The 72,089-nt window shown below is 37.4% G+C and overlaps 6 protein-coding genes across 6 annotated transcripts in view; 1 reads left to right on the forward strand and 5 right to left on the reverse strand.

Annotated features, from left to right (window-relative positions):
• The first annotated feature begins 6,752 nt into the window (after positions 1 to 6,752).
• LOC133837763 (mucin-2) lies at positions 6,753 to 35,977 on the forward strand. Its single transcript, XM_062268621.1, has 6 exons — positions 6,753 to 8,771; positions 29,638 to 30,653; positions 32,797 to 33,034; positions 33,101 to 33,315; positions 34,947 to 35,052; positions 35,261 to 35,977. Exons 1-6 carry the CDS (start codon positions 8,465 to 8,467, stop codon positions 35,428 to 35,430), a joined length of 2,052 nt encoding a protein of 683 aa, XP_062124605.1. The 5' UTR covers positions 6,753 to 8,464; the 3' UTR covers positions 35,431 to 35,977.
• A 10,186-nt stretch (positions 35,978 to 46,163) lies between these two features.
• Positions 46,164 to 53,891, reverse strand: LOC133838065 (uncharacterized). The gene is given in 7 exon segments (XM_062269018.1): positions 46,164 to 46,463; positions 46,466 to 46,538; positions 46,600 to 46,850; positions 47,394 to 47,477; positions 47,706 to 47,791; positions 47,850 to 48,268; positions 53,661 to 53,891. Coding segments are annotated over 6 exon segments (957 nt in total). The 5' UTR covers positions 48,259 to 48,268; positions 53,661 to 53,891; the 3' UTR covers positions 46,164 to 46,409.
• A 7,089-nt stretch (positions 53,892 to 60,980) lies between these two features.
• Positions 60,981 to 62,815, reverse strand: LOC133837106 (esterase-5B-like). The gene is made up of 2 exons (XM_062267765.1): positions 61,394 to 62,815; positions 60,981 to 61,335 (listed from the first exon to the last, which is right to left on the reverse strand). Exons 1-2 carry the CDS (start codon positions 62,772 to 62,774, stop codon positions 61,094 to 61,096), a joined length of 1,623 nt encoding a protein of 540 aa, XP_062123749.1. The 5' UTR covers positions 62,775 to 62,815; the 3' UTR covers positions 60,981 to 61,093.
• A 188-nt stretch (positions 62,816 to 63,003) lies between these two features.
• On the reverse strand, positions 63,004 to 64,820 carry LOC133837107 (esterase-5B-like). The gene is made up of 2 exons (XM_062267766.1): positions 63,372 to 64,820; positions 63,004 to 63,316 (listed from the first exon to the last, which is right to left on the reverse strand). Exons 1-2 carry the CDS (start codon positions 64,753 to 64,755, stop codon positions 63,081 to 63,083), a joined length of 1,620 nt encoding a protein of 539 aa, XP_062123750.1. The 5' UTR covers positions 64,756 to 64,820; the 3' UTR covers positions 63,004 to 63,080.
• Positions 64,821 to 65,069: 249 nt separating this feature from the next.
• On the reverse strand, positions 65,070 to 67,007 carry LOC133837108 (esterase-5B-like). The gene is made up of 2 exons (XM_062267767.1): positions 65,557 to 67,007; positions 65,070 to 65,467 (listed from the first exon to the last, which is right to left on the reverse strand). Exons 1-2 carry the CDS (start codon positions 66,932 to 66,934, stop codon positions 65,229 to 65,231), a joined length of 1,617 nt encoding a protein of 538 aa, XP_062123751.1. The 5' UTR covers positions 66,935 to 67,007; the 3' UTR covers positions 65,070 to 65,228.
• Positions 67,008 to 70,720: 3,713 nt separating this feature from the next.
• Positions 70,721 to 72,089, reverse strand: part of LOC133836658 (uncharacterized) — a 4,930-nt gene continuing 3,561 nt past the window's right edge. The window contains exons 3-4 of the mRNA XM_062267250.1: positions 71,180 to 72,089; positions 70,721 to 71,118 (exon numbers count right to left, since the gene is read on the reverse strand). The exon at positions 71,180 to 72,089 is cut by the window's right edge and continues 473 nt beyond it. Of these exons, the coding sequence (XP_062123234.1) occupies positions 70,832 to 71,118; positions 71,180 to 72,089 (1,197 nt within the window). The 3' untranslated portion in view covers positions 70,721 to 70,831. The remainder of the gene's footprint in view (positions 71,119 to 71,179) is intronic.

The raw sequence follows: 72,089 nt of genomic DNA on the forward strand, positions 1-72,089 counted from the left end.
AATAATGTTACATTACGAAAACAGTTGCAGCTGCCAATCTGTGGTATATTTTGTACTATATACTAATAAATAGAATTTTTTTAAATGCTGAATCAATATACTAAATATATATTTCGGTATATAACAAAAAATTTAGCACCTTCAATTTCTCTAATAGAGACGGCCACTCAAGGTTGGGGACAAAAGGAAACCTTGGATGCCAAAACTTTTGTATTATTTTCTTATTTAAAGAACAATTTTACCTTTTTTTCTCCTTTTTTTTCTTATTTTCTGTCTGCTTTAATGCGTTTCGTTCTCAGTGAAAAAAGTTAAAAAAGTGAAGTTGGCTGTCCTTACTGGGTGCTTAAAGCATCTCTGTGTGGATCGGTGAAATTCTTCTCGTTCGATAGACTCAACAGACTTAACTAAGTCTTTGGCTCATCAGAGCTGATGTTTTGATTTTGTGGTAATCAAGTCTGTTTTTTTTTAACTTTAATTGTCATCAGACTACTACCTCACACAGTATTATTCGGTAAATTAGTTAGATTTATTTTAACGATGATACCGTCCTTTTTGCTTTTATTGACTCCACAGTCGACTACAGCTTTGTTACTTGCTTTAGAATAATATTTAAATGAAGAAGTTACCCACAACTCTATACTACATAAAAATATTCTTAACAAGCGATGTACTTAATAGCGTAACTTCTCCTTTTAGACAATTAGTATTAGTCAGAATTTTAGATTCAAAGGGAAACTCCTCATTTTGCCATCTCCTCTTTTTGCCACACTCATTTCTCAGTTTAAACCTCGACGGTTTGGCTCGCAAATTAAAATAAATTATATCACATTTTTGTTGTGATGTCTTCGCTCTTCTGTTGTTTTCGTTGCCTGAAAGAATGGGACAACGTCGACATTGAGACGACATTAAGTAGATTGTTTACTTACAATGACACGACACTGCAGTCTTTAACTTCGTACCGAGCTCTGGAATTGTCTTCACAGTGATTTTAATTAGCAACAAAGGTCATTACGACTGGCGAAGTGTAAACGATGCAATGAAGTTGTTGTCATATAAAAATGTATCAACCCAAAAATGAGTCGTAGGCTGTAAGAGTGGAAACCGAAGGGTACTCTTGTGTTTGCCTAAACTCACAATAAATTGAGTGCAATTTGTTACATAAATCTGAAGCGCCAAACCGAAATTACTGCGAAACCCAATTAATTCCGGCAACTGGCAAGTTAATCTAGGGGCGGGTTGAAGATGCGTGTTCCATCTATTATAAACAACGAAATTATTATTAATTTTACAGTTATGGTTATGAGCTGCAATTTGCACTAATTAGACACACGACGACGAACGTTAAACAAATTGAGGTAGGACCCGGACCTGGACCTAAACGGATCTGTGGATAAACTAGAGCGATGGCATAATCTGCTACGGTTAACGGAGCAGCCTCCTCTTCCCTCTTGTATTACACATACACCTGCACACGCACGCTCTCTTTCTCTTTCGAGCGTTGTCGTCTTCTCGCTTTCCGGGCAGAAAGCGTGGTAATTATATTTACTGTTAATTCCCAGATTTTAAACCCTATTTGCAACGAAGGCTGCGCACAAAGCAACGCAACAAATAGAAAGGGCAAACAGTAGGAGCACACAACAAAGGATGCAAACGGATGCCAAAAGAATACGACCGACATCCTCCCTCTCGCTCCCTCCCGTTCCCTCTGCTCTATGGTTCTGGTTAAGCGCTAGAGCATTTTCATCGCAATTGTCATTTGAATGGCATTCGATTACGCGTTCTGTTTGCTTTTAATTGCAACACTCATCCATTTCACTTAGAAGTCAGCTAGCGAGTTCTCTCGATTTTCCATTGGATTTTCCCCGTTGATGAAGCGTTCTGCTTGTGCTTCTCCTCTCGGCTTACACTAAACCGTGTTGCCGTGCGACACCGATACAAGAACAAGTTCAAGAGCTCAGTCAGTTCCTGTGCACTCAGCCATCGAATCACTTACATTCACACAGATTGGCTGCATTCAAGCACATCTCCAATTCCTACTGGCTCGAAACTAAGTGAAAAAGTGCGACAGATACTATATACAGTAGATAGTCTATGTAGTATAAATACAGTTAAAGTAAATATCAACATATTTTAGCTGCACTTGCATTCGCTATCTAAAGCCCCTAAGTAATTGTGGCTCTTCGTACATACAGACCTTAATGATATCCAAATGCTGTGTTTAACATTGGAACGCAATGCGTATAGTAACTCAGTTCCTGGGATCATATAAAGGAGTATAAACAATATAATATAATATTAATATTCATATTATTTATAAGCACACGCAATTTAATGAACGTTATTCGATGCCTGTTGATAACATGTTCACGTAAACAAGCTTTTAATTACAATATACATATGTAATATTAAACAAGTAAGAAAGTTACAGTCGAGTGTGCTCGACTGTGTTTACCCATTTTAGTAAGGGCAAAATATTGCGGTATTATTTTCAAAATATACCAAAATACTAAAAATATACCAAATGGTATGTTTGCTATATCAATATAGTACCGCATTCAAAATATACCCTCGACGGCACAATATACCAGATTGTCAGCCAAAGCAACTAAGACCCTTAGTAAATAGGCGTTTTTGCTCATACAAAAGTATTTCTTTAATAACTTCCACAATTTTTATCTGATCGCAACCAAATTTTCAGGAATCATAACTACTATAATTATTATTGTATGTACCAAAATTCGTAACTTTAGCTTTAAAATTACGCTTGTTATTCGATTTTTTTGATTTGCGGGGGCGGAAGTAGGCGTGGCAAAAATTTGAAACAAACTTGATCTGCGTGCAAACATAACAAATGCTGTCGAAAAAAAACTATAACTCTATCTCTTACAGTCTCTGAGATCTAGGTGTTCATACGGACAGACGGACAGACACACAGACGGACAGACACACAGACGGACAGACGGACAGACGGACAGACGGACATGGCTAGATCGTCTCGGCTGTTGACGCTGATCAAGAATATATATACTTTATAGGGTCGGAGATGCCTCCTTCTACCTGTTACATACATTTCCTGTCGGCACAAAGTTATAATACCCTTCTACCCTATGGGTAGCGGGTATAAAATCTATGTGTTTACTTTTGATTTACTATATAATCCTCAGTTTCTATTGTGCTCCGCTTTCAACTAACAACGAAAGTGTAAATTAAATCAATTCAATATATAATATATTGTTAGTAAAATGTATTGGTTTAGCTAAATTTTTGGCAAGAAGAAAAAAATATAAAAAGCAATGGAAAGAAATCAGCAAAAAATTTAATAAATTATGTGCCACTGAGTGCGTTCAAAATCTATAAGAATATATAAATTTGATTTATTATTCATCAATCGACATTATTTATTTTCGTTTTACATCATAGTAAGCAACTCACTCTGCAAAGATCATATTTCTAATAGAAATAGAAATTTTCTATACAAAGTGGTCAAATTGATCGACTTGACGATTTTCTTTAAACATTTTCTTATGACTAAGGAAATAGTCAAAGGCATAAGAAAATGTTTAAAGATGTTTCGACATTAGATTTTTTAAAGAATAGCGAATCAATTTGAATAAATTTAAGGCGCCCAAAGCTGCCTGTGGAATAATCAGCTGATTTCCATCGAAATATTTCGATAAATATACCAAAATACGCCTAAATTTTTAAAATCATGTCGCACGGTCAATGCGGGTACGTTAGCCGTCCCTCTCTGACACACAGACAGCCGTTTTTGGAATGATGCGGAGGAAGGAACTTATGATGCTTTCCAGTCTAAGCAACCTTTCAAATAATTTTGAATTGATGTCCGAATACGAGTATGTTTACTTTTGTACCTCTCAACAGCTGTTCGCGTAATTCAGTTTTAGTGCAAACACTTGCATGATCGAACTGTATCATTGGATCAGATGCACTTGGTCTAAACATATTTGCGTTTTACAGCACTAAATTAATCGATAATAATTTCGATGATTTTAAACTGATAACTTATATTGCAATATTCAGTGTAGTAAGTAAAATTAATTTAAAGTCGCTGCAGATGGAGTTGATCTCACATAATTTGTGATTAGACTAAATACTAATCATGTTCCAAAATCCGTAAAAGCAGATATGCCTTAAAGTATGGTACTTATTATACCTTCTACCCATAAGATTGAGAAGTATTACAACTTCTTCATAGTTTATATTGCGGACAGAATGCATTTTTACAAAAATTAATTTTTATAATTTTAATAACAATATAAATGATTTGTCTGTATGTCTGAGATAAAAGCTATAGAACTACATTTTAAATTTCTTGAAAAAAAAGAATGGAATAATTTTCTCACATTTTAAATAACACAATTAGATTCCTATGACCTAGAATTGAAATTGGTTATATATTATATTTGTAGTTTATAAATTTTTCAGAATAAATATTTACAACTTCCGATAGGCAAAGGGTATCCAATAGACGAGCATTCTCAGCATGAGCGTTTTCACTTGTTTTAGAAATATTTAGTTGTTGTTCCGTTCATTTAGGCCATAAACATGAACAATTTACGAGCCAGTCACATAATGTGAAACACTCAAATTAACAGCATCTGAGTTGACTGGGCGTTTGTTGATATGGATGGGGAAGAGAAGAAGGAGCGGCAGCAGGAACTGGGAACAGTACGACGGGAATCTGACAACATGTGTTGTCTTTTGGCACAATTCATGAGCTTTGGCTGTTGTCGACGAGATGTTTTGGAGTGGCTACAAATGCCGCATAAAGTATATTTTGATTATTTTGTGAGCCGAAAGTTTAACATTTTTAAGGCCTCACTTGCTCTATACTTATACGTACAAGGAGCGGGCACCGGCATCATTTGCATTTCAAATTTCACTTTAACGGCGCAAAGGCCGCAAGAAGATCTCATTGGCGTGGTATGGGAGAGTGCCACATCGAATTGACTGGAAGTGCCACAAATGGTGTGTTAACACAACAAAGAGGTAATAACAATGGCACTGCTCCCTGCTGTGTCTGTTTGTGTGTGTGTGTATGTGTGTGTGCATGTGTTTGTTTGCATCTGTGCTTGTGTGTTTGGCATTCCTGCAGCCTTTCGCGAGGATCCGCCACCAGATCCACAATCAGCTGCCACACTTTCCCTTGCCACTTGCTACCTCGCATTCCCACATTTTGTAAACATTTTTATTTGTTTTTTTTTTTCGTATTCGGAAGCTGTGTCAATACACGATAAATTGAACTGTGCAAGAATTTATGTTGGCACTTTGTGAGAACGAAATATTCCAGCGATACCAGCTTCACCCACAGTTCCTCTCTCTCTCTCTGTTACATCCACACCCCTCACTCAATTGCCTGCTGTGCGTTTGCCTCTTGCTGTTGCCCTCTAGGGACTTAAAAGTTCAATAATATTTATTTATTTGTTACTTGCTCTTTGACAAAAGCACACAAGATTAGACCAGGCCGTATATCACGTCTCGCATATTGGGTCAGATTTAATGGCGTTGCGTAGTTTTATTGTCACACAAAGTGGCGGACACAATATTCTTGTGGCAGCCGCATCTCCGGCGGCAACAAAATATGTACTAAATTAGACGCCAGCCAAAGGATGTGGAAAAAAATTACAAAAGCTCAAAGCCAAAGTTAATTTTAGGTGCCAACGTAAAATGGTCTACACTTTGATTTAGGGTCGGCAATTTGTAGCAATACCATCCAGATCTTTGCGCTACGAAGGAGCTAAAATTGATCATCTATTTCCTACACAATTTCTGCTGCAGCTTATTTTAAGCCGAAGATACAGTTTAAAGTAACAAATTTCTATTAGAATGGTAAAAACCATTTTGTAGATATGAATATTAAGAATTTAAATTTTGACGAAATATAAATAAAAATTATAGCAACACTGTACTAAACACTTTAAAAGGGGGTTAATATATTATGTATATATATATATATGTTATTCCAATATAATTCTTTAAAATTATTCTTAAACATAGATTACTTTCGTAATATATTTTCATTGCATCCAAATGAGGTTGTATTCAGGTTCGTAACAAAAATTGAATATGTTAGTATTGTCTTTTTTATATATGTATAAATATAATTCATCTTAATTGAAGTTAAAAATTAAATCATTCTAAGGTTTTAGAGATTACTTTTGTATACAACGGTTCAAGTTTGTTATAAATTGAATTTAATAAATATTAATAAGTTTAAGTTCGCATTGAAGTGTAAATAAAAATTGCAACGATCCCTTTTAATTAAAGGTTTTTTCTTAATATGTGTCTAATGTCATTTTTAGAAATCATTCTAAAACATTGTAGATTATTTTCGTAATATATTCAACAGTTTCTATTCAATTTCATTACAAAAACTGAATTTTAAACTGTGAACATTCCTTTTATTTCTGACCCCACAGTTACTTTAATGTTTCCGTCTTCATATCCTTTAAGCATTCATCAAATGCCATATACGAGCACAAGTCTATTTGAAATAGATTTATCGTCTGATAGCTAACAGAGTGCAACTAAGCTGTGAACAAATACATTATTTGGCATTTATGTGTTTCATTCGACGAAATCCTAAGTCTTGGCAGACATGCGCAGACTGTGCAACCGGCAATTTGAAGGGGAGAGACTTTTGGTCCACGTTCGTTCCCAACAGAACTGAAACGAAACACTCTGAAACGAGACGAGTGCAGGAGAAATGGACCAAGGATATGGCATGGCTGCTGTTATCCGGCAATGTGAAACGGGCGGTCTAAGGGTTCACAGCAGCAAGGCCGAGCAGAGCAGAGTCGGGTCGGGTCGGATTGGGTCTTCAGACAAGCACGGAGGAGCACGAGTTTCCTGCTGTTAGTTGCACGCGATTTAGTTGAAAATTTGCATCCTTTGTGAACGGACGTGACTTGCTGGGGTAAAAAGAGCAAACGGAAGCCAACTTGTCGCGTACAGCGGTTCGAATTGAAATCGTGCGTGATATTAGCATAAAGGACAAGCCGCATTACGTGTTCCAAGGATGAGACAGCGCAGCTGAAGTCCTCTTATTTATGTTCAAACAGACACACAACTGTGTACCACAAATAGGTGTTAAGTGAATCGCAAAAAAAAAGCAGCAAAGCAAAGATATTTTCAGGACGAACGGAGTACAACGCAACCAAAAGCAGCGTCTTGATGCCTCACTGGGACCGAATCGGCGTATCGTTGGTGAAATCACTTTCGAAATTTGTTTGTTTTTTGTTATATTCAAATGGATATTAGAATGGCGTCGCAAATGGGCAAAAGACGCTGAAGTGCTCAGCATATTAAAACAAAACAAACTGTATAAAAATGCTATAGTCTGCATATATATATTGCTATAACAGAAAAGCGAAACAATGCCGTAAAATGGGATTATTGTGTATCGTCAGCGCTAAATAATATTTTATATTACGGATTATGCGATCAAGTTGGACTCAAGCGTAAACACCTACGCGAGTGTGAAATTTGTTGGAATTATAATGTAAAAAATATACTGCAAATAATTTATTATAATCATCTTAAAATACTCGTATGAGCATCTGCTAAAAACCCATAGAAAAACAAGTGCGAACCCGCTAAACGCTGCAAGTGCTGCAAGTCATGCAGTCTTTGTGAAAAACTTTTGCCATTATTCATGCCAAATAGTGTTTGTGCTAGTTTGGCATATGGAACGTGAAATTTACAAAGCCCAGCGGAATATCGAAAGAATATTTAAAGTTTTCCCTTTTGGATTATTATATGCGAATTCTTATGATAAATAGATCCCAAGTTCGACACCGGGAAAAAGATAATATTCTCTGTTGAATATTTGATAAACCAACAACTTATAAATCCAAGACAATTCAGGTATACTCGGAATAAGAAATATGTATCTCAAATATGAACCCTAATTTATGATACAAGTGTTGCAATAAATTCGTAAAAATATATTTTTTAAAGTTGCTAGCGTAAAGAGCACTAAAACTACAAAATCCATCCAAAAACCGCAGCGACCGCAAAATTGTGAAAACTGTAAGTGGAACAAGGTGAAGCAATAAGAAAAAGAAAAGCTATGAAAACGCGTGGCCGTAAAATCAAAGAAAGACACAAAAAATTGCAGAGCACATAAAAGTTGCAATTTGGTGAAAAAGAAGAGAGAGAGAGAGAGAGAGAGAGAGAAAAGCGAGCGAAAGACAGCAGCGGCAACAACAGTAGGAAGGACGCCAGACCCCCGGTGAATTAATTCAATAAACCTATTTATCTGGGACTGGGATTGCGATTGGGACAGAGACTGGGAGTGGGTCTGAGACTGGGACTGGGACTGGGAATAGACACATTTCGCATAGAATGCGAAAAACTTTGCCGGCAGAGAGCGGGCAGTGCAATCAGAAAGAGCGAAGCATTCTGAGCTGGCAGAGGGCAGCAACGTGCCGAGCACTTGGAGATGATGCTACCGATGGTTCCGCAAACGAGTCCCCAATGGCGGCAGACGACAGGCAATGAGCGCACAAAAGATGCTGTAAGTGTCATTGCAGCAAGGAACTGTGCCACTGGGACTGCTACGGCAAACAGGACAAGCAGGACAACTGCCAACCGAACTGGCATGCCAAAGACGATGACAGCTACAACTACAACTACAACTTCAAAGAAGCGTTTCCAATTTTTACGCACTAGCAGCAAGGCGATGGCATGCCAACGAATCTCGCCTTTTGCTCCGATTCTTGTGCTCCTGTTTGTCAACTTTGGGACATGTAAGTGCAGCTCGGGGCTGAAACATTCGCACATACATCCTATATGTTTGTGCGTCTGTCATTCATGCATGTTTTATTTAATTTAAAATATTTCTGAAATCAACTTTAGCCGCACTTCGAGTTATTTGTTTATTTATGTTTCAATGCTAACTGCAAATTTCAGCTGTTAAATCGATTATTGTAATTACATTTTATTTATGTTTTTCATTAAAACAATATCTTTAAAGTTGTTGGTAACTTTGCTCGATTGAAAATTGTAAGGCTCTTTTAATTTTGTCGCTTTTTGTTTGCAATTACTTATTCCAGATGACTGCAACGCCTCTAGGTCAATTATAACTTCCGCTCAATAAATTTACTTAGTATGTTTGTTTTCCCTGTTGACCGCCCGATTGCGCACAGTGGTATAATTTCGTTAGCAAAATAATAATGTACACATGACTTACTCGCAAGCATCTTGTGACTAATAGAATTTCTAAGGACTACGGTATTCGAGTTACATACACACACAAAATAAGTGAAACAAAGCACTTTCAAACTTTTCGACCACTGTTAACAAGAAACCCAAACAATTCACTAAGCTAGTCGGTAAGATATTTTTGTTTGCAACTATTGTTTTTTAAATGACTTTTTGTGTTGATAGTAATATGAAGTATACATATATTTTGCCTCACTACGAATTTTTTGATGATTAAACTAAGTAAGTTATTAAACCCTACAAGATTTATATCAATCGAACGATGGGACTCTTGAAGCAGTCAAGCAAAATTTTAGCCCATTAACGTTGGCAGATATTTCATTTTTGATTTAACAAGTTCAGATGAGCCTGAAACGAGGCATAAAATAACTTCATTGTGTTAACTTATTACGAGCTAAAGCGCTTAATCGGATCAGCAATACGATTTACATAAAAAACAATTTCTATACAATATGATAGCATTCAGCAAGTCAGTATTTAGTATTATTGTTTTGAAACATATACTTAATTTATAAGTCAAGTAAGGTCATATGATTTTTGTTCTTCTTGATCACGGAAAGTGAATTTCTAATCTCCTTGAAGTCATAAACAGTGCACAAAAACATATATTGAAATCAAGAAAACAATTTTGAATCATGTTGAAAAAAGTAAAACCAAAATCTAAATTCTTAAATCCATCGAAAAAATCTACCATAATACTTGATTAGCTATTCTTGAAATTAAGGAATATATTCTTAATTTAAAAATGCAAAATTATCACACAGATTTCACTTTTGAAATCAGTATCAAAAGTTCTTGAATTTAATTTGTTAAAAATAATTAATTTTGAATTTGAGAAAATTGTTATTCCGATATAGACTTCTTATTTCACTTTTATGATGACCGCTTTAAGTCCGCTACCCATAGGGTAGAAGAATTTTATAATTTTTGTTCCGTTAGGAATTACATTTACAGGAAAAACATGTATCCATATGAAACACTCGATATCTTAGACTATAAGAGATAAAGCTATTATTAATCCACCCTTTTTTATGCGCACTACCCATAAGGTAGAAGGGTATTATAACATTGTTCCGGTAGGAAATGTATGTAACAGGCAGAAGAAAGCACCTCCAACCCCACAAAGTATATATATTCTTGGTCAGGGACAAGCGACGTCGTATGTCCGTTAGTCCTTATGAACAACTAGATCTCAGAGACTATAAGAGATAGAGACAGAATACCGCATTGTTATTCTTTTATGGAAAATAGGTAGCTGGTATCGCAACTTTCCTACTTGTTTTTCTCAGTGTAGTGTGTATTGTAGGAATGACGTGCAGAGTTTTGTCTAAAATCGTGAAGCTTATTGGTATGATATTAGACTTCTCAACAAAAATGATTTGAACTTTCGCACCACCTAAACACAGTTGAGAAATTAAAAATGCGATACACTGGAAAGAGCAAAGTTAAGTATTATTGCAGCTTACAGTTAGTATCCAATCATTTAACTAAATTCAATTGCATTCACTTTTAAAACATATGTTAGATTTGGTAATTTCGATAATTACGTCATTTGAAATTAGTCATTTAATTGAATTAACATTTAATTATGGTAATTAACTGAATTAGCAATCGCAAATTCTTTAAACTGGATGTAAAAACAATTAAAGAAGTTCATTACTAGTACAATCATGGTAATGATAAGTGAAACACGATCAGTGAAACCTTATGATACTTTGCTCGCAGAAAAGCTATGCAATATTTATAAATACATTCATATGTATGATATTTGTCACATACAAACAGATATTGAATATAGCTTTAAGTGCTCGGAGTGTCCGTCATTCTCTTGGGATCCACTTGACGATAAATAACGAGCAGCAGTTGTGAGTTCCTTAACCCGACTGCTCCATGAAATGCATTGTAAATGGAAAAGCACTTGCAACTTTCGGTGGACCGGCCGCATATGCATGGTAAGAAAAATAAAACAATAAATTTATTGTTGCTGCAGGCCAACTGCTTCAGAGCGAGGAGGGCTTTGGAAAATGTGCTGAAAACATTAACGAAATTGAAAAGTTGCCAAAAATGTTTAATAAACACATTTTCAGTGGCACGTAGCACTTTGTGGATTCGTTAAGGGTGGCAAATGCACAACCAATTCAGATGCAAGCAGCATCACCCACCAAGAGCGGCAACAACAGCAACACCAACAGCAACATCCCGATGCGATGTGCTTTCATAAAAGTTTGAGTGCAGCTCGTTATGCCAAATAACTGAAGTTTTCTATGCTGCTGTTGCTTTTATATAAATTTTGTAATATTACAGGATTTAGCGTAAAGAGTGTTGCACTGTGTGCACTCTGCTAATTTGGGGAATGTGCCAAACTTTGTGGCAAACACCCATTAGTCCCGTTACAGGTTGACGCTCGTCTGTGGTCCACCAACAACCAACCACCGACCAAGGCAATTCCAAAATCCTTAGCAACGCCGTGATGTCATGACATCCCATCCTCTGGTCTTTCAATACACAGTATCCTTTAAAGCCAAACAAAGTGGAGGAGAGGAGGAGGATCGTGTTGCTGCTCTCTGTTCACCCCACCAAAGGCCAAGAGTGTTTGTTTACCTTCATAAATTATGAATCCACAAGAACCCCACATGTTCTGGGGCATGGACATGGGCACATGTCGGTTGACCTCTGTCGCTGATGCTGTCACCAGCCTGCACTTGACGTGTTCTCCCAACAACGAACCAAAAAAAAAGTCAACTCAACTGAGCTGAACCCAAACGAACCGAACCGAAACGGAACGGAACGCCAGCTGTGAGCCGTGAGCTTAGTTGAGCTGCGAGCTACATTCTCGCAAAAATTTTGGTTTATGATTCACACTGATTCACAGTGGTAAAGAAACTCATTTATTTTACTTACCGAATGGCAGATTATAAAAAATCGCGGATCCAATGAATGTATTGTATATGAGCATTAGCTCAGAGAGGCAAATATCCAGTATTATATTAGCATATTTGATTTTTGTGTACCATTCGGATTTTTCACGTTGATAAATTGTTGAAATTATTTTTACAAATTGAACTTATACACGTGCGTCTATATTTTCGCATTGAAGAAGTTAAATAAGACCAAAATGAGAGTACAAAATTTTAAGTTATTTCCTTCACACTTTTTTTTATGATACAAAAATTTAACTATTTATTGATATGCTTCTTCACACTACAAGCTAAAATTATTAAATTACAACTATTTATTTCGAATGCAATTACTTAAATGAAATTTATTTTAGTTTACTATTTCCACATCATGAATAATTGTTGAAGGATTTCTTAATTTAGTAGGTGTTGAAGAGTAAGGACAATATTTATTATTTGTGCAAAGTCGAAGTCGACTTCTGTATAACTATTTGCTAAACATTCACTAAGTTGAGCATAATAAGAATGATAGAAGACGTTGAGTTTTCCACTTTTGGTACATTTCTTGTTTCTGACTTTGGTATCCACTGTGCGTCCTTAAAAACTAACCATTTTCTTTATGGCATGAGCATCACATTTTAGTTCGTGCCATTCGCTGCTCTTTTAGCTAAAAAAAGTGAGGGGGACTTAAATTATTCAGAGGGTCAGCACTGTCAGCGCACACATCGCGTTGTGTCGTTGTGGCACAAAGGAAGATACAAGACACAAGGCAACAGAAGAATAACACAGTAGAAAACAATGGCGAAATGACAACAACAAGTGTAGAATTAGTGGTTGGGGGCGTGTAATTGCTGAAAAATAGGAGAAGTGGCCAACGCGGATGATAAAGTGCAGTCGACAAAAAGTCAACGAGTCTTACGAGTACCCCCGTTGTTTCAAGTGTGAAAATGGCCCAAAAATAACTAACCGAAATGCCAGTATTACGAGTATGGTGTTTGCCCACATGCTCGAATTGAGTCACAGGTTCAGTTCAGTTCAGTGGGCCAACGTTGAAATTTATGAAATATTCCCAGAGCACACGCCGACGCGTCTGCCGTCTGAGGACGAGAGACGGACTATGGTCGACGGTCGACCGTCGACGGTTGAAGTTGTGCCTAAGCCTGATGAAAAATGTTTTGTTTTGGCGACGCTGGAACTTATTTATGAGCTGGGCCGGCGGCGGCGATTGAGGCACAACAACGGGGAGGAAAGTTGGCGAGGTGCGGGTTTCACTCGGGTCGGTGTCAGAGTTGGAGCACAACATTTCCTGGGGCCGAGACGGGAAATGCGGATGGTATGCGGGTGGGTCAATATTTGGTTACCAGCAATAAAAGCAGCGAGATAAAAAGCATTGCGGAAAACTCCAAAAGAGATAATGTAATGTCCTGCAGATTCGCATAATTATTTTGCTTGATTTATACTCGACCACTTGGGAATTGTCCACACAGAGCATTCTGATGTTATTGAGGGCAAATGCTTGCATATTAAAAGTGTCTACTTCATTTAAATATGCGAATTTGTCGTTTACTTCATTTCGAATAATCAGTGCGAGAATGCAAAATCGTATTCATAAATTCTGCGAGTATTCTCTTTGAATCTTGTTTTCACTTTTAATAAGGCTTTTAGCACGTGATCGGCCTACGTAAATATTAAGGGCTCTGTTTGAACGAATATTTTTAAATGAAAGTCTGAATGTTGCTTCTTCAGGCCGAAAGAAATTATAATAGTGAATGTACCAGATGTTTTCAACTTCTTCTTATATATGGAAAGGAAAACAATTTTGCTTTGAAAAAATAGTTTTAAAAGTTATATGTTCAAATTGATTACTTTTTAGTATTAATACTTTTCGGAGCCAGAAAATGTAATAAATTAATATTATTGATGCTGTTCTGATAAACAAAATTTATTATCGCTTTTTTGGTTCTTTTTTGATGATTCTCCGTCAAGAACAATAAATGTTGTACATAAGTATAAGTTTGATTAGAGTGTATGACTCGGGAGTTTCTCTTGAAGGGAAACGACATTAAGTAGAGCACACAGTGCGTATGTGTAATGTGACGCTGGGCTATGCTCCAGTTTCAATTTACACAGCTGAAAGTGAAGCCGAAGGCGAGAAAACTTCTTTTGCCACACGTACCGACCGAACACGCTGCCATAAAAATAAATTGAAGCTGCTCCGCCAAAAAGCGAAAGTATAGAGCAAAAACAAAGGACTCGAAGTGGGCGTAAAAGACCCTGAGACAGTCGGATGGTTACCAAAAAAGGATGGGCTCTGCGACGCGTCGACTCAATGCGACTCGACTCGAATATTCGTTTCGAGTTGTTTTCCTGCTATTGAATTTCGCCTAACGTAGCGACTCCTCCCCGCGGTTCGCATATATTTTAACTGTGACACCCAACATATGTTTCACTTTGAATGACTACAAGAAGATTGTTGAAGCAATTTTCACTAAACACAACATTCCAGCAGCAAACACACAGACTGTCTAAACTGCCACCCACTTATGTACGTACATACAAACATTTCGCTGCCATCTTAGCCACATATCCATTCACCCACTCACTCACATGCAAATGTATCTTTAATGCGTAGACAGCATTTTGTATTTACATAGCATACAGATACGATTCCTATATAATTTTATGGCTGCAAATATGTTTATTTATTTACACACATGTTCATGTATGTGTGTTGCCGAAAAAAGACTCTCGTAATTGCTTATTGATCGATTTTGTAAATGTTTTCTAAACACAAACTCGAAATATTTATGAGAAATTCAGAGTAACAGCACAAATGTCAAATGTCATTACAATAAGTGCAATGCAAATCTCACAGGTTAAATATTTGGTAACAGCTTGGCTAAAGTGCAAATTGATTTGCCATTCACCAGAGTTCATAAGAAACACAGCTGAACCAGTTGAACTGTTAGGATACACTTTGTACTTTGTAGCATAGACCGATCAAATAACTTTGTGGTTTTACTGATGCAATTCAAAATTACTTTCTTCTCGAAATCTTGTCGAATGCAAACCAGTGTTTAAATCGTTTATTAATGACACCCCAAGGATTGTCATTTAGAAACAGGAGAGCAACAATCGCAATCTGCAACAAAACTAACAACTTCAAATTGTCAACAAGAAAATAGACGCAATTTCAACTTCTATGCTAACCGAGTACTGAGTTATTGGGGATAACGAACGGGATGGCAGATTCCCATTCTCAGACTTTGAGACTTAGTCAAAACGCCTTGAGCAATCTACTGGAGCGTATTTTATGCTCACTCTAGGCGCCCATAACCCAAAGTAGTCCCGGATGGAAAGTTTTGCTTTTATGGCAGTGTGCGACGGTGTTTAATTCGTGGTCTGCATAGACCAACATCAGTGGTTTAGAAGTTTGACATAGTGTTATATTCGACAATAGTTGGTGGAAGAATTCTTTAGCTTTTTTAAGTTTAATTGAATTAACACATGCACGTCAGTGCAGTTTTGGTTTGGTTTTCATAATGTTCATTTATTCTAAGTAAAATATTCTCTTACCCTAAGTACATAAGTTCAGCGCGCACTGCGCTGCCGGTTCAGCCGGCAGCGGCGCGGCTGCATTATATATTACTTATATGTATATACTTATATGTCAATGGACAAGCATGCTTTTGTCTTACATAAATTCTTTAGAGTGAGAGAGTGTATTATGCACTTATGCATAGGGCACTGGCGGTCAGCGTGCATATGCTGACTTAGCCGAATTCGCACAAGCGGCGGATCATGTTACGCGCTCACTTGATTTTGTTATTGTTTATTATGATTTGTATGTGGCTGCACAAAGTGTTGCCGCCACATAAGTGCCAAACACAGTGTACACTCGATACAAATGGTAATCACAGTGTACACCCGATATGTATGACATATGTGCATATTACATCTCCCTCCTTTTGAAAATAACGTAATATAATGAAGTTATTTTAATTTATTGTTTTAAAATGTTTACAAATTTAAAATTGAATTTTTAAAAGGATTTTACTTTATCGTTTTTTTTTAATTGAAATTGAAATATAAAATTTGATTTTTTAGTTTAAAACGCGATTATATATATTTTTAATGTAAATAATAAAGTAATTATATATATATTTTTTGTGTTTTGGTTGATCAGGCCAAGTTCCTTTTTTTAAATTTTTTTTTTTAATTGAAAATTTTTAACCTATCCTTATGGACCTTTTGGGTTTTATTTTTCTCGCCTTTAATTACTACGTTATCTCTGTCTTCTATTTTAACTACTGTATAGGGTCCTAAATATACTGGGTCCAATTTATGGCCAGTTTCGTTTTTTAATATAACTTTATCTCCTATTTGTAGTTCGAAATCTACAGCCTTTTTGTCATAAATTTCTTTATTCTTAGTTTTGTATTTGTCGAGCATTATTCTCGCTCTTTTATAGGCTGATTCTAACCTAAACTTAACTTCTTTAGCGTAATCATCTATGTTATATAAAGGATCTATTCTATTTATAGTACTAAAATCATTTGGTAAATTGTGCAATTTTCCAAAAACTAACTCATATGGACAATAGTTATGTGCCATAGAGGGGGTCGTGTTGAAACAGTATACGAAATATTGAATCCATACGTCCCAATCAGTTTTATCAGCTGATATATAAGATCGTATATATTCATTGAAAGTTCTGTGACTTCTTTCGACTGTTCCAACGGTCTGGTGGTGGTGTGCAGTAGATGTTATGTTATTAATCTTTAAGTATTTGCACAAGTCATTTATAATTGAATTCTTATATTCCGTTCCCATGTCCGAAATGAACGTCTTCATTGGACCGTACTTGAGAATAAAAGATTCAAATATTGCTTTTGCTATTGTTGTTGCACTTTTGTTTGCAACTGGTATAGCTACTAAGTATTTAGTCAAGTCACATATAAGCGTGACTGCATATTCATTTCCATGCTCTGACTTTGGTAATGGACCAATTGTATCCACTATAACTCTGTCAAAAGCTTGTACTGGTGTTTCAGTAATTGTTAGCGGGGTCTTATTATGTTTAACTGTTTTTGATTTTTGGCATTTTTGACATTTCTGGATGTGCTGTGTTATATCACGAGTCATACCTTTCCAGTAATAATGTCTTTTGACCTTGGCCAAGGTTTTTGTAATGCCTGTGTGACCTCCTTGTATTGGATCGTCATGTAGTGTAGACAGTATAGCTTCTTTCTCTTTATTTGTATTTATTGTAGTCACCGGGTTGAGTAGCGCTACTCTTAATGTATTCAATTTTTCATTGCCCATTATTTTGAAATTATCTATTGAAATTTTCTCAAAGATATTTTCCCACGGTGCTATTTTTAATTGGCTTATTTGTAATATACCGGCTTCTTTTCGAGCCTTGGAAATAGTTGACCTAAATCAATATTTCCATTTGTATATATGTCACCAATATCTATTCTTGCAATAATTTTCTTACCATGTTTAAAGAAACATAGCGAATCTTTTATATGCAAGGTCACTACTTTTCGTATTTCGTCATTGTTTATGACGTTGTATACGTTGGGCTGAGAAGCTTTTTCTGTAGATTGCCTTGGCAATTCTACTTTTTCATTTTCTGCGCAGAAATTTTGTCTACTTTGATATCTAGTAGTGACTTTTAATATATTTCGAGTTATATTTTGTAGATCTTTGATGGTTATCCTTGATAACGCATCGGCTACAAAGTTGTCCTTTCCCTTCAGATATTCCACAGTGAAATTATATTCTTCCAGCTCAAGTCGCATGCGCGTTAGCTTGGAGCTTGGATTAGTCATTGAAAACAGGTAAGTTAGAGGTCTATGATCAGTCTTGACAGTGAAGTGTCTACCATAAATATATGGTCTGAAATAAGTTATTGCCCAATGAATTGCTGTCAATTCTTGTTCTGTTGTACTTTTATTACTTTCACCCTTAGTAAACGATTTTGATGCATAAGCTACTGGAAGTTGGAGGCCATTTTTGTTTTGAGTTAAAACTGCTCCACACGCTTGCTTACTTGCATCCGTTATTATGCAAAAATTCTTTGCTGAAGTCTGGGTATTGTAATAAATTCGGATTTACTAGTGCCGATTTGAGATGTTCGAAGGCATTCTGGCAATCAGTTGACCATTCGAATTTAACATCTTTTTTACATAATCTTGTTATGTGACGAGCATAGTCGGCAAAATTTTTGATAAAGCGTCTATAGTAATTGCAAAATGCAACAAATCTTCTAGCGCTGTCCGCATCATGAGGGACTGGGTAATTTTTAATGACGTCGTATTTTTTGTCGTCTGGCAAGATTCCTTTATCTGTGCATTTATGTCCCAGAAAGGTGACTTCATGCATGAAAAATGAGCATTTTTCAGGATGTAACTTAAGGTTGTATTCTCTGCATTTCTCAAAAACATCAGTTAAGTTTTTAAGCATATGGTTTTCGGAACAACCTATAACTATTAAGTCATCCATATAAAGGAATGCTTGTGAAGGTTCTAATCCAGAGAATGCAATAGTCATCATTCTCTGAAATGAATTAGGCGCTATTTTTAAACCGAAAGGTAATCGTGTGAAACGATACGAGCCATTGCTCGTTGAAAATGACGTTATATCTCTTGAACCTTTTTCAAGTTCAATTTGATGAAAGCCAGACATTAAGTCCAGACATGAGAAATATTTCGCTCTTCCTAGTTGATCCAAAATATCATCAATTCTAGGTAGCGGGAATTTATCCGACAACAGTTTTTTATTAATTTGACGATAGTCAATTACTAATCGCCATTTTTCGTATCAGATCCGGGAAGTGATTTCTTCGGAACTAATAAAAGTGGGCTGTTATATGCTGATACAGACGGTTCTACTATTTTATTATTTATTAATTTTTGTACCTGTATATTGATTTCGTCTTTCTGACTATGTGGACTTCTATAATTCTTTATGTATACTGGTTCATCATCTTTCAATCTTAACTTTTGCTTGTAGAAATTGTTGGTAGTGATTGATTCGGTTTCGAGTCCGAATACGTCACTAAACTGGGTGCATAAATTGGTCAATTCCTTTTTGAATTGTGGTGGGAAATTTTTAGCTAATTGAGATAAGACAGTTTTTTCTCTATTTTCTTGATTTTCGTGAACTATGTCATAGTTCGAAAGTGGTTCATATTTTAGGCTATGAATATTTACTATTTGATCATTACTGGTTGTATTCAGTAATCGGACAAATGCATTTTTGGTTGTTGCGACCGTGTTCGCAACATAAATGCCATGTTGAATTTCCTGATTGGGTATTAATATAGCTTCTTCATCTGATGACAGATGAATCTTTCGACAACTTGGGATCTTGCTGGTAGAACAATGGAATTATTACCAGAACTGTATGTTATTGGAACATAAATTGGGAAATTCAAATTATTTGGTCTCATTATGAGCCAATCTTCATTTGGTTTGAAGTCTAACTGACAATTGAATTTTTTGATAAAGTCAATGCCTATTATTCCATCACAAGGTATTGCGAAGTGCAAATTTACTAAGTGAAAATCGTGTGGAATTATGTATTTACCTGTCTGTATCTCTATTGAAATCAGTCCGTTTGACTGTATTATATCTTGGCTTATGCCTTGGATATTGATTTTTTTGTTCATTTGGATATCATGAAAGATATCAGAATTTTCTTTTAACAGTGATATGTCTGCACCAGTATCTATTAAAAACACAAGCTTTTATTAGTTTTACATTGTAGAAATCTACAAATATATTTAAATTAAGATTGATGGTATGAACCGTATGTCCTATTGCTGAACATCTGAAGGTTGAGAGTTTCCCGAATTATTCTGGGCAACTCTAACATTGTTTGTATAGTTATTGTGGCCTCTATTCGAGTTGCCACGGCCTCTAGAGTTTCCTCTATTTTGGCCTCGTCCATTATTGTTATAATTGGAACCGTTGTAGTTGTTGTAATTGTAATTACGACTACGCGAGTTTCCTCTGAAACCTCCACGTCCGCGGTTTCCACCACGCTGTGAAGAATTTCTAAAATAAAGGACTGTATTTTGCTGTCCAGTTGCTTCTGTGCAACTGTTTACAAATTTCGATACAGCTTCATTCATGGTGTTGAAGGTGCCAGCCTGCATGATAAGTTTTACCTTATCAATTGCGCAATTCTTTGTCATTGCCTTAACTGCAGACTGTGTAGAATAACTTCTGGCTAACGCAAGTGGTAGGCCGTCCGTTATGTACGCACTTTCTAAAGCTTTTGTCATCTGCTCAACCTCTGCTGTGTATTGGTTAGCAGTTTTGTTGCGTTGCTGTAGATTCATCAGTTTAGCTGATAATACTTCTACAGTTTCGCCTTTGACATTGCTCTGTAGTCGGAAATGATTTCTGATATAGTTGTTTCATTTCCGACTAAATTTCTGGCAACACCTTTTAGCTTGGTCTTTATCATTGACACAGCTAATTGTTCGTGTTCGCCTTTTATTGCATCGACAATGTTTAACGCATCAAGAAAACTTGTTAAGTTTTCCGCTTTACCATCGAAAAATGGTATAAGCTTTGATGCTGTATTAATGAATTCAATATTGGATTGTGCCATTGTGACTGTTTTGATTTCTATTACACTTGAATGTGTATCAGAATCAGAATCTACAGTTGACATTAGAATGGCTGGGATGGTAAGATTTGCCAAGTCTTGTTCTTGGACTTGTATATCCTCCTCTGTACTAGCCTCAAATTTTACTGGGGTATTCAGAATAGATGGCACAGTTAGATTAAGATTATGTTTCTCCTTTATACTTTGGAGATTATTTCTTAATCTTGTCAATAACCTTGACGTTTCTGACCAATGTTGATCGGTTAATACGTCTTTATGATTATAGATTAATATTCGTGCTTCATTAAAGCAGTCGATTAGGGTTATTGCGTGTCTATCTACTGTGTCTCTGTGAGTTGGTCTATTCTGAGTTAAGCATTTGTATGCTTTTTCAAATCTGATTTTTATATTATGGATTCGTTCAGAAAGTTCTGACCATTCCATAATATGGGCTAGTAAGTGGTTCCTATACGAGGTTTAGTATTTGAATACCTCGTAGTTAATTTCCTCAGATTTCTCGTTAAATACCGTCATAATTTCTATGCCAGGTATTAACTTTAATAATTGAGCCTTTTCTTTATTAGATAGGCCAATAAATGGGGAGAAATCTAGGTCATATGTCCTTATATATATACTTTCGAAATTACATATATACGTGGGACTATATGACACGATGAAATTAACCCTTTTGATTAAGTCTGGGTCTCTTAACAAGACTTTCTTTAAACTTCTCTTTGCTAATTTACTCATAGCTTTTTTTTTGGAGTATTTTTATTTTACTTCATCAATTGACACGAGTGTCTGTACATATGGCCGAGAGTCTCTTAAAAACTCCGGCTCATATTTCAAAATACTACCTATTAAGATTGTGTGTTTTGCTCTAGTGAGATTATTTTTCTTGATCAGATATATATATATAATTCAATTTTTCAATTCATTTTTCTTTATTAATAATCATTAATCATTCTACGATTTTCTTCATTTTTGTTCGTTCGCTTAATTATATTTCATTATGTTTAACTTCATTTATAGTTATAATATGTGCCTTGCTTTTTTTTTAAATTCTGTCCAAGTCGTTTGCTTGGCTCGCGTATCTTTTCTTTAAGCATTTATTATGAAGTTTATACAGTTTGTAAAAGCAATTGGCACACATTATTATGACAATTATTAATAACATTATATTGACGAATTCCAAATCTATGTTATTTGGTTCGACTTTATTTATTACGTTAGCAGTGGAATCCACTGTCTTAACGTCTACTAACCCCATATTAGTTGGATTAATTTCTTTTAATTCAACTATGTTTTTATATGGGTCTTCTTCAGAATATTTACTTATTCTATTTGTCTCTATAGACATTAATTTTTTCTTAAGAATTTTGTCTTTAATAAAAATTCTGTTTCTGAATGCTATTGCTACATTTGAAAATTCTCATTTAGTTATGTTTAACAATTTCCTACCTAATTTTTCGTACAGCTATACGGGCTGCACTACTATCGAGCAAAAAGGTGTTTCGCACGATTATATAATTGTTTTTATCTTAATTAATTATATTATGTTATATTCTATTCATTAGTTGATTCCTGCACTCTTTGTAGTGCTGCCAGCTTCTGTGCCCTCTGTGGCACTGTCGGTTCCTCGGCCAGCTTGACGTGCGTGGCGTTGCCGGTGCTGGGTTGGCACAGGCTTGTTGCTTCCTCTATTCGCTTGTTGTTTCTTCTCTTTGATTGTTGTTGGCCAGCGTGATGCGCGTGGCGTTGCCGGTGCTGGGCTGGCACAGGCTGCTATTTCTTCTACTTCTTCGTAGGGGCACCGGTGCTGGCTGCACAGGTGAACTCACAATGCGGTGAGCTTAATGGTGCCTCGCAGTCGTTTGGGCATGTCTTCATCAGGGCTGGTATCTTCTTTGCTGGCGGTGGTTGAGATTTGTTATTGATTTGTCGTTAACAACTTTGATATTTTTGATATTCACTGAGTGAGTATGTGGTGTAGGGTTTTCTTTTATCTTTTTCAGCTATTGCTGATAAAGGTCAAGCATGGTCTGTAGCCTTGCTGTTGCCTTCCACGGTGTCGGCCTCAGGTGAAATTTTTTAACCCGGCCACTGCGACCCATAACACTCACTACACTCTACTCACTCAGATTTTCTTTAATTTTTGTTCCAGTTGTTGTTAGCGCATCGCCGGTTGCGTTTCGTTGTTTGCTTATGTTGTCTTCGTTATTTGAGATAGAGATCCTGGAGTCCTGGTCTTTCCTAGACCCACGTCACGGTCGCCATGTTATATTCGACAATAGTTGGTGGAAGAATTCTTTAGCTTTTTTAAGTTTAATTGAATTAACACATGCACGTCAGTGCAGTTTTGGTTTGGTTTTCATAATGTTCATTTATTCTAAGTAAAATATTCTCTTACCCTAAGTACATAAGTTCAGCGCGCACTGCGCTGCCGGTTCAGCCGGCAGCGGCGCGGCTGCATTATATATTACTTATATGTATATACTTATATGTCAATGGACAAGCATGCTTTTGTCTTACATAAATTCTTTAGAGTGAGAGAGTGTATTATGCACTTATGCATAGGGCACTGGCGGTCAGCGTGCATATGCTGACTTAGCCGAATTCGCACAAGCGGCGGATCATGTTACGCGCTCACTTGATTTTGTTATTGTTTATTATGATTTGTATGTGGCTGCACAAAGTGTTGCCGCCACATAAGTGCCAAACACAGTGTACACTCGATACAAATGGTAATCACAGTGTACACCCGATATGTATGACATATGTGCATATTACAATAGTGCTCGTTGTGTGTCACATGGTAAATATCAGATTTTCAGAGCAGAGAAGTTGCTTTGGCCAAAGACTAACGCGGATAGCAACATTTTTAATTATGGTCACATCCAGCTAGCATGACTTTTTATTGGATATGTAATTACTTTTAGCCCTCGGCGGCTCAGAATTACAGACGCATATTTTTTATAATTACATAGAAGAGCCCATAAAAAGTTTCGCCTGCCGTTGGACAAAGTTGATGCCAGTTTTAATACTCCGCTAATGATGTACGCGCACGTGTATGCGCATCAAATGAACGACAAAGCGCTGCTGAGCATGAAACCATAATTAATCCATTGACCTTTAACGGGTCACACATCGTTTTTAGTTTAATTATGATGTGGCAGCCAATAGAAGAATACATATATCAGTCTAGTTTTTACTATCTGTTGCATCCTCTAGTTTCTAAAATATTAACTTTTTATTTAATTTTAAAAATATTATCCTTACGATGTTTCAAAAATATATTAGTAAAGAATTGCGACTCAATTGAGCACAGAAATTCAGTAAACTACATCGTATTATTTTACTAGTTTACAAGTGTAATATAAAGTTTGCTTCAGTCGGTTGAATTTTAGAACAACTTTTAAGGCTCGCTTTAAACGATCAAATTTTCAGTAGCACTTTATGAGCGACGGAAAAGTTTGTTACTCACAATATTCCCCTCGTGTTCAAGCCATAAATCATATAGCTTTTTACTAAGCCATTGAATTAGTTATATTTATGCTCACATGGTATATTGATATCGTACTGTATTCAAGATATACATACATACATATAAATGCAAAGTATTGTCAGTCAAAGTAACTAAGACCCCTAGTAAGAAGGCCTTTTGTGCCCATACAAAAGTATTTCCTTAATAATTTCGATAATTTCTATCTGGCAACCAAAGGAATCACAAAGACTATGTTGTATACACCAAAATTCGCGACTCTAGCTTTAAAATTTTTGTCAATTTGTATGAACGGAAGTGGGAGTGATAAAAATTAATCTACTTTCAAACATAACAAATGTTGTTAAAAAAATTATAGCTCTATCTCTTATAGTCTCTGAGATCTAGATGTTCATACGGATAGACGGACAGACAGAGAGATGGACATGGCTAGATCCTCTCGGCTGTTGACGCTGATTAAGAATATATACACTTTATAGGGTCGAAGATGCCTCCTTCTACCTATTACATACATTTCCTGTCGGCACAAAGATATAATACCCTTCTACCCTATGGGTATAACAACAATAAAGAAAACTAAGATACCCGCCACCCATTTTGAATAAAAGCAATATATTTTGAGGTATTATTCTCAAAATATACCAAATATACTACAAAAATAGTAAAAATATACCAAATGGTATATGTGTTATATCGATATAGTACCGCATTCAAAATATACTATAGACGGCACAATATACCAGCCAAAGCAACGAAGACCCCTAGTAAGTAGGCAAAAATTTGAAACAAACTTGATCTGAGTGCAAACATAACAAATGCTGTCGAAAAAATTACAGCTCTACCTTTTATAGTCTCTGAGATCTAGGTGTTCATACGGACGGACGGACAGATACACAGATGGACAGACGGACATGGCTAGATCGTCTCGGCTGTTGACGCTGATCAAGAATATATATACTTTATAGGGTCGGAGATGCCTTCTTCTACCTGTTACATACATTTCCTGTCGGCACAAAGTTATAATAACCTTCTACCCTATGGGTAGCGTGTATAATAATCAAATAATGCGTACGTATATGATCTTACGTATATGAGGCAATAGCACGAGTATTTAAACTAAGTGCATCTGTTTCAATGATGCGATTCTATGATGCAAGTGCTCATTGCATCATTTATGATGAGTTATGCTGGGTAAGATTCTACTGATCGCAATTTTTCAATGATGCAGCCCAGCTTAAACAGGTTATTAGGAAAGTAGCTTAAATTGATTAATGAAAAGTGAACAAAATTATGACATGTATTAAAACAAAATACTAGTTTTGGTATTTGAAGAAGATATCTTCCGCCATTAAATACGCTTTTTTAAAATTTCATTACAATAATAAATGAACAGATATTAACATTGATTGTTGTATTACGTTTTTTTCTAGAAAAAAAAGAAGGGAACCTATTATTTTATATTAAACATAAGTCTCGCTTAACACGAGATTTGCATTCATTAGTTTGCAGATCTTAAAAAGAATTAGTTGTTCGCTCATTGTTTGGCTAGTTAAATGAGTATATTGCACGATGCTTTAGACTGACAGTTAAAGTAGCTACACTTGCATACCGTATTCATACATATGTAAAAATTTATACTCGTTCATACACTCAACACAACCAATGAGAGGAAGTATGTGTACCTGTATTTGGCTTTTGGACATTGGGTAAGCACTACAATCCTAATTTGAGTAATTTTGGGGCTCATTTAAGAGCATTACTATTCAGTCAGCGTACTAGAGAACAAGCCAGCAGGCTGAGAGTCGTAGAAAATGTGGTAGTTCGTTTCGGTAACATGCCTAAATTATGAACCTTTTGCCAGACGGTCGTTTTTTGGTCCATCATTGTGTGGCGAGTTTAGTAAACCCAACTCGTGGGCGCAACTTTGAAGAGGTTGAAGCTAAGCCACTTACCATCGCCACTGGCAATTCCAGAAGATGCCCAGTGGCAACAAAAACCATTTAAGTGTTATTGCACGTTTCGCTTACATGTCCTGGCAGCGCCTACTTCGGCTAGTCATCGCCCAGTTACCATAGTCCTTTCACTCCCCATTGTATTTGTTTTTGTTAGCCGAACCAATTGTGTAGCGTCTCTAGAATTGCTGGCGTCTTCTGTCTGCGTCATTTTGTCGCCGAAGTGCAATAAGTGTTGAGATCACACTTCGTGCGAGGTACTCGAAATACGACATAGTAACACATACCGCATTTGGCCTGAAAACAAAATAAACACACGCTGAATTTGTTGGCCTGGAAATTAATCGGCTTAGAAGCCATCAGAACCAAATCTCTCTAACACACACACAGAAAGTTTTCGGTTACAAAATCGGAAAATTGACACACAAAACAAAAGGAATAAAAACGCTTTTGACCAACTCGAATACAGGTAAAGGCCTAAGCCTAGAAGCGGCTTACTGCATATAATTGAATAATCGCTTTTAATTGAAAATCCAAACTCTGACAAAGTCTTCAGCTGCCTTGAGCAACAACTCAACTCGCACTATTTGGCTGTGTATTCATGGTTTGCAGTGGATATTGTATCTCAAACAAGCAGGGATAACTGCATATATCATCGAGCAGGCAGGTGGCTATGGTCTGGGTGAGGGTAAGAACTTGTAGTGGATTTTAAATTTACTATTGCGGTTCGTTTTCAATTTGCATTTTTACAGTATTTCACATTTTTCCGGCCGGGTTTGGCTTGGCATTCACCTTTTTACAACTGGCTGCCGAGAGCCCAAAACCTTATCGACACACCCAAATCTCACGCATTCACGTTCACATTCACATTCGCATTCATCCATTCGTATGAAAATTTATGCGGTTTTTTCGCTATTTTTTTGTTGCCTGGAAGTCTGAAAACTTGATGTCCCCCGGTTTGCTTGTCCGCCTGCTGCCGTAAAAAGTAGCGTCAGGTAGACTTTGTACCTAAATCAAGACCTGACAAGAACGTGAAATGAAATAATTTAAAAATGCAAATTCTTCGTTATCAAAGCGTTGAAATCAAACAAAAAAGAAAACTGCAATCAGCTTAAACCCAGGGTTATGTTCACTGGATTTAGGCTATCTGCAAAAAAATTAGATTACCTTTTACGTTAAATGGTTTCTTTCAAACAGATGTTACATCTCTTAACATACCTCAGATTTTTCATAAACTATTTATGGTAAGTCCAAGATTAGGCAATCAAAATAAAGTAGACAATCAAATAAAAACAAATAACGTGTAATTTGGATATTTTGGACGTGCGATACGGTTTTATGTTTAATGACCCAGTTCTTAAATCTAAAGTCGGTACTCAAAGTAACTTTTTTTTTTATATTTTGTTAATGTATTTTGTACCAATATGAATTTCTAAAGCTAATCGTTTCTATTGATTAAATTTCATATACTTTCGAACTAATAAAGGCAACAAAAATAAGCTTTCGATAAACACTCAGCTCAAACTTTTTTTTCACCTCCCAAACTGTAAATATAACGCCTGCTCCATTTGTGAAGGAGCTTAGTAAACTTTTCACATGAATGACTTCCACTTCTGAGTTCACGCCATCATAAGTTCGTTTTTCTCTTTCTTTTTTTTACTGTCGACTGTTGCTGCACACGCTGCCTATTGACCCCGAGGCGGCATGTTCTTTTGAGGGTCGTGACAGAAAGTTTGTGAGCGAAAAGTTGAGATGTATGGCAAACTAATCACTGGCAAAAATGTTACCCAAACACATCATAACACACAACAAGCATTGACTGCTTTGCAAGAGAGACGAGAAATGTTTAAATTTACTGCCTGAAGTGATTAGCTTCGGATATTTTAATATAGTTTACACAACTTTATTGACACATTTTGTGATTATCTGTTTGTTTGCTCACACCTAATAAGTGATAATCTTGAATGTTCACATCTGCGTATACCAAACGAATACAAAAGGTGACGCTTAATGATTGTTATACAGCCTAACTAAACTAAACTAAGTTATTTAAAATTACTTTGAATCGAAAAAATATATTAAACACACAAAGAAGAAAACATAATTATCGAAATATATTTTAGAATTATAAAATAAAAACCACAAATACTTATATTTGAGACTAATTAATAAAGACATAATTCTATGAGATGTAATATAGTAGCTCTGGAGAAATTCAAATTGAAAATTTTTAAATTAAATTTATTATTTTATTTGGCTCTTGCTTGTGTGATTGCTGCATGAATTCGTAAACTAGACGCGCTGATTAAACCAGTTCGACATTTAATTCGATGCTGCAAAATCTGACTGTTTATAATTATAAACAGAAAGTCTCATTTCACATAGTATCCTATAACAATTTCAAATTTCGCAAATTGCGAGAAACCATTTTCAGCCACAAAAGGAGACGCAAAAGTTTTCAATGGGGCAGCTCTCATTCTTTCGCTTGACGAATTGGAAACCGCGACAGCAAGAAAAAACGAAACATTTTTATGCTTTTAATTAGCATAAAAGCGTAATTGAAAATTAACTGAAACATAATACATGAGAGAGTTGTCCCCCACCACAGATTAATTTTGTATAAATGTAGCATGATTAATTTTGCAATTTTATAAAAGAGTCTTACACAACTCGCTTTGATATGCCCTCGAGTCAGTTTCTGTTGCGTTTATCATCTGAGTATTGCTTTATACTTTTATTTATTTATTTAGGACTTTAACGAAGTCAATTTCTTTTTATCCTGTACCTGTTGGAAGGTAGACATAAAGAGTATATTAAAATTACGGAAAAGTTTCATTTAATTTGCAGTTACAAATATGTAAATAATAATTATACATATTTCATTAAAGTGAAATTTATAATTTTATTTATTTAATTTATTTTAATTAATATTGTCTGAATATATTTAAATAAGAGCGTTAAAGCACTGACATTTTTGTGTGATTTATACGAGGTGTCTCATAATCGAGCATTCTTGACCGAAGAGTAAAAAAAGTATAAAAATAAGTTACTTTGAATAAATTGCGTAAATTGAGTCTGTAATCAACATCCGTAGTGGAATGATTTTTATTAACAAACTCTCTTTTTTTTTACGTTTGATTAGTAAACATTGTAAGTCAATTAAATAAAATGTTCGTGCATATAATTTTACAATACATTCATTATATATATCTTTAATGAAACCAATTAAAGTATAAGTTATTTAATTAGCTTGCGACAAATTCATTACCTTGGCAAATCTCATCAAAACGAACAATTTAAATTTGTTCATTAGACATTCATTTTTTGGAAATTTTAAATGCGCCCCAAATGTCTTCATCACAGTTAAGCAGTTGAGTTAAGTACAGCACGATTCGTATGCTCTGTTTACCCACAGACCTTGTCACCTGCAGCTCAGCCTCCGACCAGGGCAGTGGCGTGGAGCCACAGTTAACGACATTCCCGAGATCCACTTTGCCAGATAGGCCAATGACAACACAAAACGATCTAATTACGACAGCCCGAAACTCAACAACATTGCTGACAGCGAAAAAGCCAACAGCAACAATAACAACAACAACAACGGCGACAGCGACAGTGACAACAGCGGGTCATAGCGGGACAAGTCTGGTCATGTCATCAACAGCCCCAACGATAATAACAACGAGAACGACAACGACAACAGCGAGAACGGCAGCAGCAGCAAGAGGAGCAACTAAGTCCGCACAAATTGGGCTAACTACGAAGCCCACAGCGGCCGCGGCTGAAAAGCAAACACCATCTACAACAGCAACATCAACAACAACATCAGCAACAAGGACGATGTTCATATCAACAATTTATCCGGCATCAACAACAGAGCCAACGACAGCATCGCCAGTCTTGCCAGTCCAAATGGCAGCAGCGACAGCGTTGGCGCTGACGGAAACGGATGCCCGCAACTCCATTGAAATGGCAGCAGGGAAGATGGAGAATAAACAGGTGGCACAGCACGAGGAGGTGGAGTTGGAGGCGGAGGAGGAGGAGGAGGAGACGATGCTGTCGCCTCATGCGGCCAGCGCTGATTCACTGACTAAAGGTTTCTCCATTCCTACATTTCTGCCACCATTTCCCGTGTTCGCAGCCGCAGATCTGCCAGCTTACCGCGCTGCAGCAGCTGCAGCTGAGGCAGCCGCTGCTGCCGCCGCTGTGGCCGCAGCAGCAGCTGCAGCAGCAGCAGCATCTACTATGGCCTCAGAGACTGTGACACTGTCACCGGAGCAGCAGCGACAACAAATGTTTAATGAGCAACATTCGTACTTGGCCTCCCACAACGGGCAACTAGAGCCCGGCCAGCAGCCACGCAAAAATCTGACAATGCCGGTGCTAAACATCACCGCGCAGATGGGAAATCACGCGTACATGCCATGTCAGGTGAGTGAGACGCCCCAAGCCCCACCCTTCAACTCCGACTGCGACCGCGACTGCGACAGATATAAATGCCCAAGCACCAGCACATATTCAAACCCAATTCCAATCCTCGCGTTGTGGATTTGGGTGTTCTTCCATACTCAACACGCGCTTAGACTTTGAATTAAACATGGCACTGCTAGGAATTGAATTTATTCAAGGTTAAAGCTCAAGAGAACGACAGATATGATTACATTAAACATTGCAAAATTGCCCATAGTCAGTATACCAAATATATAAGCTTAAAAAGTTTAGTGTTACAAATCTACTTAAAGGCAATGTCCATATTAGTAATGAATATGCAATGTGCCTCCACGCGTCTCTGTCCTGAGCGTGCCTTCGCCAGTTGGTAACACCAAGTGTGGACAGGGTTTCCATCACCTGGTCTTGCCAACGCGTTCTAGATTTTCTTTATCTACATATATTTCTTGTAACATGTTATGAAGGACCAGATATATAAAGTTATTAGTAACAATGGAGACATCACTGCATTTATTTTATTTCCAAGAAATCAAATAGTAACACCAACTAAAAATTTAAATTAAAAAAGTACTTTTCTTATTAAAAAGCTTAAGTTCATCGGTTTTAATGAACAAGAAAACTGACTCTTATTTTGAGTAACTTTAAGGAAATGTTTGTTGAAATTTAAAATAAATTTGCATAAGTAAAGTATAATTAACTACCAAATGTCTTAGCATATCATTTTCATTCATTAAAATAATACAAATTGAAGCAAATCAACGTAACCTAAGACCAGCAGTGTATATAGAAAATTCTGGCATTAAATTTAGTATTCTTCTATACTTAACATGCGCATAACATGAGCTTTAAATGATATGTGTATGAAAATTCTTTGGATTGACAGTAAAATAGCTTTTTGCAAAATGACAATATTTGGTTGGCATCAAAGCAAGATGAGGTCAAGGAATGTTTATTATTACAATGTTATTAATAATACTTGCTATGGAGTTAAAAGAGATGAGTTAGCAAAAGTGTTTCACAAGATATTCAAATTACTCGACGATTTCAATGCTCAGTGATTTGTGATCTTAGAGGAAACAACTTGCAAATTATCTGCGAAGCAATTGTTCGTGCTTTAACAATTTGAGCAAGCATTTCAGACACATTTCAAGCTAAAGAGCAAAAGAAGTTCAAAATGTATCCACGTCTGACTGTTTCTTGCCTTTTTTGCTTGTGTTCTCTAGGCAATCCGTTGCCAAAGGCAGCACGTTGAGCACGCTACATTTTTTTGTCTGGGCAAAAACTTTGCAAAGAGATCAGCATAATTTCATTTGCATATCAACAATTTATTTTGTTTACGTTTATTTTTATGACGTAAACAAGGCCCCAACTTGCCGTAAGCTCGTACATTTCTGCAATTTACTTTTTACGTCGAGTGTTCTTTGGGTCTCGTTTAAAGTGTGTCACACACACACACACATACGCACACCCACAATACACATACACATAGAGACGATTGAAAGAGTCTCAAATACAGACACAGCTACTCATGTAAATGTAAATGTGAGGCCTCTTCAAATAGTTGTTGCTACTCGTATTGTAGTTGACTTTTTTTATACACAAGTATAAACATATACATATATACAGAGATATTGTACTTTACAATATATTGTACAATATGTAGTATGCATGCAAATAAGTGTGCTTTTCATATGTATGTATGTATGTATTTATACTATATATCTGTCCTAGTTAGCAATATGTTAATATACACAGTGTGTACCTAGTTTTATCTGTGGTCCAGTTAAAAGAAGACCAAAGAAAGGAATTTCCTCATGCAAAACACTTTAAATCTTCGACGCTCTACGCACTTGACACCCTCTTTGAATTGTTCAAATCTTTAAGGCACCAATTCAAAACAAGCAAACGAAGAACACTTTTTAAAACGTTGTCTTTGCTTTTTAAATTCCAACGAAGAGTCTTGAATGTGTACAACATCAATAGTAAAGAATTATTTTGCACTCATTTAAAATAAAAAGAAAGTATAAATACACTGTACAAAAGTATGATAAGTATGCAATTTACATATTATCTTTACTTGAATTTCAAATACAGCAAATGACATTAGTTTCTATTCGCTTCGCAGATTCATCGCCTGTCGGATAAGCCCGTTTCGTGGGTTCGTTTGCGTGACGGTCATATAATCAGCGTGGATGAGACCACATTCATAGCGGATGAGCGCTTTCAGTCGATATTCCAGGAAGACCACGACTACACTTGGTCACTCCAGATCAAGTATGTACAGCCCAGCGATGCCGGGTGGTATGAGTGCCAAATGGCCACTGAGCCCAAATTAAGTGCCAAAGTGCATCTGGAAGTGATTAGTGAGTTCCAAAATAACCTCACCTCAAAATACATTTCTCATATTAAGACGACGCATTTCCTTGCAGCACCCAAGACTGAGCTTATCGGCGATCAGAGTCGATTTGTCAAAGCCGGCAGCAAAGTTGCGCTTCATTGCATCGTGCGCGGCACTCTGGATCCTCCAAAATATATCATCTGGTTTCGAGGGCAGAAAAAGATTAGCGAGAGCGATGAACGCACTGGCTGGTATACGCAATTAGATCGTAATATATTTGGCTCAATTGCTGATAATCAGAATACGGTAAGTATCGCAAGTCTACTGTAAATACTGTATTTATGATGCAAGTGCTGACACCAAAATAGGAAATATATATATAAAAAAAAATCGATACATCGATATTTTTGCGCACAAATAGGCGATATTGATATTTTTGAGATGATATTTCCACTGAAAATGTAAGCGGAGATTCATATGTCACCATCAGCTTAGTGATTCCTATGATTTCTATGATTAATACAAAATTAAAAGAAGCTAATGTGGTTATCGCTTAGGGCACCGAAACATATGATACCTTTCTAAAAATATCAGGAAAGCGATTGAGTGGTTTTCTGCAGAATAACATACTAACGAAAGCTATTAATCTTGATCCTCGATATAAAAAAAATGTACTTCGATATACCTCTTCACGTAAAAAATGTCACCGATTCATTAAAAGATATTTGTGATCAATACGATGTTTTTCAAAATCCAACAACCCTAATCCAAAACTGCATCACGCGAACAGCTATTTAGCGGTGAAAAATAAACAAACTCAATAGAAATAAATCCACCGAATATGATCAATTCAATAAATTATGCGAAATTAAAAGCAGTCTAAAAGTATACGTTTATATAAATTTTATTTATTATTCAACAATTGACTCCACATATTTCCTTTTGAAATCATCATAAACAATTCGCTCTGCAGCGATTATATTCCTGTGCAAAAGAATTGATCGTCTTGTCAATCTTGATGCCTTTGCTTATTTACTTTTATTTTTTCGACATATTACGTTTTTTTTAAAGAAATTTTAAATAATTTTAAGGCGAAAAAGTTTATGACATTTTCTGCAATATAGCTGTATGATATGAAGCGGAAATATTCAACTTAACGGAAATTTCAATGATGCAGTTCAGTCTAAACAGCGTATAGCGAATTTCAGTGTACAGTACTGGTCAACTGGTGAACGAGTTCAGAATGTGAATAGGTTCATATTCGTGATTCGCTTTTCTTCTTCTCCATTTTTGATTTCTAGTTCATTCTTATTCACTTTTTAATAGTTCTTTCTGTTCAGATTTTCCTTATTTGATTTGTTGGAACAACTTGGTCCTTGTTATGGAGTTCATGCTGGTGATGCAGTTCGAAAGTTCAGTTCGAACTGAATGAACTATAAGTTTTTATAGTTAGTTTAGTTTGTTGAATCGCGGGTCGTTTAAGTCCCGTTCAAGCTGATTTGGTCAATTAATAGTCGCAACTTAAACAAGATACCAAACGAACCTAAATAAAATATCAACAAATATGTCATCAATGGTCAAACTGACTAAATTTGTAGAGAATGAGAGAATGGGATTCAATCAAACCAAGCAAAGAGAACCAAGAATGATGTAATATCTAAACGAACAAAATATCAGGAACTCAAACAATGTACATTTGTAGCTTGGCTATGTATATGAACGAAAATCACACATATTGTTTGTACGTTTAACGGATTGATTGAACAATCCACAATCGAACTAGTTCACTTGTACACTACATCATCAAGGTGCTTCCAAAATGGAATTAAGTAGAGCTTAACACTTGTATAATCTGCAAAATGATGTGGTTAATAACGCCCTTAGCTATTTTGAAATTAATTCAAGTGTTGAAATAATAAAGTTCACATTAATTACAGATCGGCTCATTAATTATACCGTTCGTGCGCAAGGAGGACTCCGGCAACTATACGTGCCAGCCATCGAACAGTGTCTCCGTATCCGTTGACCTGCACGTCCTAAGCGGTGAGTCCTTTATCTAAATACATACATATATAGATAGTAAATATATAACTCTCCACTGTTTGACTGGTGTGACGTGAGCGATTGCGTTTCTGATTGTGAATGCGAGTGCGTGTGAATTATTTTGTCAGCAAGTTAAATGATTCATATTAATTGCAACTGTCGCCACACATACTCTTGGCTTTCCCTTCGTGTATGTTATTGCCAACAGGTGAATACTCCGCATCGGCTATCAAGTCTTCCGCAACAGAGCGAGCGCAGAGCAGCACGTTCCTGCTTTTGGTCCTCAGGCTGGCCGGACTGCTGGGAGGAGGAGCCCTAGGAATGCGGCGGAGGAGCGGGCCTTGGAGACTGTTGCTGCTGTCCAAGACCAAGACGTGACTTGTGACGTGACTCGCCTATTGAGAGGCCAGTTCAAGCTTGGACTTCAATTATTTGTAAGCTTTGCGCAATGTGCAGTTGTACAATTTAGGTTAGAGATTAATTAAAGGCGACTTTGTAAATAGCTGACAAGGGGGATAAAGGGATAGACACGGGCAGAAGGTATAACTTTCTATAATTAAGTTAAATGTTACAGCATACTTTTAACCTTATTGCAACTACGCTTGTGTGTGTGTTGTATATTTAAATCAAACTACTAATTAAGTTACGAGTTTTCATTTCAAATGAGTCAAACAGAAACAGAAATTCTCTTAATGATTTTCTATTCAAATCATTGCAATGTTGATAACTTTATACTTCTTGGAACTCTAAATAAATCCAACATACGAGTACATATACAAACATACGAGTAATTTGTAGTCTATGTAAGAACTAATTCTATAAACAAAATCAAACAAATGTTGCCATTTAATGTTACGAAACCATCAATAATTAGATTATTGTAAATCAACTGAACCTAAAATAAAATCAAATTCAATAAAATAATGTAAAATCTACTCAGAAACTATGTTTTATTTGCATCTCTTAATGACCAGCTAAAAAATATTAAATTTCATGACCATCTCTGAAATGGATATTTTATTTATCGGTAACTGTAATACTCCATTTAAACTTTGATACTTTCTGATACTGGCCATCGAATGATTACCATTAAAATATGTAAGTTGAAACCAACAAAAAAAAAGGAAACGTAACTTCTGGAATAAATATTTCGTATTTATGCCACTCGCATAAATTTAAACTCCCCTATTTTATATTTTTACAATAATCGTTAACGCACATTCAAATAAGCTCTGTATTGATTTGCTTTCAATATTGTAAATGGGTCCTAACGACAATAGAACCCAAAAAATTGGTCACATTCGCAACAATCATAAAAGTCGTTCAATGCCGTGTCTTCTGGGAAATGCATAAATAATTTAATATTTTATGGTAATATTTTCAAGTTCGTTTCGAGTGGTGACCTAACCCAACAACAATAACAATCCGGAAAGTGAACTTCGGGGCAGCACAAACCAAATGCTAAACACTTAAGACTGTGACCGGAGCTGAGTTGAAAGTGCATAAAAAGCAGACTCTCAACCATAAAATGTCGAATTACAGGCGGCCATAAAGCCTTTAAGGTAGTCGACGACTCTATTTTATTGCTACGGAAATCGCATCTCATCCAAGTCGCCAAAAATAAATTGCAGATGAAGAAAAAAACAAAAGGGAAAAATTTTAAAACAGCACGTAAAATTTGTCGTTGCCCGCAATGTGGAAATGAGTTAAGAGAGCATGATGCTGGGTGACTTTCCAAGAATAACAATGCGAAGCAAAACAAAAATGCTAAGAGGACGAAACAAGAAGAAAATATTTTTCACTATGTTCCCAAAGCCAAAGCCAAAACCAAGGACTGACTGACTGGCTGACAGCCCGTTGAAAGCAAAAGAGGCATGGGATAAGATAAAACTAAGTATAGCTCAGCAAAGAACCCATTAAGACAGGCCAAGAGACAGTTGAAAGCTTTCCACTTCTGTAAATATAATGTTTAGAGTAAATGCTGTCTGAGGCAAATGAAGGCATCTTCATTTGGACCTCCAAATCAGCTTTAATTTTAGTGTTCATCGATTTATTATCTTAAAAAACGTATTTATAATTTCTTTGATCTTATTTTCTTAAATTTCTATCGTGTTTTCTTACTTTCATTTAACAGAAAATGAAACCCTGAATGAATGAAAACAAATGCTTTATTAAAAAAGCCTCATTCCATGTGATGTCGTCATTTGAGTGGGTTGTCAGTTTGAAATTAAAGACTTGCTTAAATTGATAACCTTCAGCATTTCTTTTCACGAAGAATTGATATTGATAGCTATTTTTATAACAATTTTCCCAGCTTGCTATGAAAAAATCTTAGACGTTCATAACAGGATATAAAATGTTCCCTTTGAGTCGAAATCAAATTACATTTAAAGAAAATTTGTACAGAGGACATCAGATACTTTGCAAGGACAATCTAAGTGACAGCTACAAAAAAAAATCTCATAAAAAATGATACACTCTCTTTTTTTTATCTGCTACACTTTTAAAATTTTTTTTTCTATTTTGTTTGGCCATCTAAAGAAACAATTTTTTAATATTTGGTTAAGAAATGCTCGGAACTTGCCCCCGAATGATAAGCCATTTGTTGCAAGAGAACAATAGCAACAATAACAAGAATGGGGAAAAAAACAAAGCAAGTCAAGAGAAGAAAAATAATGACTGAAAAATACATAGGAAGCAGAGGCAAGTGCACAAAATGACATCCTGCACTGACTTGTCGGTCATCGTGCAACATTTTGCGTTTCGCCTCGCTGCCGCCTGTCCCCTGCCCCACTCCGAACCGCGCCCACTTAATTGTGTTAAGATCGAGGCTAGCTCTCGGCTGTCCACTTCTTCGAGTGTGCCTCTGTGTGTGTGTGGTGGGTGTTTTAGGTGTGGATGTGTGTGTGGTTGCTTGCTTGTGTGTTTTATGCTTTTGATGTCTACTGTTTGAGGGGGACAACAGAACATCAGGCCACTTGGCTAGCTGGGGAATCACTTCAGCTTTTTGCTCTGCTCGGTCGCCTTTTTACATATTTTGTGTTTCCGAGTTTGCCCTTTCACTGCCTTACGCCTTCCACTTTCCACCTTCCGCCTCCTCATTGCGCCTGCCAGTTAACATTTTGCTTCTTGGTCTTGCTGCTGCTCTTGGCTTTTGCCTTTGCTACTGCTTTCAGTCTTTCAGTCTTGGTCTTGGAGCAGTTTTCTGAAAGGCATTTAAGTTGGGTAAAGTATTTTTGGTTTAACTTTTCCGCATGCAGGCGATTCATGCCAGCCTGGCCATCACTTGCGTTTTGTGACCATTTTCCTGGCTGAATGTTTCGCATGCCTTGTGGGGTTAAGGGCAGAAGAGGCTTGTCGCTGTTGCCTATGCTGTGGCAGTGGTTGGGGTAGCTGTGTTTGCGGTTTCGCATTTCAGCAAACAGTAAATAAGCGAGTACAAGCCAACGGTCTTAAATGTCCAAAGTAAATAAATAAGCGTGGTTTCAGCTCTTGTCCAAAATTTGTTGAATGTTTGCTGTTGCCGTTGCCGTAACCTAAAATGCCGCAAAAAAACAAAAACTTTATGTAATTGAATAACAAAAACAAAACAAATAACTTTCAATCAGTGCAAATAAATGCCGAAAGTAAATAAATTAACGTTTTCTCGTGATCTTCTCAACGTAAGTAAACTAATTTTTGTTTTGTTTACTCTATTCTAACATATCTCACTTATTTCGTCAAGCGCAATGGATAATTGTTAAAGTTATGTTTTCGGGTGTTAGTTGCAATCTCGTTTATCTGGTATATTTTCAACGTAATATTATACCGATACATCAGCATATATTTTGTGTTTTTTTTTTTTATATTTTAAGAAGAATACCGTTCTGTTTTGCATTTATTGAAAATGAGTAGCAGGTCAATCAACTGTTGTGTTTAATCTAACTACAAAAGTTGCTACAATTTAACAATACTACACAAAACCAACACCTAAAATAATCACTATCTAAAAATAGGCAATGGAAATGAATAAATTTAGCTTGACAGAGTTTTTTTTTATATAGTATGTAGCTCAAGGAGAAAATTTGAATTACAAATTGTTACGCACTGTGATGTGAACATTTGTTGTGCAATTTGTGCTGCTAGGCGGGATGATAAACTGTGAAATCCGAATATGATCCTTTATCGCAATACATTGAAAATGTTGAAAGTTGAAGAAGACAAATGACTTTTGGCGGCTTCCAAAGAATCCCAATTCGTTTGGCATTAGCATCATCATCGCAAAACAACATTAAAATGCGATATCCAGCGATGCAAAGGTGGGCTTAAACAATCTGCCAATTCCGCTCCAGCTAAATACCAGGCACCAGTATCTGTGGCCTTTGCAAATAGTGTGTTCATTGTGCTGGGCTCTTCGCGTAAATGCAAATCATTACCAGGAGCATTTGCATTGCGAATGCGATGCGATGCGAAGCGATGCTTTGAGAAGTGATGGGTGGGTGTAGGGTAGGAGGGTAGGCAGATGGCGCACGGGGACCGCAAGCGGCGCGTCGGTACGTGGCATTTGCAGTTGCCACAGAGCATGAGGCAGCCCAAATGGCCTATTGGGGTTATCTGCGGTGCTTTTATGGATTACATGGGAGTCCGGTGGGTCGTCGTTGCGTTGATAGTGGCCATTTGGACAGAAGTGAGCATTGGACACGGTAAAGCATTGTTCTCCAGTCAACTATTAGCGCTGATGAATTCACATCCTAGTTATAAATACATATTTGGAATTTGCATTTAACTGCGTATGCGAACGCAAACGCAAACGCGAATGAGAATGCGCAGCCGGAAATCCAATTTGTGGCTACGTCTGCCATGCAAACAAGCGAAATGAGTGCGATGCCACTTTCAATGAATAACTAACTCATTCCGTGAACAAACCCATTTAATATAATGTCGCACGTGGCGTATACTCAATATTTACTCACCAATGTTGTATAAGCTAACGGAAAACGAGTCAAAAAATAAGAAACAACTCGACACTCAACTTGCCAACAACGACAACGTCGTCAACAACAACTACAACAACAACAATGTTGACTACAACATCATACTCGAAAAGTACGAGGGAACGAGAGAAGCACAAACACTTGACTTCATGGCAGAAGTTAGGCTCGTCGACCCACGCAAACTATGAGCAAATGTTGAAGTGTACATTATTCTTAACTTTTTGGCGTTCGATAAGACCAAACAAAATTATGAAGATGATGATGACGATGACGTTGGCTACCAGATAACAACTTTTCTAGACAAAGAAATAAATTCTGGAAGAAGCCAGAGATTGGATTTCTCCTCCTCGCTTTTTTCCTTTCTCCCTATTGTTTTATTTTTATTTTCTTGCTATTTTTATTGTACTCTTTTCCGTCTTAATATGCCACGGCAAGGACTTAAATACTTAATTTAAAATAAAATGGATTTTAAGACTCGGTATTTAGCTAGTTCAAGTTCAGTTTAGAATAATTTATGTTGTCTGTCTCAATGAAATTAAGCCAAAACCCTTGTTCCATCCCGTCTCTGTATTGTTTTTATTTGGTCGTAAACTCCGCGGGACTTTGCAGCTCTAATTAAACCAATTGGCGGACAAATTTTAATTAGCAACTTTCGACAACAAAACAATAATAAAAGTCTGCAACATTTGCGGCATCGTGTTTATTCCCAAATTTGTATTTATTGACAGCCAACCGACAATTGTTTTAATTTCACGTTGTCGAGCAGCCAGAAGAGTGTTTGGGGGTTCGGGGTGGCTAGCATTTAAAGGCTAATAAAAAAAACATTTGCCAAGTACAATTAAAAAGCCAATAAGGTGAGCGCCTTAACGAACTTGAACTTGGCAACTTTTTTTATAGCCAGGCCATATTTATGTCTAAGCATAAACCGTCAATTTCTCGGCCAATCCGAAGTGTCAGCCTGTAGCAAGACAGCTGCCTGAAATACCCAGTAAAAGGCATTTAACAAATGGATCATATAAGTTTGAAAGTTAAAATTGTAGTTGAAAAAAGTCATGAATTATTTTAAGTTCATTTTATACTATATTTAATCTTGCACATTACTTAAATCCTTTTACAACCTCTCTTTTATGTTGTTAATTTGTAAATGCTTAAATTATTACTTTACGAGTAAAAACGTTAAACGCATTTTAATCTGAAAATATATTTTTACCTTAAAATATATTATATGAATCAATTTCTTTATGTCTTTAATACTTTTAAGCAGAAATCAAATTATTCATTACTCTAATGCATATTTATATTTGTTTTGCTTTTGTATTTTTAGTCTTTTTGCACATTTTTTTTGTTGGTTATTTCTTACTTTAAATTTAAGGTGGTAATGACTCTGGCAGGTCATATTGTATAATATCTCGTAGTCGAGCCAATATATTTCGGATTATTCCCTGTTATTATTGAGCTCATTCCACCAATTTTATGAGATTCTTAAACAAATCTTCGAGTAGAGTTTACGATCATGGCCGACCTGCACTTTGTAGCAACTGCTGATGCAAGTCAAAAAATTTATATCACATAAAACATTGACGGGTTTATATACTCTTTATCGATGGGATAAAAGAAATTGAAAGGGTTTTCGATTTGAGCTAGCTTTATGGTTCCAAGTCGAAGGGACATATTTACTAGATTGTCGCCAAGACGTATTGAATTTCGATTTGTTGGGCTCTTTGGAGTGAAAATCTATTAGCAGGCATGCCATCGATGAGTGGACAAGGTCTGTGGACCCAATCAGATCAAGTCAATTAATCAATTCGGTTTACTAATTTGGTCAGACAATTGAGTTTGCTCTCTCTTTTTCTGTATCTCTGTGTATTTTTTTGCCTTTGAGTTGGAGCAACCAACTTAAAGACACAGTGGGAGTGCACTGAGTGGCAAACTGAAGTGTTCTTCTCCAACTGCGTGTTCTGACAAATAAATGGCCATAATAAAATGATAATAGTATTGGCATCAATCGAATATTGATTTGATGGCAACAACTAAAGGAGGAAGGCAACAGCCAGAGCAAGAGCAACAGCAACAGCAAAAGCAACAGAAATAATGCGAACACAGAACACAGAGACCAATAAAAGATAAATGCAATATATTCTTTTTTCGCTTTTTTTTTTCGTTAGGCAAAACCAAGTTGAGTCGTGAGCAAAGTTGGCAGTTGATTTTGGTGCGGAAGGGAACCACACAAACGCAGAGCCAGCAATTTTCCAATTTAAGCAATTTGTGCCGGGAACAAGGCACAACCAGAAAACAGAAAACAGACCAACAACACACAAAAAAAAAAAATGCCACTACATCCCGGGGACTGTCGGACTACTATCACGGCCAGTTGGCAGTTGGAGATGGCGTCGATAAGTTCGACATGAAACTGACTCAAACAGGCGCTATAAATACATCCCGTGCGGGGCGGTTAAAATTCAGCACCGAGTCCATCCAAAATATCGCAGACTTGGCTCTTACAGCGGGTCATCAAATTCACATTCAGGTCAGTGACATATCTAAATTGACAGACATTAACGAGGCGCAGTGATACGTCAATTATGGTCATGATATATCCAGGCATTCAAAATGTTATGAAATTGAATTTGTGCAATACACTAAAATAGTTAGAGTAATAGTTTTTTTTTTCAATTTTCTCATTAGCTAGATAAATGAAAAACATTTTACATTAGTTTCTCAGCTAATTATACATATGTTCATGTAAGCTTACTTTGCTTCTTAACGCAGTTACCCAGAGGGCAATAGAGTAGATCAATCGTCCTTAGCAAATCAAATGGATGTTAGTCGCTCTGACAGCTTGTTTACATCAACATCGCCGGCAGATGGCAATGAAGACGGGAAAACGTGCGGCAATGCTACAGTTTAGGGATAGCGATAGGACAGCAAACGAAGCAAAACGAGCCTATGCGAACTGATGAATCCTCTTTCCTCTCACTCTCTGCTCCCTGCTTAAAACGCCCCCAAATCGAATCTCCCTTCTGAGGGGCTTAAAACGGAAAGTAGTTAGTAGCCAAATGGCTTTTTTGCCATGTTTGTTGGAGCTACACATAAAGTAGGCACTGTGCGTCTTTCCAAAATTCTCCTCCTCCCACTTCCGCCCACACCATGAAATCCTTATGTCAAATGCAAAATGGTACCTCAGATTAACCTATGGAAAAAGCCGATGTGAATGCTGGACACGTGTGGAGAGCTGCATGACCCGTTTCATTTATACATTTCAATTAAATATGCAAGGGTCTAAAACCGATTTTATTAATTCAATACAGAAATCCGCACATTTCATGCAACAAAGAATTCTCAATAATTTACTTTACGTGATCAAAACATATTGCTAAGCGCCGTTCAACACACAACGATTTGGAGAAACACTCAGCAAAGGCAAACGTGGCGATTTTTCCAGTTGAAAATTCAAAATTGTGCAACTTTCAACAACTGAAGAGTGTGTGTGAAATAGAAGTGAAAAAATCAAGTTACGCCAGGGCAACCAATACGATTTACAGTGGGCTCGGATATTGCGGTCTACCAAATATTTGTTAAAAAGTGAAGCAGACTTTTCAGCGCAGAATTATTTCAATTTTAGATGCGGACTAAAAGTATGCTACAGTCTAAATACTTGAATCTTCTATTTTTCTTTTTTTCGCCGAAATGCAAATCACAACCTTATCGAATTTGCCTTGTACCTTTTGCTGGGGGACGTACAAGATAATCTGCAATAATGTTGAAAACAATATAATAAGCAGACGAAGGGTCTTTGAGGATGGTTGTAGATGTGTTTGTGGATGTGGCGCTTTTTCGATTTCTCCATTGCGACACCGAAAAGCCAATAACGTCGCGTTTTCGTTGTTGATGCTGATGCTGACGCTGACGCTGATGGTGACAACCACTGACATGCTCCTCGAACGCACACAAACACACACACATGGATACATACACGTGCAAATGTACATGATGCTTGGGGGGCATCTCGCAAAATGGGTTTGTAGCACAGAGAAGCGTACAGTCCGGTTCGGTTCGGTTCGGTTCAGTTGGGTTCGCTCTGGTCCCTGTGCCCTCACTTCTGTAATAGGGGCCTCGAAAAAAATCCAAAAGCAAATTTGGCACAGTGTCACACGTTATTGGTTTTGTGTCGTTTATAGTGTATCGATTTAACTGCCTTGCACGGCGACCCGCAGAGCGGCCTACGGCGTTTCGTTGTGGCTTGTTTGGTTCAGCTTTCTGTACTTTTTTTTTGGTTTTTGTTTTTGTTTCGTGTGCTTTTTGGTTTTTGTTACTTCGCTTCTTGTTGTTGTTGTGTTGAGCCTGCAACTCTCGTTGTAGTTGTCATCGGCAGCATTCGGCGGCGCGTGTTCCTTGTTGTTGCTTGTGGCAGGAAATTGTTGTATGCAAACATTAAATTTTTAATAGGACTTTATATATTTTTCCCTCTTTTTGTTTTTATTTATGTTTTGTTTTGCCAGCTTGTTTTATTTTTAATTTTTTTTCGGTTGTTTTTTTTTTATCGCAGCGACCACTTTTCAGAGCTTTGCAAAATGCCAGAAAACAATGCTGAAAAGCCGTCTGGGTTTAAGGAACATTTCAGATTTTGTTTGCTTTGCGATTGTCGCTCACTTTGGTTTTCTGTCAGGCAATTAAATGATCGTCGAACACTTGAAACAGATTTGTACCCAAAAAAATAAATTTAATTGATTTTATTAAACAGTTTCTTTATAAAAGGGTTAAATTTCATAAGCCTAATTCTAGAATTTGTAATTAAATTGTAATCCAAATATCTATTATTTATATTATTTGCAGTCGGATTCAATATTTGGACTTGATTAAGTCATTTATGTGAAACTGCAATTTAAGGAGACGAAAACAAATTAGATCGTTGTTTAAACTCGATTGCTTTTTCTGGCTGAAAGAATAAAAGATATGACTGCTGTGATGTCTGCAGTTGCTGTCCAAAAACTTTGCCCCACTTGCAGTTCTAATTAGCGTTCTCCAAGATATTCAACACTCGACGTAATTAAATGGAATTTTAAGCGATGCAGCAGCCAGTAGCTTCTTTAATTACTGGCGAGCTGCAACTGCTGCTTTGGCTGCTGCTGGTCTTAGACAGATAGTGGAAAATATGCAGTTGTTGGTAACTTCATTGCGACAACTGAACAACACGAACAACAACACAAATGACGGCCAACTTTTTGGTAAACGGCAAAACTTGGGGCACAAATTAATCATAACTTTGGATGCGGCTGTTGCATTCAGCTTTCAGCTGCTGGCGAATTGGAAATGCAATACAAGTGGTACTTTGTATACTATACTATATACAAACACCCTTGCTCTGCCTGCATCTTGCGCGGCCTCTCTTTTAAAAGCCATTTCTTCACTTTCTCGAGTTTCACATTTTGTACAGAATGTTGCCGCACATGGCCATTAAAAGTGTATTAGAATTTGTGCATGCCTCAGTGAGCAGAGACTCATGTAAAGCGTCTCTGTTTGCTCTTAGCATAGTCATCTGCATGGCTAATAAATTTCAGCCAGTTATTCACAATTAATCAAAATGCCACAAACTTTCTAGCAGTTACAGCTGCGCATTGACACTTACACGATTCACATGTGCTTCCTTGCATTTTTATTATTGTGCTTCTCTTTATTGTAACCGAATGGCAATAATCACTAAAATGTTCATTGATTTCGTCCTCAGAATAATCTCTTTGATTAGCAGTCAATTTTAGACAAACTACGGCACAATAATCAAAAATATAATTCGGTGAAAATAGGAACTGTGAACAATTCGAGTTACCAAGTTCGTAAACTTTAAAATTTCTTTAGAATTTATTCTAAATTCGTATTCGTATTTCAAAATGTATTCAAATTGAACGGATTAACTGCTTATAACTGGACTGCTTGAAAACTGCTTGTATTCGGGTACCAAATGAACTGCTTGAGGTATTGCTTTCAGCTCGCAAACAAAAGCTGCTTAATACAGAACACATAGCAAGCTGCTCGAGACTAAGTACGACAAGCAGTTCTGCAAGCAGTGCATTTAGTTACTTTAAGTTGGGGCAAAGTAAGGTGAACCGAACTATTAATTAATTAATAAAAAAAAACAATAGGTTTTTTTCTGACATAAAAAATGTATATTTTCATCGTACTCATTGCAGATAATGCGAGTTTTGTGCAACGCATATTCCGCAACATTGTTGTAAATAAATACAAGATTTCAATAAATAATATAAATATCTAAAAACTAGTTTCACGTAAGCACGTACATAAATTAATTTAATTTACTTTAAGGAGTCCAGTCATAAGCACTGAAGAAGAGGAAGTCACTGGCGCTAAACACACACTTTGGACCTAGACCTAGACCTCATTGCACTCCAGGTACAGCTGGCGACAATCGAAGCCGGAACGCCCCCCCGACGGCCAGCATCATACAGATGCTCGAAGCTGGTGTTGCTGCTGCGACCCAGCGCATAGCTGGTAGCATAACTGTAAAGAGAGAGGGAAGGGAATTAGGAGCAAGTTGATCCAAATCGATTATTCCACTTACGATCCCAGTTGGCAGAAGATGCTGCTGCCTCCGATTTCGCGCACACAATCGGTGTTCGCATCACACATGTAGCGCTGCATGCACTTGTCCTCCGAGTTGCGGTAGGTACGCACATAACCCTTGAGCAGCGCAATGCCAGCAACGGCAGCATCGCTGACCGAGTCACGTTTGCCCATGGAGCGGGCTGTGAGGGAGCGGTGAGAGAAGGAGGTCTTCAGGGCGTCGAGCAGATTCATCACGATCTGAATGAACTGTGAATGGGATAGCGTCGAATAGTTGTTGGTAGAGTGATGGGCGTGGCATGGGCATGGGAAGCATTAGTCAATTAGTTTTGCAATGTTTGTGCCAATACTAAAGCTATCAATTGACTTTTTATATATAAAGAGTGTTCTATGTTGGTGTGTATGTATGTGTTGTGTCTGTGTCTGTGTATGTGTGATGCGTGTGATTGCTAATTTACATTGCTTACACTATGCAACAAAGACTGGGCAGCTGAACCGAATTGCTCTTATTTACTGTGATCATTCATCGTTAGCTTAAAATTGCTATTTCAGTTTTGATTGTTAGTTTTTAATTTCTAAATCCGTTGCTGTTCAAGTAACACCTTCATAATAATCATTTAAAGGCATTTCTTTAGAGCAACGCATATGACTAAAGTCAACTACCGTGATTAGTCAGAGTTTTGGGACATTAGTCAAACCGAACAACAAGCATTTCGAGAAGCAGCTCAACTTTGTTGCACAGTGGATGATGATCTGTTCTGATCTGATCTGAGTGATCAATTATGTTTTTACCTCGCCAGCTTGCTTGGCCATCGAGTTGACTTGGTCTGGATCTCTGGTGCCCAACACGGACGACAACACGGCCGCCAAGATGCCCTGTGCGAATCGGTTTTAAGAGGTAGAGGAATAGCAGGAAATTAAAACAAACAAAAAACAACAACACAGAGAGAGAAACAAAATGTAGATAGAGAAATAGTCCATACACCTTATGTATAAGTATATGCGAGGGTTAACTGAAAATTACTGAAAGCGGCCATAACACAAATCAAACAAATGGCACAAAAGCGAGTAGTTCTATACAAGAATGCGATCAGGCCAAATTACCTGCATGGGAGAGCCGCCATTGTCGACCTTGTCGATGCCATCGCTGGGTGCGCCGCCGCCCAGAAGTGTGTTAATGATGCGAAGGCCTGCGGAAGGCATTTGCACTTAGTCAAGCTCTTGAGATAATCTATGAAGTTCACTTACCCATCGAGATCACATTGGCCCAGGGGCTGCCTCCGAGTCCGATGGAGCTGTCGACATCGTCGGACTTGGTTGGTGCGTTGGCAGCATTGTTGAAGAACATCGTCATCACAGTGGACAGCATGTTGGACCATGTGAAGCCACCAGGACCGCCGATGCTCTCCTGTATCTGGTTGCCATCGATGTCCTCCTCGATGTCATCCAATGCCACCTTCTTCGAGGCATTCGGTTTCACAGCGAACTTGCGAGCGCTGCTCTCGGGGCGATAAACTGGCGACTGCGACTGTGACTGGGTCAACTGTTGTTGGCGCTGATAGACCTCTTGTTGGGGGTAGGCATAGGTCAGCAGCAGGCAGTTGCTGGCCACAATGGAGAGCAGCAGGTAGGCGTTGAGCTTGCGTTGGTCCAACATGGCGAACAGTCTGTAACGAACAGAGAAGCGACAAGTTTGTGTCTTTAGTCTTTCGTTTCTTCGATACCCGCTGTTAAGCGCTCCCCTCTCGCACTTTCACATTGTCAACTCGTGTTCGACTACGCATCGGAAATTTAAATGAGTCAACTAATATATTTCCTCGTGCAGCGTTACATGATGTATTTTGACCCAATTGTCATCGGTTTTTTAATGAACTGATTCAATTGTTATATTATATTATTGACCGTAAATGTAGTTTTAATCATCAGAACTCACTGCGAAGTGCAGCAATAAAAATCACAAAAATTCACACGCCGCATGTAGAGTTACAAACAAAAAGAAATGTATTTTTCAATGGAAGAAAATATGAAAGTTGTTGGTGGGGTTAATTAAGAAATGCAAACCACTTCCGAAACGCTTTGCTTTACCTGGCCACAGAAACTAGTCTAACTGCTCGCAATTAAAGTGTCGGTCAAACTGAACCTGTTCCCCGGTCCCATATTAGACGGTAGTCATGAAAGCGGCTAAAACAACGAAATTGGTCAAGACTGGGAGAGTAAAGAGAAGTAACAACGAGAAGTAACGAAGACACCTAAGAAATGCAATTGCTCGACTCAAAAGAAATCCAAATGCGAATAGAGTAAGAGCACTCGACAATCTCATAACATGGGTACTTAGAAAGCCGCTGTGAATCGTACGAAGTGCAGAGAAGTAGCTGGAGAAGCGACAAGTGCAATTATAGTAAATTACTTCCTGACTTCTTTTGCTTATCATCATCACATATGTGTGTCGATATTCAAATGGGAATTAGCAAAGCGATCGCTGATCACCGAGTGAGAGAATTGTTCCTCAACCTGCTTGTGGCAGAAAGAAACCAGTTCAGTCTGTTGCTTGCCTCGTCTAGCGGTTCTTCATCAGATGTCATGCAACGTGTTACCGTTAAAATTATAATGAAAAAAAGCCAGCGGCTTCAGCAGCTGGTGGCAAAAACGAAGACAAAAACAAAAAACCAAAGCAACTTAAGAATGCGATTGCATTGATATTCCATTTAATTGTCCAGCATGTTTAAATTTGCTGGATAGCGGAACGAAAGGAGGCCAACAGAATGGGTCAACACCGAATGGGTATCGAGTATCAAGTTTTATCATATGAATGTAAATTATTTTGCACACACTCAGCTCAGCTCATCATTAATCATTGGCTATTGCGACACAGTTCGGACGGAACTGTGGAACGTTTGGATGGAATTATTGCATCTATGTAAATTTAGAAAGCTGTTAGGAACGTGCAACATCACTTTAAGTTGTGCACAACATTCCGTCGGAACAACTAATTCGTCTTCTCGCTATTTCTCTTTTTCTTTTAAACAATGATCCAAATTGCTGTGGTTCAAGTGGATTATAACATTGAATGGTTCAATCTCTAAGCAAAGAATACTCCAATTCACAATGAAAGACAGAAGCAACAGTTCTTAAATTAGTTACAAATTAGATTATGAAAATACATAATTAACATATAATTTTGACCACATTTTTCAGGTTAAATTTTAGATATTGTAAGAAATTCTTTATATCTACATATATGATTTTCAAATAAGTTACATGTTACGTAACTATTTTTTTGAATATTTACAATGAGTTGACATTCTTCTGTCTATATTAGTTATGAAATATATTACAAATTAAAGATAAACCTGATAATATCTCGATATTTTGTTATGTATTCATTATAATATTTGCAATATGGAAATTGAAGTCGGCAGAACAATTGCGTACAGCAGAAAATGATAATTTTTCAAGCAATATATGCCAATGAAACTTGAAAAGTGAGCTGAAAACGAAGTTGCAGTTTTGTTGCACAGATGTTGATTAACATAAAATAAATGATATAACATTGGTACAACATCTAGTAATGGGATTTTCTTAAACGGTTGAACACTTTTTGCACGATATGTGAAACTAATTGAAATAGATTTCGGAATGGGAGGCAACTAAATAGATGGATAGAGAGTTAAGTGTTATTATTTTTGTGGCATGAAGCACGCAACTTTTACTTTCACGAACATTCGCGAAATGAAATGAAAACAGAGAGCAATTAAACAATCAACGTTAAATGGAATTGATTTAATAAAGAAACAACAACAGAGTGTCCTATAATAAATGAAATGATATGATGCGACGACTAACCGCAATTGCACTTACAAATACAAATACAAAGTCAGATTGTTGGTCAGAAATTAGAAAGTGTAGAAGAAGAAAGAAAGAGAAAAAAACCGCATAAAACGAAAGCACAGCGCTGAGTGAGGGAGTGACTGTCTTGTTGTCTTGTTAGTGCGCAGTTCTCTGGCAAAAGAAATATCACCACAATTTATTAAATTGTGCTCATTATATTATGTTTTCTGTTTCTGTTGTAGGTGCATTAAAACGTTCGTTTTCAATGCCGCACCCCACTGAGTCTGAGTCTGAGTCTGAATCTGAATCTGGTCAAAGTCAACGATGGGAAAGCGACTTTCGGCTTTGGGCTTCAGCTTAAGTTTAAGCTTGAGCTCGAGTACCTTTCCGCTTCATACGATCGGCGGAAGAGTGGTATTGTGAATCATTCTCTCGGTCAGATTATTTGGCCATTTGCTTTCGTTGTTATTCGTTTTCGGTTAACAGCAGCAACCAAAACAACTGCGACTACGACTGGTTTGGCACGAGAGAAACTCACGGCTCGCGTGTCTCGAAGCGTTTCACTTTCTTTTTGCCAAGAATTCGAGTACCTTTGAGGTTTATTGACCACTCCGAATGTGGATGGTTAAGCCTATATTAAGAAGTAAGCCAGGTTAAGTGTTAACCCTTGGCCGATGCATTGAATTCGCATTGTGATCTGATTTGGGTTGTTCACCTGGTCGCTGAACTTTCCTGCATGTTCGTGTCTTAAGTTTTTCGATTCGTTTCACTCTACTCTGACTATGACAGCCTAACGGTACACTGTGCTGCATTTCAATGCGTCTGGGGTTGGGGTTTGGGTTGGGGGAAATGCGGCACATTTACCAAAACTATTTGGTAACAAGTGCCAACGTGTTTCAGCTCATCACACAACAAATTACACACGCATCGCAACGACAAATGACGCAATGATGGTTTAAGCATAATCAAGCAGCAAATATCATTCGATTTGCATACGCTGTGCTGTGTCTGTGTGTTCGCGGTAATCATATTCATTCATTCATTCACTGATTGCAGATCAAAGGAAAGTTGCTGCATGTGTCATGCAGCTGTTGCAAGATATGGCACCAGTTGCCACAACCACAACGACAACGACAGCCACAGCCACAGATTTGGTTTTACTTTTACCCGACCTCAATGCGCAATGCATTTATAACCTTCACGAAAGCAGAACCAATTGCAATTGCAGCTTATTATTATTATTATTATTATTATTATTATACAGAGTAAATATCATCCAACTGATGCACAAATTGCAGTTGCTCCAATTCGAGTGACACTTGAGAGTTGCTCAGCTGAATTCACAATTGTATTCTATGTTCAAATAAATATTATAAATAGAAAAGATATTTTTTACACCTCTTCAACTCCGAAAGCACTGCTAGAAAAGACTGACGAACAATTTAACGCTAACGAAATTTATCGAACACGCTTTAAAGTTTGAAGTGAAACTTTCACCCCGACCACAGCTGGCAATAACAATAACACAGACAAGTTGACAACGTAGAAGCCGCAACAACCAAATAAGCGACAACAAATGCCAGATGAATGAAAGTTACAAAAAAAAAAGACATGCTTTAAGGCAAACGAGGAAGGGCCACAAAATTCAAGGCAAAGCCAAATGGAGCTTCAAAATGGGTTAACAAACATCAGCTATATGCACCACAATTCACAATTCACAGTTCAGAGATATTCAAGCATTGCCTTTTTTGTGGCCAATTAATAATAAATAAACTAAACATTGAATACAGCCAAAGCGAGGGCAAGTCCCAAGCTTTAATTGGCATTCAACAACATCTAAGAGAATCTTTCGCTCTTTTCGCACTTAATACGAATATGTGTGTTTGTTTGCTTATTCGCTTGGCCCGAATCAAGGCCACAGACTCAGACGCAGCAAGAACCGCAAAGGTGTGAAGGGGGGGATGACGAAAATGAAATTCTCTTGGCAACGCAATTGACACTCCAACCAACTGGGTCAATGGGTGGGGCCCAAAGTCGCGTACAAGTTGCCATGCAACCATTCGAAGCCTGAGGCATGGTTCAATGCACAATATACAGCAGGCGCTGCAAGCCACACACACGCACACACACACACATGAAAACCCAAGCCAAGTGGCTGCTCTTTTAGCCGCCTCTATTGACGTCTTTTGTCCGTCCATTAATCGTTACACGCGTGAGTGTATGTGTGTGTGTGTGTGCGTATGTGTGTGTACGTGCGTGGTTTTGTTTGCTTTGCTATTCACATGCTAAGTTGTTAACTCGTTTAACTGAAATTCTTTGTTGGCCTACAAGTTCTGTTATGTCTTGGCTTGACCTAAATTGTTGTTGTTCCTGTTGTTGTTGTTGCTGTTGTTGCTGGACGTAAGCTATCTCCTCGAAAAGTTGAGTAAATAACTTTCTACGCTTGATTATTAGTGTATGCTATTTTAAATCCATTATTGCATTTATCCAATCATCCTTATTCTTGTCTCTATTGAAAATCAATTACCATACTTTTATTATTAACAGTTAGTCTAAGCTCTAAGCTCTCAACGGAAGTTTTTAACTGATTTATTAACAAGAATGCATTTAAATTAAATTGACATTTTGTTTGCTGTAATTTCATGCAAAGACTTTAAGTTGTGTGATTAATTGAATTTAATTAAGATGCCTTTTATAAGTTGCAAGTTTCAAAATGTATTTTAAATACACACATTTTTTGTCATAGAAATATAATGATTTAATATTAAATATATTAAAAGAAAACTAATATTTACTGGCTAAAATAAAATAAAATTAAAAAAAACTATTTTTGTTATGGGCTTATGAAATTAAAACAAACAAGTTAACAAAATCTGCTCAGATATTGTTAAATCAAAATACTACATCTATTTTTTTTTTTCTATATTTCTGTCTATATTAAAAGATTCTTCACACATGGACATATTCTGCAAGTTGCATGAATTCAGTTTAAGTTTTATACAATAAAAATCAAAGATTTAAAATCTTTAGTTGATCAAAAACACTTTGTATGCTGTTTGTTATTTGGCTGAGACGAATTTTCAACTGCCATAAATTATAATATGTTAATTATATGTGTAATTACAGTTTTGTAGCGATGCACAGAGAAATGCACAAAAGTCACGCAGCTATCGTGTCTCGCTCACTTGCACAAAATTTGAATGCTGCACGCGATTGTCAAACACTATTCACCTGTTACACTGCAATTGAATGAATGAATGAACCACAATAGATGCTCGATGTATCCAAGAGTTGAATCTTTCGTTTTAATTGCTCTGTCAACAAAACTTTCGTTCAATTCGAGACTCGACGGAATTTCACTTCGCGTATTTTCGGTTGCCGCTGCTGGTTGCTGTTGCTGTTGGTGTTGCTGTTGATGTTGCTTTTGCTACTGTTGCTGTCGACGTATGAAGCGGCGATCGCCTTGAACTTGTCTTTTTATAGCCTGACCCATTTTTCGCAACGAAGAAATGCAGCGAACCAGTTGCGACGGCGCAAACGACGCTACGTCTGTGGTTAGACACGCAACATGTTCGAATCAGTCTCGAACCTCCGAACCGTCAAGATGTTGCGTATGCGTAGTTTAGGCGTCGCGACGAGTGAGGAGTGTTTCCCATGAACAAATCACCATTTCGCTTATGATTCTATCTTTCGTTACTGCTCAGGTGTCGTTGTTGCTATTTTCTTTATTGCCCATTGTTTTTGTGATGGTGGGTTTTATGCGTGATCTACCGTTAACTACCTGTTGATCTTTTGTTAAGGTTTCGCTAAGGTCTCGTTTTCATTTGCATGTCTTACGGCGAATTGATCATTTACCTTTCAGCATCATCTGATGCGCTTTGTTCATCTTGACAACGCAGACATATTGCTCACCATATTCCACCTTTGTTGACAGTCCCTACACCTTGACTAGGATATAACCTTCAATCTGACTCATGGGTTTACCTCAGACTCTGGAAATTGCGAGAAATTGAAGACGCAAGCGTGTAGGATTTTTACTTAATTGATTTGATTAGTGTTTCTGTGGAAATATTCAAAGTGATAGTCGAAAGTTTCACGACTTATAGCTTTTGACTTTTATATTTATGTGTCTCAGTTATGCAAGCATTTATATTTGTATGTTAACAGAGGATTTGGTTAAATTAAATCTAGACGACAAGTCAAGTATTTTCCACCGTTTAAATTCATTACAAATTTTTGTTCATTTTGACTATGTTAAAACTAAAACATATTTCATTTAAATTTTTGTGTTAATCTGTCTTTAGACAAAAAGCATATTTATTTTCATCTTCTCTTGTGTCTTATGAATACATTTTTGTTAAGTTTTTCAGGTGAAAACCATAAACCATAAAGCCGTAAGATTAGAATTTGATATCCCATTGCGAATAATAAGTGCTTATGAAATGGTCAAGAAAACCAATTTAACAACTAAAAAATTTCTAAAAAAAAAAATGAAAGATTCACATAAGCTTTTGATAAAAAGATTCATTGAATTCGAGAAACAATTCGTGTTCAAAACTCAAAGAAATGTGAAAACATTTTTAAGGATTTTACGAACAATCAACGAAGTCAACCAATGCTAAAAAATAGGAAGAAAAAATGTGCAAAGGGTAAACGAAAACGTAAACGAAAGCGAAGAGATGAAATAAAACGCATTGAGCGAATGTGTGTATTTATGGACATGTATGTGTGTGTGTGTGTGGGTAATGATAGGTTGGGAGTGAGGTGGGGGGGATGGTCATGTTTACTTGGGGCATCAGTGCTTGCATACAAATGTGGCATGTGGCAGGCAGCACCTTATCCATGCTCCGCATTTACTTCGTCCAGTCAGCTGCAACACGTGCAAAAAAAGTTAAGCCGTTGAAGCAAAAGTTTACCAAACAGACTGACGGATAGACGGTGGGATAGACAGACTGAGGGCTAGGGTATTAGAACCCTTTCGAAATCAAATCTTTTACTCGACGTGGATGAGTGAGGAGGAAGCGAGAGTGACAGTGAGAGCAAGAGCAAGAGAAACATAGAAAGCAGGGAACAAACTGCTTAGATGGACGTCAGCTGCATTTGTATGTGTTTACATTTAGTTGTATTCGATTTGCATAGCAGATTTAAGCAGAGCTTCTCCGAACTCCAATATCCGATGTCCGATGTCTAAGTTCCGCCCCAAATCAATGCCGACCATTCGAACAGTGGCAACAACACCACAGCTCGACCACCTCTGAGTGGTAGGCGCTTAAACGCCTTACATGTCGGTTATTAAGTGGTCCTAAAGCCGATTGGCAAAATGTGTTCCCCTTTGCGACTCTACTTATTGAATAAATGTGGCTGGATTTATGCAAATGCCAACAATGTTAACTGGTGCTATTTCACTGGTGCACTGCCAACCTCTAACCTGACTATTTGAGCTAGCATAATTCCCCCTCAAATTGTTCAATATTTGTTATCAAAATTGAAACTGTAGCTGTCACATTACTGCAGCTGCAGCTGTGTTGGCGGCTCTGGATTGTCCATATCACACTTGCAATCTGTTGTTTTGAGATATGTATTCAGTCTGTTGTTTGTTGTTTGTCTTTTGTGTAGCAACATTTGCATTTGCTGTACACATTAGCGTAATTATTTTCATGTCAAACGCATGGACAATACCTGTGTAAGCAACGCACATAAATTAGCAGCTTATCAGGCTCTCTTCTGGCTATATCCATTACCGAAGCGAAACTTTTCCACAATTTAGCTGATCATTTGTTGTTGTGTCAAAAATATTCCAACATTTTAGATGCGTATTGAAAGCTGGGATTGTTGTTTATTTAAAACTAGGAAAATAATATAAATTTTTAATTATTTCAAAATACGGAGAGGAGTTAGCTAGTTAGTCTCTAATAATTGATTATTTTATTATTTACAATTTTGTGCAGTATTTCTACAATTGAATAAAGCCAATAATATTTATAAAAATCAGAAATAAAAACCCAAAAATTATAAACTGTAAAGAAAACGAAATTGGACTATGCAAGTGTTTATTGCCTATCAATTAACAGGCTTTCCTAAATTCTCTTTGAGTGTTTGCTATTCTGATTAGCACAAGAATTCCATCTGCTCGGACAGAGTCTGGGTGAAACCGAAAAAGTGACCCACATTTCAAATTTTTGTTAACGCTGTTTTGGTTGTTTGTCGGGGAAGAGTGGCGGCCGTGGGTGCTGACAAATTGAAATCATGACATTAACCTCGACGTCCCATATACACACACTACACACATGAAGGCATCCATAGATTGTTGCATACTTTCAGGCAGAAAATTTATGCACAGCCCCTCATCTATACTGTGTGCGTGCGTGTAAGTTTGTATGTTGGCGAGGCCTCGTGTGTGTGTACTAATATGAAATCAATAAATCGTAAGCATTCTTTTATTGCCACCGAGATGCGCATCGTCGCAGACCAGAAGATGAAGACACAAGGGCAAACCTCTCGTAGACAGTATTGGCTTTCCTTTTTGCTATGTTTTTATTTTCTTTATTTGATTTTGCATAAAGGATGACGACAGCGAAAGATGAAGACGCCATCGACCAGACCCAAAGAACGGGTAGTTCGAGTTCGCTATAGCAGCATAAGAAACTGTTATGCTTTGTGAGTTTATCAACGCACAACCACTCGAGAATAATGATGTCTGCTTGCAGCGCAAGTAACAAGTGAAAGGTTGCATGAGCTGTGGCGAGGTCGCGACGGAAGGGATTGGACTTGGACAAGGCAAAGCAAGGAAAATAGATATTGCCATGTTTTCTATATTAAATTTGTTGCTGTGCTATTCTTATAAATCTCTTGCTCCTTTTGATTGCTGCACTCTTAAATGCGTATTAAATGACTCAAGAAATCCAAACGGTAGCAATGGATTGTAAATAAATTTACTTGTAATTCGAAATCACATCACGAACAAAAGATTGAATGACCGTAACACATAAGTACGATTGTATTAAATCTTCACGTTCAATTTATTTTATTTTCAATATGCTTTCAAATGAGATTAACAATAGCTATTAAAGTCTAGTCATACTTTTAATACATCAAGTAAACTGTCAAGCTAATCAATGTCAAAGTATCTCGATCATTTTCTGCCTGCGGAAATTGTTTTCAATGTAACATAATACTACACCTTAGCAAATAAATTATTCACTATTGTTAACGGAACATCAACTTGCAGAGGAAATAATTATGTGAAACGACTCAATCTGTGTCTAATAGCTATGAATGGCACATATTTTGTCAAATTATGGACATTTGCTTGAATTGTGGTTTCCTGTCCCAACTTAATGAAACTGATAGGGCGTTGAACAGTGACACGCCCACTATAATGCATTCAAATTATGGAACTTCTACGCAGCTCGCAAAATTGCATTCCAATCAATATCCGTGAGTATGGTCCAAATTAACATACTATACATCGCATGCTCTTAAATAATGCATGTGTATCGAGAGTCGATGTGCTTGCAACGCAATGTTGCAACGTTGCAGCGTTATGCTTTTGGTGCATTTAATTGTGATGCTGCTCCATTTAAGCATGCAAAACAATTTCAGTAACTACCCATTTAGTGTCATTTAAAACATTAAAAGCATTCATGTTGAAGAAAATAATATACCTTTTAGAAGGCAGTAATTTGTAGTATGGGAATTTAAAAAAAGCAATGCATACTTTTAGGCTAACATAATTTAATGAAACCTTAGGCACTATTATTGGGTCATACTTTATAACTTAAACACTCAGCCAGAATTTTGTGTTAATTGTTGGTGTGACACACAATCTAAGAAATATTTTTATTAAAAGAGACCACCTATAAAATCGTATGCCTAATTATTAAGTAAATTTTATGATATCATTGTGTTTTTTCATTTATCATTTCGTTCCGCGATACTCCGACAGTTGAATGTGTGTTGATATCAAATCAAGAGTTCCAAACTAGAAATAAGAACGATTTTTGGGATTACATAATCGTAATTTTAGCATTTAAGTAGTACTCTTTATTGAGCTGAATTATTTATGCATTTTCACAAATTTATTTTCTAAAATAAATTTGAAAAGTAAACCATATAGAAGACATATCTTTGATTTGTAATAAATATAGATTTTTTCTCTACGAAGTACATGTGTTCGTATACTAACCATAGTTTAATGCGATAAAAAGCTATCAAATTGAGAAAAACAGATGATGAGAAAAGGATAATATTCGCTACAAATGTCGAAAGGATTTTTATTACAATTTATCAAAGGGAAAAATCATTAAAAATGCAACCCGAAGCCATTCTTTGGACACATAAACATCTAATCTGAAAGGAGCCAAACATCTGCTAGGCTTTTATTACATTCGTTTTTGAACGTATTATGAAATGTTGAGAAAGTTATTCTCCTCCCTTAAAAAAAAAAATACAAACTGATGATACAAATGTGTAAAAAAGTTGGCCCCAAACCATAATGCAAGTTTAATTTGCACTGACACGCAAAAAGGGCTCAATAAATTACAAAACAATATATAAGAGCATATTTTTGTGTACATACATATGTTGTATGTATATACATATGTACATATACATTTACGTGAATACATATAACTATATTCGTGTATAGAGCCAAAGTTTTAGATATATGTTTTGGGCTGCAAAATGTAAAATTGTTTGGTGGCCTGATGAGGCGTCAGAGATGGCGCAGCTGTTGACTGATGCCATCTCTGGGCGGGCTGTGACCAATGCTCGACGCTCGAGTCTCGAGGCTCGAGGCCTGCGTACCGGCAAGATAAAGTACACTTCTGTGATAAATATAACAACAAGTACCCAAGGCACGCACAAGCCGTTGCCCATCAACCAGGCAAAACGCATCCAAATTCATTCCACCAACTACTGGCTAGGGGCATGCGAATGTGATGTGGGTATAGAGGGACTAAGGACTCAGGACTGACTGTAGGTTCCGGAACGGCAGCTGTTATAATGATGCCGACGATACATCATCGCAAATGCTTAAATTTTTGGTAGCGCCAAGCGTCGAGTGCCGAGCGCCGAGTGCGAAGCTAAGAGCGACGTCAACAGCTGTTACCGCTGATGAATCCTTTGGGTCCGGTTCGCTTTCCCTCTCCCATTGCCTCTTAGCTCCCCTCTCTGTCTGTCTGCCTAATATTTCAATATTTCGCATATAAAAGGCGTAAGTTATTTTTCATATTTCCCCCATCTGGCTGCCATTCCCCAATGCCTTTCCCGCCTGTCGATGCATCGTCGCCGTCCCAGCTCCAAAACAATAACAAAAGCAAAACCCCCGTTGCGTTTTTGGCTAATTTCCCCAAATAAATCTAAAAATTGTGGAAATACTCGTACAACACGCCCATAGACAATGCTAAAAGCAACGACAGCCGTTTCGAGAAACAACATAATTAACTATCATAGAATATGCAAGGCACGCGCCTCGGATTCCATGTTCCATGTTTCATAGAGCTGGGTGCTTGGTTGGCTCATGCTTCCTGGTTTTAACTCCGGCTCCGTCTCCGGCTCTGTTCAGAGTATTGCAATTTATTTCCTACTTCAAGTTGGTCCAAATACTTTTTGCTCAGTTCCCATTTGCTGCTCACATTTATGACTCTCGTATGTACCCCAAATTGGTAGTTGAATTGAGTAGAAGGGTATGCCAAACCGACAGCCCGATACTTTATAGAGAAACTGTTGTCGAACAATAGTTGGACGAGACTGAAAATCATTTGGGAAACTCCCACAAATCTCAATTATTATAGGTGAGGAAGATTCATTTAGAGTATCTCTTAAGCGAGTTGCTTGCGTTAAAAATATTTGAGCTTATTTTAATTTGTGGTGCGTGCTTTGTGTATTTTCAATTCTGTATTCTCTCCACATTTGCAGAGCGAAACAAATCAACGGCAGAGGAACTGCTAAACAAGAAACCTGAAACCACAAACGAGAAATTTGAAAGCGGCTTAAACCGAATTGCATGTATGGTAGGTAGAAAGTAGAAAGCCTTTCTAAGTATTGCTTGCACATAGTGAACTCTAAGGCAAAGAGGACAACAATAAGAAACGCTCACTGGATTACTCAAAAAAGAGCAAAACTTGTGCATGGAAAGCACACATTCAGTATAGAACTAACTAACATGGAAAGCACAAATTCAAGAACAACTAACTGGCATGTAACAATGCTAAAGTCGAGAGTTGATTGACTGACTCTGAAATACTCATTCAATTGTTAGAAACATTTCTTGTCTTATAACATGCATTAATATAACTTTGTGCCATTAGCCTAATTCTCTAAATAAATTTGGTTACTATTTATGCTGACTAACATATTAGCGTATTAAAATGCAAAGTCTCTTTGTGTAAAAATTTAAATAAATTAAATAAAATTATACTTGTACAATCGTGACTTGTGACTAACTCATGACTACACTGTCACCTAATTAAACTTTAATTATATGCGTGTTTGGGGAGACTTGTTTTTGTTAAAAAACAATCACGTCGTTAAGAACTAATTAAGTACTATCACTGATAATTACTGCTAATTATCAGTATTCATTTATTTAAAATACAAAATGTGTTTTTTCTTTACTGACATTGACGTTATGTTATACTCGCGTAAGTTCGGAATCTCATAACTCAATCAGATTGAACTTTTTCTAAATTACAGCAGTCTCGCCTGATGGACATCATTTGGAACCTTTTCTTATTCATGCTGCTTGGAAATGGACATGAGTCATAGACAAGAGTGTTGTTCTCGCTTTCTACAAAGTCTTCCACCATTTTGACAAGATTATTGGAGATGCGCTTCTCATCTTTGCGTAGTGTAGACCGAAGAGGATGCTCAAACATTAGGAAATAATCGTCCGCGATGCCCGTACCTGCATACACCATAAATTTAGTATCTCCGAGTTCATATAAATCTTCTCTAAATCTTACCAAATGTAATGTCGGTGCGATTCGAAAGCCATATACCAAATGACGAATCCGAAGGATTATCGTAGACATAGCCGTAGACGGGACTCGTTCCATATTGACGATGCAGAGCGATTGCATTTTCGGTGCCACTCTTGAAGAGAATATCGGTAAACATGCGCTCCACATCTGAGTAGTTCTCCACACTGAAGTTCTTACTGCCCAAATATTGTTCCCTTAGATCTCGGGATCGTTTGTCCATTTGCTCGATTGTCAGATTGCCATATCGATAGAACAATAATTCGGGTGCCAGGTCAAGCCAACGGCTGTTGAGTTCGTAGATCATCTCGGTGCCATCGCATTGCCTCTTCAATAGCTCGGCTGCATTGTAAATGCCATTCTCCCTGGTATACGATACAGTCCAAGGTATTTGGGAGAACTTTCCACTTCTGATGATATCGATGGGGTGTTGGGTTAGGAAGGCATCTGGCACATCGGCGGGCTCAATCACCGGACTGAAAGGGGTAAAGGGCACAAACCCGAAGACCATGAGCTGGTGCACAGCTCTGACTACTTGCGTTGCTTCCTTTGATTTTAGGCACTTCTTTAGTTCCGCAGAGCTTTTTGCTAAGCCGCAGCCCAATGTGCGACCGAGTTCTAAGGTGCGACTTTGTATGCCTTGCTGCATTACCCAGGGATCCAGAGCATTTCCACTGATTGAGATAACTCCCCTTGCCACACTCTTGAAGCTCTCCTGCAACAGATGCAAATGGGCAGCGGCACCGCCTGCAGCGAGACCGACTACGATCATTTGCTCTGGATCACCACCAAAGCAATTAATGTTCTTCTTGATCCATTGCATTGCCAAACGCTGATCCTTCAAGCCGTAATTACCGGGCAGAACATTGTCTCCGGTGCTAGCAAATCCCATCGGTCCTACTCGATAGTTAAACCTTACCAAAATCACTCGTCCGTTGGCCATCATATTCACGTGACTCTTCTCACTCGATACTGTGAAAGTGAAGGCGCCACCGTGTATCTCAATTACAACTGGAAAGACTTTGCGTGTTGCATTCTTCGGTTTGTACACACTGATAGTCAAGCAGTCCTCGACGCCTAACAATTTGTCAGACTCTTGAACGAAATGACTCCACTGAATGCAAAAGACAGGAGTTTTAGTAGCGTTGAAAGCTTCTTTCCATTTGCGGTTGTAGGGCTGAGGTGACTCAAATCGGAGCTCTCCCAGTGGAGGTTCCGCGTATGGAATCCCTTCGTAACTGTAGTAAGCTCCATTGTCCCGTCCTCGTATTTGGCCATTGGGCAGCTGAACCAATAAGGGATCAGCTACAGGATCCGAGGCTACCAGAGTAATCCACAACAATAGAAGGAGGCTTGACCAATCCATGATCAGAGCGTTGACAACTTTCGAAAGCGACTATGACAGGCGAGTGCAATTATTGCTTATTTTATATATTTCAAGTTAGGCCGAAGGGAGCAGTGGTGGGAGAAGATCAGACAGTTGTGGATTCAATTTAGATATATTCGATAAGAAAGCTATTAAATTCTCATGTACTAAAAGTCAAATTGAATTTACGAAATGCGGCAAAACTGGACTCATTAAAAAAAAGTACACTAAAATACATCAATAAATACATTGTTTTTAATTTAATGTCTATAACACTTGTTAAATTTTAGCTTTAAGCATCCACACTTATGGAAATTCATCTAGTTGTAATTGCATGCACTTATCTCGCTGAATGGACATCAATTGGAATTGTTTCTGTCCAACATTATCTTGAAACACACATTTGTCGTATATCAAAATACCAGTCTGAGCAAAATTTTCTAGCATCTTAATTAGATTCCTTGATATTACATCCTCATCGAGGCGAGGCTGTCGAATCCGATTTCCAAATATCAAAAAGTAATCGTCACCATGTAAAGTGCCTGTGAAAAGTTTTTGTTAATAAAATATCTAGCTATCTAGCAAAGTGTCACTTACCTAGAAAAGTATCATTGCGTTTTGCCAGCCATTGACCAACTCCAGTGTCTGCGGGATTATCGTAGACAAAGCTGTAGACTGGACTCTTTCCATATTTACGATGCATATCGATTGCAAGTTGAGTGTCGTTCTTAAAGAGTTCGTCTGTAAAGATGCGCTGCACATCTAAGTAATTCTCCACACTGAAGTTACGATTACCCATATAATGTTGTCTCAGGTTTTGGGAGTAAATATCCATTTCATTGATAGTCTTAAAAGAGTCACGGTAGAATAGGAAATGAGGCGCAAGATCATTCCAGCGGCGATTTAATTCATCAATAATTTCAATGCCGTTGCACTGTTTTGCCAGGAGTGTAGCCGCGGTATATCCTCCATCTTCTTTGGTATAGGACGTTAGCCAAGGAACTTGTGAGAATCTGCCACTTTTGATTATCTCAATGGGATGCTGAGTGATGAAAGCATTTTTAGAATCAGCTGGCTCAACAACTGGTCCGAACAGAGAAAATGGCGTGTATTCAAGGACAAACATCTGACTTAGAGCCCGGACTATTTGAGCAGCTTCTTTACTTTGTAAGCAATTCTTAAGTTGTTTGGAGCTGCTCAATAGCCCACATCCCACAATGCGGCCCAGTTCAAAAGATCGTCTAGCTGCTCCACCTTGAAAGACCCATGGATTAAGAGCGTTTCCACTGACAGACACCGCCACCTTCGCCAATTCATGGAAATCGCCTTTTAAAATATGCAAATGTACCGAGGCTCCACCTGCTGAATGCCCAGTTACAAGTATGTTGTCTGGATTGCCACCAAATTGAGCTATGTTCTGCTTGATCCATTGAAGCGCCAGGCGTTGATCCTTCAGTCCCATGTTTCCTGGCAAATCCGCATCAAGGGTACTAAGGAAACCCATCGGTCCCACCCGATAATTAATTTTCACAACTATGACATTGCCGCTCGCCATCAATTCCATATGTCCGTAAGGAGCTGCTCCACCAAACATAAATGCTCCCCCATGCAAGTTCACCACAACGGGAAAGGTCTTACGTCTTGGGTTTTTCGGTCTATAGATGCTGACTACGAGACAATCCTCGCTTCCCGCCAGTTTATCGTCTTCTTCTATGAATTGATTCCATTGCATGCAGAGTACTGGAGCTTCGGTGGCATTGAAGATCTCATTCCACTGCCGATTATATGGCTGAGGTGCCTCAAATCTAAGTTCTCCTAGTGGTGGCTCAGCATATGGTATAGATTCATAGCTGTAGAAGCCACCGTTATCGCGTCCGCGTAGTTTGCCATTTGGGAGATTTATTATCAGTGGATCAGCAGTAGCAGTTGTTGCCCAGAAGCAAAGCAATGCGAACTGAATTTGAATGTACGGGAAGTTCATGAAACTTCTGTGATTAAGACTGATTGTGGACTGCTCTCAATGAGTTTGAACTGAGTGTTTATATTTGCATTTTGCAACTGGGAATTAATTTGGCAAACAGGTTGTTCCTCCGCACCTTTTATACAATTGGAGCATTTAAATTAAAGTAAACGGAATTATATATATATATTAAATATATAAATTGCAAACATATCTTCAATTGCAATCTACCAATCTACTTTAGGCACATGCTATCTCTCTCACTCTTGCTCTCTCCATCTATCTCTCTAATAACCACATCTGGGATTCATTCTTAACTGACCCAGCTGCTTCAGTTCATGAATAAATGCGTCAATTATTTATTTGTTTTATCTCTCAACTTCAATTAAAACAAAAACAAAGTAAACAATAATTTGTAACCAGTTTTTTTTGACTGACAATTCAAAACCAGTATTTGCTTTATAAGTATGTGCATGAGTTTTGTTAAGCGTCGCCTAAGGGAATTGCTCAACTTCTAACTGAACACACTTGTCCCGCTTGATGGACACTAATTGAAATTCTTTTTGGCCTACATTATCGCGAAACACGCAATTGTCATACGTCATTGTGCCGGCTTGTACAAATTCCTCCAGCATTTTAATTAAGTGCTTTGAAACAAGTTTCTCATCGGGGCGAATAGGTTGACGAATCGGACTATCAAAGATCAAGAAGTAATCGTCTCCGTGAACAGAGCCTGCAATTGATATAAAACGGATTTTTAGTGACTGCTTATATATATATATATTTTCAGTATTATATATATTTTCAGAGTTCGTTAATTACCTAGAAAAATGTCATTGCGCTTTGCCAGCCATTGACCAATTGCCTTATCAGCGGGAATTTCATAAGCAAATGCATAGACTGGACTCTCCCCATATTGGCGATGCAGCTCAATTGCACTTTGAGTAGCGTTCTTGAAGAGCACATCCGTAAACAAACGCTGCAGATCCAAATAATTATCCACACTAAAGTTACGATTACCCAGATACTGTTGTCTCAGATCGCGAGAATAATTGTCCATTTCGCTAATCGTCTTAAAGGAGTCACGGTAGAATAGGAAATATGGAGCAAGATCGTACCAGCGTGAGTTCAATTCATCAATGGCTTCCACTCCATTGGATTGCTTCGCCAGTAGTAGTGCCGCGTTATAACCTCCGTCTTCCGTTGTGTAGGATGTCAGCCAAGGAACTTGTGAGAATTTGCCACTTTTGATGATCTCACTGGGATGCTCAGCGAGAATGGCATCGGGAGCACCTGCAGCTTCCACTACTGGACCAAAAGGCGTGAATGGAACGTAGTCAAATACCAAAAACTGGCGCACAGCTCGAACTAGTTTCGCTGCATCGATGCTTCTCAAACAAGTCTTCAGTTGCTTGGAGTCGTTTAGTAGTTCGCAACCAACAATTCGTCCCAACTCGAAGGCTCTGCGAGAAGCACCCTTTTGAACAACCCACGGATCTAAAGCATTTCCACTAAGCGATACTGCCACCTTTGCCAGCTGCTTGAAGTTCTCTTGGAGAAGTTGTATATGAACCGATGCACCACCAGCGGAATGGCCAATCACAAGTATGTTCTCGGGCTCACCGCCAAAATGACCAATATTCTGTTTAATCCATTGAAGCGCCAAGCGTTGATCCTTAAGTCCATAGTTTCCAGTTAACTCTAAATCGCCAGTGCTCAAGAAGCCAATGGGACCCAAGCGATAGCTGATCTTTACAACAATCGCTTTTCCGCTGGCCATAAGTGTCTCGTGTCCATGCTGAGATGCTCCACCAAACATGAATGCTCCGCCATGTATATGTGCGATAACCGGAAAACTCTTACGATTGGCGTCCTTTGGCTTATACACACTCACAGTGAGACAGTCTTCGCTACCTGCCAGCTTGTCGGGCTGGTCAATAAATTGATCCCATTGAATGCACAGCACTGGAGGATTGGTGGCATTGAAGATCTCATTCCACTGCCGATTGTATGGCTGAGGTGCTTCAAATCTAAGTTCTCCCAGTGGTGGCTCAGCATATGGTATAGATTCGAAGCTGTAGAAGCCACCGTTATCGCGACCACGTAGTTTGCCATTTGCGAGATTTACTATCAGGGGATCGGCATGAGAAGCTGATGCCCAGAGGCAAACTAAAGCGGTCGCAAATATTATAAAATTCATGTTGTGCACGCCAAGAGATCTAAGTTTCAACTATTGGAAGCAGAGGCATTAAGCGCTTTTAAAGCGATTATGAGAATACCTAGTTGTAGAAATATACATACATATATAGAGAGAGGAATTGGATTATCTCTTTTTCAGCAATAGAGAATATGAAAGAGATTTAAATTGCATTATCTCGCTTTCAATTTGTTATTACAGTGGAATAGAAAAATCATTACATGATTCAGCAGTCTTTAAGCAAACAGTATCAATATCAGCACATTTTAAACTATCAGTGTAGAAATTAAAATTTAATTTTGTTAAATAGTTTGCTGTCATTCATTAGATAGTTAATCTTTTGAAAATGAGAATTTGAGTGAATTTCGAAAATGAGAATTTTAAAGCAATTTGACATTGGAATATAAAAACATTAATTAATTAAATTGCTAGTAAAAATTAATAACTTTTATTCATTTAATTAAGCAGAAATATTTTAGTTGTATTATAAAATAAACAATATAAGGTGATTCAATACGATTTTCACGTTTGAAATTATCAATAAAATAAAAAAAAAATGCGGAGCTAAGAAGACGCTCTGCAACTGCAGAAGATAACAAACTCTCTCACTTATATATACATGTACATATGTACATACATATATTATGAAAAATTAACTAACGAATAATAAATAATGCGTCAGATCTAAGAGTCTTTAATCAACTTTTAAATAAATAAAATCAATGGTAAAATATTTGCAGTTTAACCTTATAAAGATTAATGTATTCATTAATTAATTTACCAATAAAAAACAAAAATTGTATTAACTGTATGTTTAAGAATGTCAACAGTCCTATTGACTAAAACTACCGAATATTTAAATTATATAACTGATTTGCTGAAACTTAATTGATTCAGTAAGTGTTGCACACACAGCCGCAATGAGCAATCACATCTTCAATTTTGAGAGCGAGAATATCACTCAGCAAATGGTAAGTACGAATAATGGCATTATATATAGTACATATATAGTTTGTAGCAAACGTAGACAATCCGCCGGATAGCCAGTTGTAGCCCACGGGGAAATAAAAAATCTGCCGGCACAGCTTTTGAGTGCAGAGGCGTGTCTTCAAGAGTATCGATCAGCTGATGCCGTCGCATCTTCTTGACGACCTGCCAAGGTCAGATCATTGAAGAGCGCGAAGGCTTCACTGAAGCGGCAGCAGTAGGAACGGGAGGCACAAGAAATATATCAATATCAATACCAGTAAGTACAACACCAGCCATGAAATCTTCAATAGCAACATTTACCATACTTTCAACAAAAAGAGTTCGTTGCTTCCACAAGTACCACCAAAACAACAGCAATATATGTACAACAGCAAATGCAGAACCAAGGTTATGAAATGCAAATATTTAACGGGAGCACATGTCACAAGTAATTTTATCTGACGGTTCCCGAGCACAAGGATACAAACAATTTAACTCGGGACTGCCGGCCCAATCAGATTTCCATTCTAGGACCTGCCAACCATACGGGTGATATTAGTTAAGCTTTACACCACGATGGTCCGCTTGGCACGGGACTGATTCCCCAGTCGACCCGTATTGCGAGTGCCAGATCACCAACGGCTGCGGCAAGTCAGTCGCGTAGCGTCGTGATATGAAGAAAACTCAACCATTCGTGATGCCGAGATACCGGTACATGTCAACATAGGGTAAGTTTGGTCCTGGAAACTGTACCCCAGCTCACCTTTTATTATTATGCTTTTCAGTACCATGAGATCCGTCTTGCAGGGGAAGACGGTCACACCCACCTCCGTTCCCAAAGTTTTTTTGATGGTTGTTTCGGGAATCACCCTTAAAAAGAGGCAGCATACGCGCTCAGCTCTCACAAAGGTTCCAAGCGCCGAAGAAGCACATCCATCATGAGGCACAAAATAAATGACTGAACACTTCAGGCAACATATCATTACCGGCACAGATGCTTCTTCGTATCTGCTGAAGATTGAGGCACTCCTGTCAGAGAAGATGCTTCGCTACAAGCTGGCTTCTCGGCAGCCAGAGTCGATTAATTGGTGAAGTACCGCATCTTCCAACTTCAGCACTTCACATGACCAAATACTTCTTTAAAGTCCATGAAGATTCCGAGTACAAATCTTGCCAAGCTGGCGTGGATAATGCTCTTCACGTGACTAAATAGATCCTCTACAAAGCGTCCAAGTTGAAATCCAGCAACAAATGGCATAGTAGTGTTTGCAAATGCAACTAATGATAATCCACAAGCGATCAACAACCACTAACAATAATATTGATGAACTAGAACACACAAGTATAATAAGTTACAAATAAAAATTAGCGTGATTCGTTGAATATTTCCACAATTGAAATAAACAAGTATGAAAGCTACATTCGAGTGTGAGATATCCGCTACCCATGTTGAATAAAAATATACTACAAAGCACTAAAATACTAAAAGTTCATCAAATGGTAACATATATTGATATGATTCTACATTTAAGATATACTATAGAGTGCAAAATATACCAGATTGTCAGCCAAAGCAACTAGGTAAGTGGGCGTTTTTGCCCACTTATTATTTAATAACTTATTTATTAATAACTTAACTTATTTATTAATAACTTCGACAATTTTTTATCTAATTGCAACTGAATCACAAAGGCTATAGTTTTTATTGTATATACCAAAGTTCGCGACTCTAGCTTTAAAATTACGCTTGTTATTCGATTTTTGTCAATTTTTGGGGGCGGAATTGGGCGTAGTAAAAATATGAAATAAACTTGTTCTGCGTGCTAACGTAACAAATACTGTCTTTTATAATCTCTGTTTCATACAGACAGACAGAGAGAGATGCCTCCTTCTACCTTACATACATATTCTACCGGCACAAAATTATAATATCCTTCTACCCTATGGGTAGCGGGTATAAAAATAGCAGCTTTAATTTGTGCCTACAGACATATATTAGCTTTACGCTCTCTCGGCTATCGGAACAACTTTATTTTGATGTTAGCTCTCATTATTTACTCTCTCATTATCTGATACATCTCTATACTTATATTATATATACATACATACATACATAATTTTGAGCGACGCAGTCAGTATTGATTGAGAAACGAAATAAAATAGACGCTCGATTAACGAAAAGAGACTTCACAACACATGTTTGTGTTTCATATAATTTCTATGATAAGCGATTTGCAGAACATCCAAAATATTGTTTGCTGACCCTATATAAATCTTCCTATAAGAAGCTCAATAGTTCATTACTTTTGGTCAACACATTTCTTGAGCGTAGTAGAACAATCAGCAGAGATGTGATTATTATAATTTTAAATTGTTTATGTTAGTTAATTGAAACTCAAAATCCAACTTTTTCTTTTTATTTTGTCTGTCTGTCTATCTGCTATTTAACTATTTAAGAAATAATTTTGTATGGCAAGAACCTTACTTACTAGAGGTCTTATTTGCTTTGGCTCAAAATCGGGTATATTTTGCAATCTATGATATATTTTGAATATAGTACTGTCGCAATATACTAAATATAGCCTTTGGCATATTTTATTTTAACACTTTTTATTTAAGCACGTTTGCTGTTTTGATTTTATTTAAAATGTGTAGCGGGGATCTTACAGATGAGAAGACTCGACTGTAGCTTTCTTAATTGTATTTTGAAAAGATTTATTTATTTATTTATTTATTTATTGTAAAGTTTTTGATAACTAAAAAATGTCTAAATGTCTACGCTAAAGACTAAACATGTTAGTTAAATTCAAATTATAAAACTTTAGCGCCACAAATATGTTTTAATAATCATAGATTTGTTATAAAATATACAAATTGGAGTAATTAATTAAGCCCAGTTAGAAATGTCATGGATTTCTTGTAACTTCTACGCTAACCGAAATATATAACTGGTGTGCTTGGAATGTGGTTGGATACCGTTGCAGGTAATTCATCCACTTGAGTCAAGTGGCATCCGTTTCGTTGAATCACAACCAATTGAAATTGTTTTTCTCCAACATTGTCACGGAATTCGCAATTATCATATACTAATTTTCCAGTAATGATAAAACGCTCCAGCATCTTGACAAAATTCCATGAGATAACTTTTTCGTCTGACCGCAACGGTTCTCGAATTGGATTGTTCATCATAAGGAAATAATCATCGCCATGACCCGTTCCTGTAATAATTTTTTTTTTAAATTAACGAAATCGAAACGGAAGGTTTTCATAATTGCTTACCTAGAAGAATATCCGTTCGTTCCGCTAAAACTTGCGCAAAATTATTATTTGCTGGATTATCGTAAATATACGAATATACGGGGCTTTTTCCATATTTGCGATGTAGGTCTATTGATTTTTGAGTTGCATTCTTCAACATGATATCCGTGACCATCCGTTGAAAGTGAAAGTACGTGTCCACGCCAAAGCTCTGATTACCCATGTAATGCTGTCGTAGATCTCTCGAGTGGTTGTCCATTTCTTCCACAGTCTTCGATTGATAACGGTAAAAGAATAAAAGGGGTGCCACTTCATACCAGCGATGGTTCAGCTCGTCAATTATCTCTTTGCCATTGGACTGCTTTAAAAGCCCAAGAGCCGCATCATAGATACCATCCTCTGGAGTGTAAGTGACCAGCCAAGGAATTTGCGCAGTCTTTCCACTCTTAATAATGTCAATCGGGTGTTCCGTGATAAATGGATCAGCGGAGCTCTCTGGTTCGACCACAGGACCAAAAGGTGCAAATGGAACGTAGTTGTAGATTAGAAACTGTTTTAACGCAGATGCTATTTCCAATCCATCTTTGGTTTTCAAACACTTCTTGAGCTCTTTGCTCGAATCTAGCTGACCACAGCCAACATAACGTCCCACTTCAAAAGCATAATGTCGTCCATTATTTCTCTGCACCACCCAAGGATCTAAAGCATTGGCACTGATTGATACGGCTGCCTTAACCAAACCTTCCAGTTCCTTGTTCATAAGTTGAAGGTGCACTGATGCTGCACCTGAAGAGAATCCCAGGAAAAGTACATTGTCAGGCTGCCCACCAAAGTAAGCAATATTATCCTTAATCCAGCGCAATGCCAACCTTTGGTCCTTAAGTCCCGCATTCCCTGGGAGCTCAGAATCACCAGTGTTGATGAAACCCAA

This window comes from Drosophila sulfurigaster, chromosome 2R (assembly GCF_023558435.1).
Source record: "Drosophila sulfurigaster albostrigata strain 15112-1811.04 chromosome 2R, ASM2355843v2, whole genome shotgun sequence".
Lineage (NCBI taxonomy): Eukaryota > Metazoa > Arthropoda > Insecta > Diptera > Drosophilidae > Drosophila > Drosophila sulfurigaster.

Bases quoted from the DNA above. Each gene is read 5' to 3' on its own strand.
- LOC133837763 (XM_062268621.1), top strand. From the start codon at position 8,465: ATGATGCTACCGATGGTTCCGCAAACGAGTCCCCAATGGCGGCAGACG. The intron at 8,772-29,637 runs GTAAGTGCAGCT...GTTTACCCACAG, and splicing joins GTTTGTCAACTTTGGGACAT to ACCTTGTCACCTGCAGCTCA. The intron at 33,316-34,946 runs GTAAGTATCGCA...CATTAATTACAG, and splicing joins TTGCTGATAATCAGAATACG to ATCGGCTCATTAATTATACC.
- LOC133837106 (XM_062267765.1), bottom strand. From the start codon at position 62,774: ATGGATTGGTCAAGCCTCCTTCTATTGTTGTGGATTACTCTGGTAGCC. The intron at 61,336-61,393 runs GTAAGATTTAGA...TGGTGTATGCAG, and splicing joins TCGCACCGACATTACATTTG to GTACGGGCATCGCGGACGAT.
- LOC133837107 (XM_062267766.1), bottom strand. From the start codon at position 64,755: ATGAACTTCCCGTACATTCAAATTCAGTTCGCATTGCTTTGCTTCTGG. The intron at 63,317-63,371 runs GTAAGTGACACT...AACTTTTCACAG, and splicing joins ACGCAATGATACTTTTCTAG to GCACTTTACATGGTGACGAT.
- LOC133837108 (XM_062267767.1), bottom strand. From the start codon at position 66,934: ATGAATTTTATAATATTTGCGACCGCTTTAGTTTGCCTCTGGGCATCA. The intron at 65,468-65,556 runs GTAATTAACGAA...TATCAATTGCAG, and splicing joins GCGCAATGACATTTTTCTAG to GCTCTGTTCACGGAGACGAT.